The sequence below is a fragment of the Numida meleagris genome, chromosome 2 (assembly GCF_002078875.1).
Source record: "Numida meleagris isolate 19003 breed g44 Domestic line chromosome 2, NumMel1.0, whole genome shotgun sequence".
Taxonomy (NCBI): Eukaryota; Metazoa; Chordata; class Aves; order Galliformes; family Numididae; genus Numida; species Numida meleagris.
The window spans coordinates 10,983,330-11,055,418 of record NC_034410.1 but is presented as its reverse complement, the minus strand read 5'-3'; positions in this window follow the sequence as shown (position 1 = coordinate 11,055,418).

Below are 72,089 nucleotides of genomic sequence, written 5' to 3'. Positions count from 1 at the left end.
TCACCACCATTAACTATGCATCTTCACCAGTGATGAAAAAGAGCCTGCGTGCCTGCTCATAAATATTTGCATGGCTGTCTAAAACATGGCTTGTATTTCATGTCACTGTCACCACCGCTGAAATGCACCACTCACTGCCTCACTGTGCTTACATCCATTCTTTGGTCCCCATCAGTATTCAGCAAGCATCAATTAATGTCAACGGGTACAATTTTTTCCACAGGTTGGAAATCAATTCCACACCTTTGCTTCATATGCACTTCCATGTGAGATGCCATTTTGTCTGTCTGTCCCTCTGCTGCCATCTGTCACACAGCAACCAGACTTAACAGAATATTGGTGGGAAGGTACACCCTCTACTGCTATACCACCACCATCTGCCTCTGATATCATGGACCAATATAATAAAATAGGAGGTATTGCTTTTGGAGCAGTCCTTGTAAGCATCCTATACACATATGTATGAATCAGAATCTATACATATAAGCAGGAAAAAATTGACTCATTTTTACTAATTTTTCCTTACCTTATTTACACTACTGTCTGCTTTAAGCCGAGCGATTTTTACCAATGAAAATCCCTACAGGTTATAGAGAGTTGGCGTGTCAGTTCTGTTTCTACCTTGTTAACAGGAGCTTGAATATAACCTCAGATGATGCAGAAATACCAAGTAGCTGAACGTTGGATTACAAGTAAGCAAATCAGTATGAAATACAAAGTCTTATTGCTCACTGTGAATGCAGAAGAACACTGTGATTGTGTGAAGGAGCAGAAACTGAACTGAAGCCATTTTCTTTTTCATTCAAGAAAGGTTATGTGGGAGAGATAATGGTGAGTTTTTCAGTCTATAGAATACAGGAGTAGGAGACCAAATATTGTTCTCAGTGACATTTATATGATTATAGTATTTGCATCCATTTTCACTCTTACACTTTCACTCTTTCCACTTTCTACCCACTTTTCTCTTTCCTTTCTTCTTTCCAATTCCAGTGACATTTGTGTCTCAGTATCTCAGTAGTTTACAGATAGTAGTGTTGGCCACTCTCTTTAGTAAGAAGAGCCTGTTTTACAGTGCAGCCAAGCTAAATCCTGGTTGGGAACTAACTCCTCCTGACATTATGAATGCCTTAGCAACATGTCAGGGATCACATGGAAAAACTAAGCAGGGAATTGAACCTCAGCCTTTTAACCCTCTGACCTCATGTCCTTGCTAGGTGAGTACTGGAGATGGGGTATGTGCACTGCAGTAATTCTCAACTAGACCTATGGCCTTAGACTTATGATTTGCTGAGCTTCATGCTAGAGGCTAGAGATTTTCCATGATGATGTGGAAAATTTAGCACACTCACAATATTCCATCCTTTATTTCATTTTCACCACAAACCCAAGATCTGTTAAGTAGGGCATGTGCCCTGGAAATGACTGTAATCTTGTACAGATAGAGAGGGAGCATCACACAAAAAGTATCAGGAATAAAAACTAAAGAAATGTGTCACAATAAACTAATTACTAAAAATACTGTGAAACTAAAAATAAAACACAGGATAAATATCATTGAGCTAAAGAGCACTGACAGCAGTGCCAAAACATGAGATTCATGCAGTGCATAAAAATAAAAGAGTGGGAATTATTTTTTTCTCTATTTATTTTGAAAATAGAATTATTGAAGCTAGTGTAGCAGAAAGATTGTGAGAGCCTTCCTGTGTTATAATTAATCCTAATCAAAAATGCTTTTTATTTGCCACTTGATGGATTTTATTGCAAAAAGCCCTAGATTTCCAAATAATGTTACAATCATCAGCAGAAAGCGAATTGCTAAGCAGATGAAAACTGTCATATAGAAGCTAAAGCCCCGTCCCCCTGACAACGTAAATTGGCTTAGCTTTATGCAAGGTTTTCAAGCTGCATTTCATACTCCCTTGCCTCTTCTTTGCCCCTAAATCCTATTGCTTTCACAAAAAAATATATTAGATACCTGCTTTCACCTTTAAACACCTAAATGCTTAAATGAAATCCAAACTGTAGTTGTTACAAACCTTTCCAGAGGTTATTACAGTAAACAAAATAAAATAAAATCCTTATCTTCCCTCTGTTTCTCTTCTGCCTGCATCTTACATTGTTATTAGCTATCAGGAATAGATTCGATTCTTGCTGGCTCCAATCTTTAAAATCAGTATTTTTAGTATGATACTGCTTGGAAGAGAGAGAACAGAATGCTTTTAGGATTTTTTCATGGATTTCACTAAAGCTTCCTTCCTGTGTGTAGACATACATGTACATGCAACCATGGAAGCCTGTGACAGATGCTGGAAGCATGCAGAAGAATCATGGGATCTGTCACCTGATTTAATCATCAGGTTACTTTTCACTGCATCCTAAAGATCTAACTTAGCCTGTCCCCTGTGTGAGGAGCACAGTGACATATCAGCTCGGTCATTCTGAACGTAATGGTTTTTATCCTGTTTATTTCCATGGAAACTACAACAGATATGATGAACACAATAACACTATTTGATAGAGCAAATTCTCAGCTACAAAAGACTGTTTTTCAACATAGCCACCACTATTAGGCATGGATTTTCATCAGTGATGAACAAGAGTCTGTATACTGTGCTCAGAAAAATCTGCAGCAGCAGAGGTGACCCACTGTTTCACCACTGCTATGATGGCATCCTTGTTAGGAAAATGTTGTCCATGCAGTCCATCTTTCACCAGCCGGAACAGATGGAAGTCAGAAGGCATCAAATATGGACTACACAGTGGGTGTGGTAAGGCAGTCCAGCCAAGATTGACAATGTGCTCCACTGTCTTCAAGCTGATATGGGGACTGGAGTTATCGTATTGCAAGAAAAAGACTGTCTTCTTCTCTGGCCTTACTCTGGAAGTTCAAGCCTTCAGCTTAGTCATCATCACAATGCAGCAGTCAGTGTTGATGGATCCAGAAGGATCACACATTTCTTACCCCAGAAGACAGTGAACATCACCTTACCCACTGAGGTCTGAGTCTTGAACTTTCTCTTCAGTGGGGAATTCACATGTCCATGGACTGCTGTGTTGACTCCAGCTTGTAGTGGTGACACCATGTCTCATCACTGGTAATGATGTGATCCAGGAAATTATCACCTTTTGCCTCATATTGATTCAATAGGTCCTGACAATCTTGCAAAAATATGAAACATTACTTCCAGAGCAGCCATTGTATAAGATTTTGTAGAGATAAAACATCATAAATAAATTAATGTATTTCTGACAAAACTGGAGGGTTTTTGATTCTGCCTGAAAATGTAGGGGTGAGGAAGATGGAGCTGACAGAGATGAATATTTCTACTTTCAGAATTCAGCTGTTTCAAATAAAGTGTAGTTTTTCAAGAACAGAAGGTTTGGGTGCTGTTTCCGACTTACAGCTGTGAGGAGGAAATATACTGTAAAATGCTTATATTAAGATTTCTCATGCAAATGATACACATGGGTCCAGTGTCTGAGAGTCACTGTAGGTCTAATTATTTGGAAAATCCATGTGAATTGACTTGCTATAGAGCAGAAACAAATGATCAGCAAAAGCCATATAAATGCAGACTATGACAAAAACACCTTTAAATGTGAATAGCTTTTCTTAATATGAGAAGTGGTGTTTTATTGCTCCATGTAGATTAATAAGTTGGCTTACATGGTATAAATGGATGCACTGCAGGTTTCTTTGTTGTATTCTGTCAATGAACAGTCTTCTGTCATATCCATATTCCCTTTCAATGGCAAACATGTAGATGCATATACACACTGAAAATAAGCACACTTTATTTTAGATAGTTTGCAGTCTCAAGTACTTACTGTTCCATAACAACTAAAGATAATCTCTATGAAATGAGAAAGGTCTGAAATGCCTATCTTAGAGATAGGAAATGGTGTTGTATCTTCATTTATTTGTAAACTGTAAGATTTTAATGATAGCCAAAAAATGCTTTTGTGCTTGTCTTTATTTCCCAGACCCTCACTGCCAAAATATGAAAGTTATTTCATGGATTCAGGAACAGAGGTTTCCCTTTGTACATGTACACAGAAATCCCCAGGGATACAAGCAAGAACTAAGTGTTGTTTTTTTCCATAACATTGCTGTAAAAGGAAATAACAAACTGGTATAATGAAACATGAATATCACACTCTGAAGTTTGGTGTAGGTGATGGGCTTTCCAGTTGCATCATTTATATTCCATTTTCTTTTTAACGTCTCAAGCCTATTCCGATTTCTAATGCAATAGGAAGAAATCACAGTTACTTTAGCTAGGTTTCCATTTCAAGCCTGCTTGAGCTCCTTGCACTTAAATTCAATGTCAGCCTTTTCCCACAAATATATGCTGTTAAAGAAGAGAGCTAAAATTCACAGAGCTGTCAGGTAAGATATCCATTAAGATAGGAAGATGCCAGTGTTCAAACTTCAACATTACAGCATTAAATCTCAAAGGAATTCACTTTGTTCATGAGAAACAAGGGAGGAAGGAGTGTGAGATGCAAGGGGAGAGGATAAGAATATGGAACAGTACTACAGTAAAACAGTAAAACAGAAAGCACAGATTGAGGAACCACAAGTAATGTGAATTCCTCAACTAACACTTGTCAATGAGATTTTTAGCATATGATATGTACTTTTAATTAAATTATGGCCCAGAGTCAGAGAACAAAGCCAAAGGCCCAGTTTTTTATTTCATTTTTAGAACAGAGATCTTATCTTCAACAGCATTTCATGCACTTCTAATTAAATATGGATTTATGGCTTTAAAGTACCTGGAAACACAGCATGACTTTTAGGATTCATCCTGTGCTGAACTCAGAGTAGTACAGTCAAAAGCAGTCAGAGGACCCAGCCCCTCAATGAAGCCAGGGACAACCTTCTTAGTAGGTTCAGAGGGATATGAATAAACTATTTGGAAAAGAGTTCATCTTCTCCACTGTATGCAGAAAAAAAATTCCTACACCTTGCAGTAATAAATAAATCTATCTCTCTGCATGCAAACGTATTCAAGAAAAGTTTAATTGTGTTTGCTTGTAGTACTAGGGAATAATCCTGTATGAAGCTAAAGATTCATGAAAACTGACAAAAGTGCAATTTCAATCTCATGGTTATTTTTTTTACCATGCCTGTCAAATTGTACATTTATTGGCAACTTCTCACATCATCACACTGTTTAGAAACTATTCTCTTCTTTTTTCCAGTGTGGAAATTTCTCAAGAGTTTTGCTTGTGGTGATGACTTATTAAAAATATTTAATCTAAGCTTACTGATTCTCTTAAAATAGAAGTGTGGGCTAGGTGAGAATGTTACCTTAAATCCTGAAATAGTGAATGAATGTCAGAATCTTATTTTACAGTGTTTGTATAAGGAGAGAGCGTGGAGACATTAATAATGTCAGTTGAGGATCCCTTAATATTGCCATGGGTAGATAACTTCTCGAAGGTCAATTGTTCTTAAAACCATGTTATGGCTCGACAGCGAACAAAGTAATGATTATGGGTAACTGAAGATATATGTGCATAAGCATCGGATTCAGGAAACTGTATCCTAACACAAACCCTTCCACAATAGAATTACCTGGTAAAACTGAGGATAATGTTGCTGGCCCAGAAAGAATGTGGTTTGTGATTGCATGGAACCAAAGTCTGCAGTGGGTGATATGGTTACAGAATAATCAGACAGATGGGAGTTTCTTGCGTGGGCAGTGTGTTGATATTATTCCTCAGTGTGAGATGTGGCTGTTAAGGCAGGTTACCAATGGTTCCTATTTTTTCCAGGACTAGCATAAACAGTTTCTAAGTGTATGTGACTTTAAAATTAAACTGGCTTCATTTTTCAGTTCTGAAAGTGAGATGCATAGTATATGATTGCTAAAGCTCATTTTTCCTAGAATTTTCAGAGAATTTCAGAAGTTAAAAAATATAAAGTAATAAGAGTCACTCCAATATATACATATTTTTTATTCTCATTGCAATACACTTTTTCTGCCTGTAATCTAACTGTGGACAGAAAAGATAGCTAAAAATAGTATTCCTCAAAGAGAAATTCTGGTACAAATTCATCAACTGTTAAAATACACTGTCACAAGAGGAGAATCAGACTTGATGCTCCACTGCAACCTGTTTACATTAATTCTTGTATTTAATCACATTTCAGTTTCTGCTTCTGTGAGATGATTCCAAAAATCATTGGATTGCATTGTATTACTCTGAAGAGCACCAATCTCATTTGAGTGTGACTGTGCTCAAAAAAAAACCAAACAATTTTTGTGTTAGAAAGGTAGAAGCCTTTTTTGAAGTTATTGAGACTAGATGACTTATTTTCAATGTTTTCTTGAAAATTTGGCTTGGAAATCTGCTTGAAAATCAGAATAAATCAAATTATTTCTTCTGATAAATTGCTATCTTTCCTTTAAGCATTCCATCTTCAGTGAAAAATCTCATGTTTTACTTTTTTAATAATTAGCCTATAACTATTAATGTGTGCCAAAATACCTTGATTTTTGAAACCTTAGATTCAGTTTAAAATATGATTAATTAGAAAGGAATTCTTTTCATATGAAAAGAATACATTTTATCAGGGAATGGCAAAACATGAAAATTGAACAGCAAATGCAGAACGCTGTACCAAACCACCCTTCATAGTATACACTAAGATTTTAAAAGCAAACTAATTAGAAATAATTTAGTCAAACATAAAATAGACATCAGTAAAAACAATACAAGTCTCCACCCCTAATCATCGTTGATTTATGAAAATAAGTTTATAGCTACTTTCCTGAGTCTTATAAACTTCTGCCAAGATATGAATTATACTCTTTTCTTTTGCAGTCATGCAGTAGAAGTGAACATTTAAACTCACAAGTTCAAACGTTGTCAGAACAGAAGGCTTAGGCCACAAAGACAGATCCTTTCTGGTACTAATACGTTTAAGATGGCTGAAGAAAGGGAAATTATTTTTCACATAATCTCTCCCAAAATTTCCTATGGCAGTTGGGTAATTCCTTTGAAAATCTCTTCCCTTAGCTACCAAAAAGTATTAGAAGACAATCACACGTGATTGAGAATTAACCTTTTCAGCTCCTTACCAGTGAGATGTATTTATTAAGTCTGCCTATGTAATGTTAGGTTTAACCACCTTCACACTTACCCTAAAATATTCAATAAGGTATGAGTGTGAGCATGGCCTGTTACTCAGAGCACTCATTAGGCAAGCCATATAATGGGTATTATGTTGAATTATTCTGATGTTTTTCAATTATCTTATCTTACCCCATGGAAAATACCTTTGCAAATTTTCCCTTCAGTTTCTCTTACATTTCATGGATCCATCTCTTCAAATGGTGACCTCAAAAGGAGAAGGAATCATTTGATGATGAAAATGTCTCAGATAAGGAGAGGTCCAACTTTTTCAGTATTTCACAGAAAATACAAAACTCTGCATTTTATATAGCTGAGACCACACAAGTACACATAATTTCATTATGTGGAAGTGACAATAGAAAATTAATTTAAACTGATATGCTTTCAGCCATGCAATTTTGGAGTACTCTAATTTTTCTAGGAACTATCCCTAAGGCAAGGCTTATGTTGCCTAGAAAGAAGGAGGTTTAAAACATTTCAAAAATTTTCAATCCTCTTTATCAGGTACTTATCCTTCCTGAGAAATTTCATGTCCCCAAAGGCTTTTTCAAATAATCCAACCTGATGTTAAGAGTTTAGTTTATTCAGTCAGGAAATAAAAATGATGTCATGATTTGTATGAACACTTCAACTCCAAGAAGTTCTAATATTTACTGTTCCATCACCAAATAACTCATTCATGAGGAATTAACAGGATAACATTCAGATGTAAATTACAAATGTAATTTACAAAGATAAATTACAAAAACAAAGGTAATTAAAGAACTCTGTAAGCTGCTCTTGAATATATTCTATAAGCAAAAGAAAACTTTGCTGAATCTCATTTGAAGTTAATAGTGCACAAAAGCTCATCCTGAATATGCTCTAAAATGTTGCCCTCCACTTTCAGATCTAATTATCATCTGTCTCACCACAAAATTGTTTTCCTGAGCTTTAAAAAAGATAATTTATTTTCCAGTCTGCCTTTATAAAAATTAATATATATTTATTCCTGCAAGCTCAGCACTCCAAAATTTCACAAGCCGAATGTTTTAGCCTAGTCAGAGTTTCTATGTAATTTTTTCCACTTTAATTTTTTTTTGTGGTAACTTTGAAATGCTTATGGAATCTTGTAGCATTTAAGCATATCTATTGCTTTGTTTAGTAGAAAAGCACATAAGCTCTTATTCACAATGATTTATCACTATGATTACAATACAAATGTTGATTTTCTTTTCTCAGGCTGCTCTATATTTTTCTAGTTAGACTTAAAAACAACATTAACAGAAGCTGAAGAAAATAAATTGATGAGAAATGCATCTTCAAGATGCTTGCGATGTTGGGAGAATATTTTTGTATTAATAGTACTCAAGCATTCTCTACTGTTGCTTAGTATTTGTCTGAAGTACAAATCCAGTTTTAGAAAAAAATTAAGTATTCTAGTAGAGTATATATATAAGTTAGAGTCTACTCTCCTTAATATGGTCTATGGAATTATTATATTTTTAACCCCGTACACAGGAATACGAACACATGTATGTACTTCTTTGCTGACTTGCTCATTTAGCTGATGCAATTAATCCTCCACTCATTTCACTAGAGGGGAGCATTTGTCTGTCATTTCCCAAAGTATTTAATGCAGGAGGAATTACTAGCACACCCACTTTTGTCTCCTTTGTTTAGTTTGGGGGTAAAAGGGAGTGCTGGCTTATAGATAGGATCTCATGACTCACTGTGGGAACTGCACAGCAGAGTTAGATATATGTATTTCCTAACCTTGTTGCTATTGTGATGTCTTCCTATATGCTATAGCAATGACTCACTTGTGCATACACTCAACTTCAACCATCTGACCATAGTCACACCCCAGCTATTGAAGAAACTGCAAAATGAGGCAACAAGGTATATAGAGAGTATGAGTCTGCTGTATAAATAGCACCAGCAAGTTGTACTCACTGCTCTTAGTAATTCAGAGAATAAATGTCACATTGTTTGTGAGCGGCTCAGAACACATCATTTGGAAGCTCTGGAGAAACTTCTGTGTGTATTGAAACCTGCTGTGTGTGGTTGGCTAGCGTGGTCTCAGTTTCAGTAGTTCTTGCCTCACCAGTTGCTGTCCCAAACATCATTTCACAGTGCAGCGTGAGAGGACTTTTCCATGAGCTCAAAGACATCAAAATGTTGCAGTTCCATTGGAAAGTCAAGGGCAACTGAAACAGTTGAGCAACTTTTTAGTATCTGAGAGAGGCTGTCACCTGCAGCCTATTATGCATTCTTCTTGCTGAACACTAAAAGCATTTATTAATACAGGAGAATTCTTCTAAATGATACCTTTTTTTTTTTTTTTTTTTAAAGTCCGTTTTCTATGTGTGAGTCTGTGCTGTTAGATGCATATTTTTGCTGGCTATACAAGACAGGTGACAGCTTCCATTTTAAAAATCTTATTTGGATTAAATTCTAATACCGTTTTTAAAGAAAAGCAATAGAACTATTAGAATATTGTATAACTCAGATGGTTAAGAATAAAAGAAACAGGTATATTTATAAAACTACTGTTGTACCAAATCTTTCGAATGTCCATGAATGATAACCATCATTCTTAACAAAAGAGGGTATAAAGAACAGTGCTGGAGACAGAAAATGGCATAAAAAGTAACATAGATTCACATCCTTTTAGTTATACACTTGCATCTCTAAAAAGTGTGAATTCAGTATGTAAATCATTCCCGGATCATGATTCTATTAACTAATACACAGTATAAATTTTTTGTTTCCTATTACACATCTGAAAGCAAGGCGTTTTATCTGAACTAGATATTTAGGCCATGTGTATAGTTAAAGAGGAAGATAGTCAATGTGCACACTGTATTTCCGGTCTGTTTAATTTTTAGATTTTTTCTAATTTGTTCTTAATATACCACAGATTTTATATTTATTGCATTTTTAACATTTCATTTAAACCTACATAGTAGAACTTGCTGGAAGAAGAAAATAAAAATTAAAAAGAAAAATTTAAAATGCCTTCCCTCCAATCATTTTTGATGTGTGTTAAATAAAAAAAAAATCATGATAGAATAGTGTTTTTTCTTTATTTCATAAGCATCATTCACTGTAATTTCAGTGATTATGTTTATGTTGGAAAGGTGAAATGTTTGAAACCTGTCAGGTTGCAAAAGTGATTTTTATCTTTCATTCCTGCTTTATCTGATCTTTACATCTGTATTTCTTGTTCCTGACATTTATGTAGTAATTGAAACTCATCTAATTGACCATAGTTAATTCTAATGATACTTCCTGTAGTTGTATTCTGTAAATCATAAACTTTTGAGCTTATTTCAGTGACTAAACTTCAGCTATTTTTTAAATTGTATAAATAACTTCCATTTGCCAGAAAAAATATATATATTATTTCTAACTTGCTTGCTCCATCTAAACTCATCTCTACAAAGATAATGAATTTGAATGCTTTTGAAGGACTTTTAAACTTTTGGTCGTGCTGAGTAGTATAACCAGATTATGACTTAAGATAACTGCAATAAAGTAGAGTTTGCTTGGTGCATTGTGGCTTTCTTCATAGGTTTCTGTGAAATCAGATTACCAAGGGATTTTTTAGATAGCTTTGTTCCCCTCTACCACATGAATGATTGAAGCATTGACTCATGCCCTAAGGGTACTGTCCACATCAAGACACATGTCATAGCAGGAAGTTCCCTTGTGGGACAGTCAGGCCCATGATACTAAGCTGCCACCAGTTTTGAGGTAACATCTTATATGAGTTGCAGCCACAACAGTAGATTCTCCTCTCCTTCATAATTTTAGCTCTCAGTGTGTTTTACAGATCATAACATGTCCTTTTTAGTATGTGAGGTTATAAAGTAGTGCTGCACAAGAGATAAGAGAAGAGGGGATTCTGCTGCAGAAGCAGTCATTTCAGTGAGCCTCATGCCTTATATTCTACATGCAGCTCTTCCTTTGCCCGAGGACTGAAGACTTCCCTATATATTTTGATCATTCAACGACATTAAAAGGAAAAATCAGGCAAATATCTTCCTATATCAGTCAAATTCTTCCTGAAGGAAGAAATTATATTCATAGCTGAGTAATACACCAGCTGTAATTTTCTTTTATTAGAGGTAGGATCCATACAATTACTTCATTTGAAACTGGTGGAGCTTTGGAGGGTGACAGCTTTCACACCTCCATCTGAATTCCTCAGAGGAGCAAGCGACTCTTTAGATTGAGACTATCTGTGTTTTAGATATGGCACGCCTTAAAATTCTGATCTGAAATCTTGGGCTTCAAATAATGGTTATGGAGGCTAATAGTATATAGAGATGTAATAGTAATGTTTACTAAAAACTGTATTAAAAATGTTTGCTGTACAAAAAATTGATTTACTTCTATACCACCCTTTCCTTCTTTAGAGAAGAAGAAAAAACTACTAGTGAATAGTGTACCTACTGCATGGCTGGGTGCAGTTTTCCTCATGCTAACTTTACCATAAAGCAGTTGGATCTAGTCACCATGGTAAATAAACAAATAGTGTGCTCGGTTGACACAGTGCAGTATCTCCTGTGTTCTCTTTCCCACTTCAGGTATCAACCGGACTTACAGGAAGCGGAGTTGTCTACTCTGCAAAAATACAGGATTAACATTTATTTATTGGAATGTGATCTCTTCAGAAATAAACACTACTAGAGGTTGAAGTTAATTATGCATTTAACTTCTGGTTAATGTCTAACCAGTTAGAGCACTCAGTGTACTCATATAATTTCAACAAAAAAATACAAGATGATGCATGTAGGTGATGGATTTGTCCTATCTTGGGTCTACACAAAGGTTTACTATTTTCTGCTAAGAAAGTATAAGCTGTCAAGAAATGTAAATGTTCCACACGGCCCATACTGTTGATGAGCCACGAAATCACTTTGGTGTTTGCTAAATCTTTCACAATCAGATATGATTGGCTTAAAATAAAATTCCTGACAAAAAGAATTGTACTTATGAAGAACTATCCTAATACTTATACTAGAGATATTTAATTACTTTATAATTCCCACATGGTCTTTCCTTGATCAAAGTTAGCTTCTCCTGCCCTTTCACAATTCCAGCCCTCACATAACTTAGATGCTGGCTTACTTAATCAATTGGTCTCCCCGTATGAGCTCGATACATTGGAGGAGCACATTGGAAAGAATATTATATTTCACTCTCTATTCTTATGAACACCAGTGTTGTCCTGTTCTGGGAAATAAGGCTTTGAATTCCCATTATCACTGAGTTACTTTCCATTCTGCAAGCTTTGCATCCAGTTCCTACATTCTTGAGTTATTCTTGTTGTTCAGGCATACAGGACCTAGTTGTGTTATGTTTGTTTTTTTTTAACCTTAAGTAAAGTTATCTCCTCTGCCTGACTGTGGAAGTTCAAGCCTTCAGCTTAGTCAGCATCACAATGTAGTGGTCAGAGTTTATGGTTTGTTCAGGCTGCAGGAAATCCAGAAGGATCACCCCTTTTCTAACCAAAAGGACAGTGCACATCACTTTACCCGCTGAGAACCGTCTTGAGCTTTTTCTTCAATAGCGAATTCACCTTACCAATCCATGGAGTTCTTGACTCCAGCTCATAGTAGTGACACCACGCCTTGTCACAGGTAATGATGTGATCCAAGAAACTGTCACTTTCAGCCTCATATTGGTTCAACAGGTCCTGACAAACTTGCAAAAATAGGAGGCATTACTTTCACACAACGTTCTTGTGTGAGCATTCATGGGACGCACCTAACAGAAAGTTTTTGATATTCCAAACTTGTCACCATTGTTTCCAACTCATTGAAGCCAATACATGGTTCCCTGATCACAGTCCACCAATTCACGTGGATGAGCTGATCAAGATGCTCTTGATGCCTAAATGCTATTTTGGTAATGATAGCTGGAGGTTTATCTGAGATTAAGATGTTTGTAATAAACCTTGAGAGCTCACATTTTTTTTTTCTAATATGAGCTGAGAAGCTTAGGTGAGAACATTAATTTGAAGCAAAAACACTTAAGTTTTTCTTACAAAATGGGAGAAAAATATATTATTTGCAGAAAGTTGAGGATATTCTGTCTTACGCACAAGTAATCTGGAAATGAAAGTTTTATTATGAGTCATTTTTTTTTCAGTTCTGTATCTGACCACTTTTTCTTTCTGTATATGTTGGTTTCTGCAAGGCATGAGTCAATATTTAATATAAAACTCCAACACTGTTTTATTGGTATCAGTATTACAAATGCTTGTCTAATGCATTAAGCAAACTGTTGCAGGATTTGCTTTCGTGTCATATAAGGAGAGGAGAGCAGCACTTGTTGAGACGTTGATCTTATCAGCATTAGTTCTTTGAGCTTCCCAGATAGTATGCTACATAGAAGAGTGATGATCATAAACTGAATAATACTGCAAAAAGGGAGGGCTTCTTGGAAAATGTAAAAAGTCTTTAAGAGGTCAGGGGAAAAGGTAGAGAGTGCTTCTGCACTGTGTTGAAACATCTACTGATTTTCTCCTCCCATCTCTACTACAATGTTTTATCCCTCCTAGGTGGTGAGAAATATTTTAAAGGGGAGTTTCTTTGTGTGTTTAACAATGTGGGAAAGCTATGAGAGAGGTGTTCCCTGAAAGAAATGACTCATCGAGTTGATTCTGTAAAAATACAGTTTTTGTTTACACTGGAACTGCTGAAATAAGATACATTTTTATTTAGGCATGTAACTTTCAGAATATGCACCTAAAATTATTAATTCATAGAACTGCTTGAAATGCTACACCTACTAATTCCTGAAAGGGCATCAGGTTTTTTTTTTTATTTCGCCAGCACAGCCTTTGTTTTTGAAGGCAAATATTGGCACATATCCCAAGTAATACTAAAATTTGTAGTCTTCTTTGATAAGAAAATTCTGAACATTCTTCTTCTTTTCTTGCTACTGAGATAGTTACTTCTCATTCTGACCAAGCATTTACTGGCTAAAACACTGTTTGAGCCCCAGCAACTGAAAAAAAGTACCTCTGGTTAGCCAGATGGCATCAGATCTACAGTTTGTTCTCTGGTTTGGAAGACTGAATCTAAACAGCGTATTGCTTTGTAACAGGAAGGTTAAGTGTTTTCAGGACAGTACTTTCTCTACGATTGAAAATGCTCCATTTTGTTTGAAACCTAAGACTGCCTGAAGCTGAAGTCTCTCTGGCTTCTAAGCTATTAAGGTTCTCCCTCAGTCCAATAAATATTTAATTACTCTACACAAAAGGAAGCAGATTTTGACAAAAGAGGCTTTTCCCTCTCCCCAGTGACTGTACAAGGAGTTTAATCCTTTACCTTTGTCTTCTTAATTCTTCTTCAATTAGTCACTTACATAAATGGTGTGAATACTTCATGTCTTACTGAGGGCTGTGGATTCCAGCTGGTGTCCGAACACCTGAAAGCTGTGGTTGCAATGCCCGGTTTAAGGGCCTCCATGACATCTAGGCTATACATAGAAGGGTGTTGCTATAATAAACTCTTCATTTAGATAAATTACTGTGATTCATACTAACGTGAACCAAGATATCTTAATGAATCTACATGTTTCAGATTTTTTGTGGGGTTTGTAGAGTGTGGGTTGCATATTAAAAACAGTCTCACATATCTTTAGCTGTCTTAAAGATATGTGTTAGTCATAAAGTTTTCCTATTTAGTATTTGAGTAAAGACTTAGTGATTTTGCTTCCCATTTTAAGACAGGTCCTTAAAACAAACTGAACAGATTACACTGTAGATTTCTGTTTTTGAGAGAGTTCAGACTGTTAACAAATTAAACTTGAAATCTTACATAAGACAAAGTTAACAAGAAGTGTCTTACCCCAAATTCCACTGTTACTGTCACAGCTCCAATATTTCACTTTGGGAAGGGGAACAATATACATTCTATGAGAACAAATTCTTTAGTGGTCAACCTGAAGTGATAGCACTTGCCATCCTGTGGAATATATCAAAGGCAATGGAAAGGTTTGAACAGATTAAAAAAAAAAAAAAGGTTATGACTATCCTAGTCAAAATCTGTGAGGAAAACAGTTCATAAGGCTAAAAGTTTGTGTTTAGGGGAAGAACATCCCTTTGTAGTTTTCAGCTGCAATCTTGATTAAATTCAGAAATGATTAAATGATTTAATATTTATGGCGCGGTTACACATGAAATGTATGAATGGTGAAAATATTTAAAATTCTCTTCTGATCTGAATAAGTTTTCCAGCATTATGTAGGTCCCAAGAGGATGAACTATATATATATATTCATTTCCATAATTTAATTTATTCAAAATTTCTTAGAAGAAACAAATTTGATGACACATTGAAGTTATGAGTCTATTTTTATTGCCCTGATAGAGTACACAGTAAATTGTCTTGATAGCGGAGACTCTCATGTCCCTCTTTTTTATACTAGAAATGAGTCGTTGGTATTCCATATGTTAAGCTCAAACGATAATGCTAGAACTCTTCACCTTATCTAAACAAACTGATTCGTTTCATGTCAATGTCTACGATGCTACAGTTAGTTTAGTTTAGCCTTCTAGTTCAAGGAAGATCAAACATCAAACCTAAAATTACTTATTTTGATTTGAAAACCTAATTTCATTTCTTCCACTTGTAGTCTGACTGTTCCATTAAAGCTATAACTCTGATGTTTTGGTGGCTGTTATGAATAGACTGTTGTTAGCTGTCCACCAAATACCAGAAATGAATGTTTTTCAGGCTTCTAGGAAGAAAACGATTGGCAATATTGAGTTCCTCCTTTTTATCTAGTAACCTCACTGATAAAGTCAGTCACAGTATGTCTAATCCACTATTATTCTAAAATTAATTTTCTTCTCAATGCCCTATTGCATAGTTTAGAGCTTAAATCATCAAGAGAAATGTAATCAAATGCAGAGAATGTTTACTGGAGTACACATCTGTATTTATGTACTTATATATGTATGTTAATTTTATTATTTCCATTATAAACAGCAAAAACTTATGCTATGCCTATTTATAATACTTGCAAAATGTTCAGAGATCCAGCTAATAACACATTAGCACTTAGCCAGCTGGAGAAATGGTGATGGTTGCCAATTACGTAGAATTCTTCTGATAAACAATAGTTCCTCCCCCTCTTGAAATATATGGAAATGGACTATTGTTATTTTAAGTGCTGCTGTACTGAAATGGCACCTGTGCTTGCTGTAACATGGAACATTACATTCCAAGTGAGAAACAAAGCTCCATGGAACTCTGTGTCCTAATGTATTCTTCACAGAATCTATGAATCTGTTTGAGTTAAAAGAAGGAAAAAAAATGTAACATGGCAGCTACCTTCACTGCTTTCATTTGGACCATGTTCACCTCTCACATGCTTTGACAAGTGCCCATACTACCGAAATACTGGATGTGTCTGTGAAACAATGAAGGTGCTCAAGAGAATGCTAGTTTTTTCATCTTTTTTTTTTTTTTTTTTTTTTTTTTGTGATCCACATATAAATCAACATGCCACAGAGGCTCAGCAAGTTCTATGTTAACTATTTAGGCATGCCTCACATTCCTGTTCATTCAACTTCTTCCACTGTCTCCATTTTTTTCCAGTTTTTTTCTTCTATTGTATTTCAGTAATGGGAGCAACCAAACCAAATTTGTTTTTACAAATTTTGAACTGGCAAAAATTTTATTAATATTAAGATAATCCAGAATCTTTATTTTTCTGCATAAATCTCTCCTGTACCAGTGCAATTTATGAAATAGTCAATTTTATAACCAGTAGAATGGTTCATTTTGGTAAAGCAAAATGCTGCTGCTGTGGTATATGGCTTTTTACCAAGGAAGTGTCATGCCCCTGTTATTAAATTAAACTCCTACATTTTGAACAAGCAATTTAAACATTTTTATTCAGATGAACAAATGATTTTTTCTTTTATTTCTAAATGAAGTAGAAATATGAGCACTTCTGTTCTTTCATTAAGTTTTGTTTTGTTTTGAGAACAAGCAGTTATTCAAGCTCTCGATTGCTCCATAGAATGTGGTCTAAATACAAAGATTTATGATCATACTGAATTGCAAAACACCACAGTGAACTAATACAAAATCCAGAAAGTTGAAAATCAATCTATTAGTTTATATTGTCCTCTAACATTCAATAGGTGAACAAACATCATTACCCAAACCATTTTTTATTATACGTATAAACCTGTGCATGCATATATCTATTCAGATATACTGATATTCATTTTTAAGACTAGAGCAGTGGTCAATAATATCTGCAAAGTCTGGTAAAAGATTCACGCACATTAATTCTCCAACGCACAGAGATATTAAGATTTTGATTTTGGTTGTATGTGTGTGTACATGTATGATATTCATATTACTGATGTCTTCTTAGCATAAACTCATGTTCTGATTTTATATCCCCATGTATTTAGAATTTCTTCAAAATAGGATTTTGTGTCTAGTATGCTCCACATAAATTTAATGCATCCTCTCCCACCATATTTCTGAAAATTTCTCTGTATCCAAGAAAATCCTTCTAAGTATTTTATCTATATTCAGAGGTACAGTCTGCTGAGTATATGAACATTATGCTAACTGCAATTGGCATGTTAAATCAGTATGTCAGCATTGATTTCTCCATCCTCCATGACTAAACCAAAAAATGCTGAATTGTCTTGAGGTATTGTAACACGATACCTTTTCCAAATAGAAAATAATTTACATATATATATATATATATATATATTTGATTAAAGCCAGTTAACAAGATTAGAGTTAAATGCTTTACATGCACTAATAAAAAAGTTTGCTGCAGCCAGTATTCAGATCTTTTTACCTGCAAGGCTTTCCCATAAATGTTGCTTGCCAAAAAGCACTGAAATGACCTCCAAGATAGGCTACTTAACTTGACTATACTCTTGTTTCTATTTTAATTAGAGTTTAAGTGGTAAATAATTAAGAAGTTTTGGTCTATTTTGATAAAGCAAAGTTCTTCTGGCAATACTTTCAAGTCACAATCTAGACAGATCTATCTTGATTAAATGTCCTCTTTCTGTATCACTTTAGAAGCAGAAGTTTCAGAAATGTGTAGATTAAATCCATATGGAGGAAACAGAAGCACTAGGGCCTCAGACATCACAGCAGCTCCATGTTGCCTTCTATGATGTGAGTTTGATGATATTCCTGCTTAATCTTGCCCACATGCATTGTCCCCTCTACTGGCCCCCATCATACCACTAGTTTGTTCAAGATCAGTTCTTCCATTGTGTTATTTGTGTCAGGGCATTTTAGGACACTGTGCAGATCAGGGTCTGGGGAGCTGGGGTCTGTAGGGGACACCTGCCCTGGGTAGGGAGGACATAGCCTGTCAGGACATGGTCTGGCAGGCTGGGCCCCCAAAAAGAAAACAGGTAGCTGGGGGGCATTAGGGGAAGCCCCAGTCCCAGTTATCAGGCTCCTTTTCGAGACAAGGATGGGTTGAGGCTGGGCAGAATGTGGTCCTGCAGTTGGGCCTGGTTCTCCAGTACTGATGGCTGGCAGGGCAGAGTGATGGAGGGCTGGAGACCAGCCCTTCTGCAGCATCATCAGGAAATGGATGGAAATGGGACTTAAATGGGGTACCCACCCCCAGATAGTGTGGAGAAGGCCCCAAAGAGGCATCTGATACTGAAGAATATTTTAAAGAACTTCATAATTGCTTGAAACAGCCACATGGATTGACATTGTACTCTACAATTACTCAAAAAAAAAAAAAAAAAAAAAGGCATAGCTGCATTGTGGCGAATTTAATAAAATGATTTATCATCAAAAATTTTGCTTTATAAATACAATTAAAATTTGAGGCTGATTAAATAACAGGATTAAGTTTAATACTTTTAATGCCAGGTTGAATCAATAAGAGATTCACATCTGGAATATTGCATTATTTTTATTTGCAATCTTTCTTAAAAGTTTGGGAACAACTGACATTATTAAATGCATAATGAAGAATGAAAGGAAGGGTTGCTTAATTTAAAGAAAAAATCAACAAATGGAAAAGATGATAGTGACACAATTACTGTGACTAACAATTAGCTATTAACACTGAAAACAGGAACGTCCATAAAAGATTTAAGATTGGATTAAAAATCCATCTAGCTATGCTTCAGGGCATACCTCACATAATAATCAAGAGGTAGCAGGAAGCAAGTTCTTCTACTTTCTAAATTATCTTGTAAATTTGTAGCATGGAACTGACTATAAACAGTTATGATGTATGTAGATATGTTAGCAGAGTGATCTAAGTTAACTGAAAGTTACATATCACCTTACACTTAGGTTATTTCACAAAGTGTCTGAAGATCTATGTTTCTATTGTGTTTTCCTATATGTTATTGGATAGTAGCTATTTTTCTTGGACCAAGTTTTAATTTGAATTAGTGAGGAGAAGAAGAGAGAGAAGAGGAGAGGGGAGGAGAGGGGAGGAGAGGGGAGAATATTTACATAGTTGTTTCAGAGTAACCTCTTTATTGTGATTTCTAATCATTTTGGTGGTGCAACTGGAGTATGGGAAAGTGCGGGTGGAGAAGAGGTTGGGTTTTTTTCCTAGAATCTTACTTGCAGCCAAAACCAGTATTTGCTAGGTAAAAATGCTTGAAAAGTGATAAATTCTCCCTTGAGACATCTGCAGTTTAAGTAGACATCTGGGTGGGAAGAGAGGAAAGGAGGCACTAAAGAGAGTCACAAAACAGGTCAGTGGCAGAACTGCAAAGAGAGCCAAACATATCCTTGACCTTAAGTCTCTAGGCAAGAACAGCTTAGTTAGGAAATGTCCCTGATACCTACATACTTATTATCAAAATCCACCCAACAGTAATATTTTGCTGCAATTCTCTCAGGATAACCAGGCATGCCAAGCTGCTCCTTGGCTTAGAACTGCAATAGAGTACTGCAGCTGCCTCCAAAAGCACCCTGAAAGTTTGTGTGTTTGGGAGGAGAGGTGGAGGTTAGGAATCTCCTGCAGGAACGTGAAAGACCTTGGATGACTGCAGCTTCTCACCCTGACTGCTGATTGAGCCTGAAATACGCTATTTGAATAACTATACCTTCTGCCCTCCTACTGTTCTGTATTAATCTCCTGCCTAGGCTTTTAAAGGTTTGGCTTGGACAGGGATGATACAGACGGTCATGTAATCAACAGACAAAGAACTGGGGGAAACCAGGGATAGTTCAGGTATATTTTGATTAAATAAACTATTGCATGCTTTGTGGAAGGGAAATAGAACTTCTCCATTGGAGTTTCTCCATTATTTGTAACTTGTCAAAGGCAAAAACCTGCAGCTGAAAGTACAGGAAAAATTTCTGTTGAAGTCAGTGGAAGATTTGCATATGATTACTGTATGACAAAATCAATGTGTAATCAACTTCTGTTCTGCTTTTAATTAAGTACAGACAGTCTGTTTCAGAAATAAATAGGAAGTCCAGTGAAAATGGTCTTTACCTATTCAGAGCAAACATGAATTCAAGTTTCCAAATGTACTTTTTATCTTTGCTTTTACCTTCGTGGTTTCTAGTTAATCAAAAGTAGAAGTAGCACATTTCATGTGTTGTGTACTTCCAACTGTGACCAGAAAATAAACATGAAATCACAAGGAACTGAGGTCCTAAACGGTTTTTCTGTTTGATTTTTTGATTCAATAAACAGTTTAACAGATCATTGATACATCTTTAACCTTTTAGACATTAACCTACTGATCTTTTTACTTGTACAAAATGTTTGAAAATTACAGGATAATTATTAAATTTTCTTGAGATATTGATGGGAACCAAAAATCTCATTTCAAGTCTCAAACTAAAGCTGCTGATAATATTGTTGCTACAGAATATGAATCAATAAATATTTTCATATATTATGCATTGTGAGTTTCTTATGAAATAATTTGATTCAGGATATGGTTTATCTATCAATCTTACTACACATAAATGTTAAATGTACTGCAATTTATATGAATAAAAGAAGCACTTCAGATTATTTTCCTCACCACTGAAATTGCTTTATAGAGCTAGTGCCTTATTTAATGGTTATGTTTCTCTAGTCTTGTTAAAATCAGTTTCATTGACCAACTGCTACAATAAGAAGGTGGTATTTTATCTTTATCAGAATACTTTGCAAATGTTTACTTTTTCTCTTACCTTGTCTGTTTTGAAGTTAACATAGTTAAAAATACTGGAAGGGGAATTATAAATTGAGTAGTAATGTCAGTGAGGATCTACATTATTCTAATCAAAATAATGTAGATTCTTTCATCTTCAAGGATGTCAAAGTAACATGTGCTCTTTATATATTTACAGCTTGCCGGTACTGTCCTCATCTACATCTGTGTCATTGTCTTTGAAGTCAAAAAGTACAGTGTCTGTCTTCAAGATTCCAAAAACATTAAATGTGGGAAAAGGAGAATCATAGAATCATAGAATCATAGAATCATAGAATGGCCTGGGTTGAAACGGACCATAATGATCATCTAGCTTCAACCCCCCTGCTGAGTGCAGGATTGCCAACCACTAGACCAGGATGCCCAGAGCCACATCCAGCCTGGCCTTCAATATTTCCAGGGATGGGGCATCCACAACCTCCTTGGGCAACCTGTTCCAGTACATCACCACCCTCTGTGTGAAAAACTTCCTCCTAACATCTAACCTAAATCTCCCCTGTCTTAGTTTAAAACCATTCCCCCTTGTCCTGTCACTATCTACCCTCGTAAACAGTCAAACCCCCTCCTGTTTATATGCTCTCTTCAAGTACTGGAAGGCCACAATGAGGTCTCCCTGGAGCCTTCTCTTCTCCAAGCTAAACACGTCCAGTTCCCTCAACCTTTCTTCATAGGAGAGGTGCTCCAGCACTCTGATCATCTTAGTGGCCCTCCTCTGGACCCATTTTAAGAGCTCTGCGTCTTTCTTGTGCTGGGGGCCCCAGGCCTGGAAGCAGTACTCCAGATGGGGCCTCACAAGAGCTGAGTAGAGGGGGACAATCACCTCCCTCTTATTGCTGGCCACTCCTCTTTTAATGCAGCCCAGGATATAGTTGGCTTTCTGGGCTGCCAGTGCACGCTGCTGGCTCATGTCCAGCTTCTCGTCTACCAGGATCCCCAAGTCCTTCTCCACAGGGCTACTCTCAAGGAGATCTTCCCTAGTTTGTATAAATACCTGAGATTGCACCGACCCAAGTGCAGCACCTTGCATTTCGCCTTGTTGAACCTCATTAGGTTCAACAGCCTGTCCAGGTCCCTCTGGATGGCTTCCCTTCCCTCCGGTGTACCAACTACACCACTCAGCTGAGGCTGTACTCTATGCCATTGCCTGTGCCACTGACGAAGATGTTGAAGAGCACCAGTCCCAAGACTGACCCCTGAGGGACACCGCTTGTGACTAGCCTCCACCCTGACACAGAATTGAGCAAGAAAGTCCAGGTATGAGATGTACTTGCACCAGGAGGGTGAGAACTTCATCATGAGAAATGTTGTCTGGACTAAGTCTATTACAGAGGCTTAAGAAAGGATTTGAGAAAAAGGTGAGCATGGGGTAATTCTCTTTTTGCTTTTGTGTTTGTGGGAATCAGCAACTAAATGCCTTCCTGCCCCAAAGACTTTGTCTACCGTCCTGCATTAATATCTATTAATGGATATATTCACCATTTAAATGTGCAGTTCATTTTTTGAATGTATTATACTAATCTTTATAATACTCTGTAGCAGCAAGTTCCACTGTGAAGTGTGAAGAAGTATTCTTGTTTTCTTTTTGTGTTTAGCTTGCAGAATCAAATCTGGAAAAAATAACATACATGCTAGTATGGAAATTCACTATAAATGTATCTGTGCACCTTACCTTTATATTGTACATAATCTTTGTATTATTTGAAGCAAATAGAACCTGAACATGAACTGATTATATCCATTAATGTAGCTTCTCTTATGAATATTGCAAAGAAGGAATTCTGGCTCAGGATACAAAACTCTCAGGTAAAACTGGAAAAAAGACAAACTATATATGGGACATTTGTGCTCAGAAGAGTTTATTTTCCTAACAAATGATTTAAAATCATGATTTATGCAAGTCTGAAGTGAGTGAGATTAAGTAAATTTGATAATATGAGATAGTATGGCAGTGCATTGACTTTGACAACATAATTTAGCCTCTCAGTTCATTGATGAGAAAGGTTTTTGCTATTATATTGTAAAAGCAAATATCTTTTTAGTTAATGATGTCCTGGTTACTGATCACAGGCACATCCACAACGTCTGTCTTTATTTGTCACAGTTCTTAACTCCATATCCCAGTGGACATTTCTAACAGTTGTGGAAGGAAATAAAAAGATAGGCTAAGCTCTTTGTCTCTTCTCTTGTTAGGGATGGCAGAGTCCTTTCTTCTGTTCAAGCAGTTAAATTCTGTCCCAGTGGGTGGAGGTGTCAGAAAAGATTGAAAATCTGACTCTCCTTTTAATTCTTTAAATCGCTCCTTCTGGTATAAATCAGAAATAAAATCACTAAAGAATTTTGAAATGATAATCTCACCATCTGTGTATACATATCTGTTTTTGTTGGCTCAAACCTTGAATTTTTTAATACTATTCCTGATCAAAATACTCAGTTCTGTACTACTCAATAAACGGATCTGTTTCTTTGCATCTGTATGCAGGATGATTGCAATTCTATTATAATCTGAATTTGTAGTAGATACAGAATCCTTCAAGCTGGTAGAAATTTAGGAACATGTATACATAAGTGCTATGATAAATAGCAGTAATACTTCTCAGCTTTAACAAAGGAGTGGCATAGAAAAAATTACTTAATACCAAGTAAGTTTTCTGTAAATTCTTCTCAGTTTCTTCTAATGATACCAAACATGCTAGTTAATCATAAATTTACTTCTCACCAAATAAAGAAACTTCTGGAATGATGATACTTGGCTGTACTTTTATCTTTATAGCCCTTTTTAATACAAACTTGAGGTTAACACAAATGACACCAGCCTACAGATGTAGCTCTAACACAGTATGTGGTTTATGCTGAGCCATTAGAGCTATTAAAGCACATTAAGTAGTGTAATAATATGAACTGTGCCTTCTGCATTACTGAAATGTTTCTTTCTTCACAGTTTTATTGTGGAATTCTGTATAATTTATTATCATGCAGCTCAGCTCATTTCAGTATTGCATGTTTCACCTCGTTTGGGCTACTCACAAGTCTTTGAATGAAATTCAGTTCAATTAGGCAGCTGTCTTTGGCTGAACATGTTCATCTGAGCAATGGAAACACCCACTACCGCTCTACCATACTGCTATGGGAATAGATACTTTATTTCTGTTGTGCATTTTGATGAATAACTCTGGCAAAAAAATATATATATACATACATATATACATGGGAATACTTGTAACAGTTCAGGTGGGTTTTTTCAACTATGTTTGTTTGTTTGTTTGTTTTTAAGAGAGGCCATGACTGATACCACGGTCATGGAGTCTCAGAGTTTAAGCAGAAAAAATGATTTGAAATATTTCCCCTAAGAAGCTTAGCAGAGAAGTGGTAGCATCAAAGTGAGATTTTCCCAAGCTTCAGTTCAGAGTCTCTCTTCACTGCTGTAGCCATTGTTTTCAGTTGTTTATCTTATCCCTTCTTTAGCTGAGTTTTATGTTAAAGTTCAAGAGTAATAACCATTCTATAGAACGTTTAGTCTTTCATTGGGAACTTTAATATTGGTCATTCTTTCTGAAGTATTGTTGAATGTCTCAGATAAACTACTGACAGACAACAGTATGTTATACCTGACTAATGGAAAATCTTTTCATCTACAAAGGTCATGGCACTTTCTTTTTCTGTTGAATAAAGCTTCATGTCCGGCTCTAGTAACAATGTACCTGATACGTTCTTTCTTTATCGCAAAATAATTGCGTTACAAAATTGGAAAATCTTCAGGTCCTTTCTTTTCAGAACTACACTGTGCTGAGAAGTGCGAGGGCAAAATGATGCTGAACAAATCTGCATTCAGTGTAGAGCATAAAATGCCACATTAAAGATTTTTTCTTGAAAGATAAAGACACAATATAGCTGTATGTCTTAGGCTATCTCGGCAAACCTTTGGGTCTAGACTTGGACATTATCAATTTCATCAAGACCACAAAAGCAAATAGGCCTCCCTATGTCTATTCCATCACTTGAAATATTTTGATCATTCACTTAAAGACAGCAATGCTAAGGACTGTGTTTTCAAGATTTACACATCATGTAAGGAGAAAGAGCTATGCTTTATCAACATCTTCTGTTACTCAAGAGGGAATTTCCCCTTATTTTGTAACTTACAGGGTACCTGAAGAGCTAGGTCCTTGCAACACTGTTGTTTTGGTTGATTTTGGTAATTCCTTTACACATGCTCATGGAAGTACTCTGATACTCTAAATATATGGCACTTTATATCATATCTTAAAGATAAAAATAGTTAAGCATAATATTAAAAGAAAAGCAAAATGTCATCCAAAAGAGTTTGCCAACAGTCAGCCATGGCAGGCTTTTTCTTAAAAAAGAATATTTACTGTGGTTTCATACAAGGAACGTAGCAGTTCTTTTCTACAACTTCTGTAGGTTTCAGGTGTGCCATACAGAATGCTGTTAACAGACCTAGAGAACATATAATTTAAGAAAGAATTGTAAGACAGGTGGAAAACCAATCAAAAAGACAGTTGCACTGGGACTGTTAGAAACATCAGGCTGAAAGATAAATACTAGCCAAGTTTCTCAAGTATCAGATTTTGATTTCATTAATTATCTTCTAATAGATTTTAAAAGCATCCTGAGAAAACACAGTGGTGTCACAGACTGGAAGCAGTGTTAGTATTAGAGAGAACTGAGACACTGTATGCAGAGCATGCCTGACAACCCTGAAGACTCATGCACTTGGCCGAATTTTATGTTACTTCATATATGCTGAATATAGATGAGAATGAGAATGGGTTAATGACAAGATGTAGCTATGACAAAGGCAAATGCAGAATAATGTCTAGGATGATTTCAGAAAGACTTTAAGGCATCTTTAGGATATAAGAACTGTTTCAGTTTGAGGTTAGAGTTAGAAAAATGTTAATGTCAATTTTAAAAGACTTTATGACAGTTCACCTAAATTACTCATTTTCTGTTTTGACATGCGTATTTAAGAATAGTTCCACCTCTGAGAGATGTAGTTATGGCCTATTTATAGAATATCATTTAATCACAGGTACAAAACTTGTACAAACTAATTAATAAAACCTGACCTACTTAATTATATAAGGAAAACAAAAAAGTGTGATTTCTTGCTGTTTTTTAAGTGTTTTTTATTTTATGAAAATAAAGGAAGAATTCAAGTTGCTGATACAACTGTAAGTGGCAACAAGTGTGGCTAAGTTCTAAGTTAGAAACTAGAAGATCCATGATAACAATTTGCTACCTGTGTCTCGTAAACTGCATGCAACTAACAAGCAGTTCAAGTGCAGCTTTTTGCTGAATCTGTAACATCAGATCTACAGCAAGGATGTTTTAGTGTAATGACTCCTTAATACTCCAAATCCTTAATTATCCATTCCAATATGGCAACAGGAACAGATGGATCCAGTGCAGCAATGGTCTTACTGTTTCCAGCAAACCTCCAGCTCCTTAATTGCAGCTGCATTTCTCTGGCCTATGAACAGCCTCAGAATATTAAACTAGACTCTGGAATATGAATAAAATAATTAAACAACTGATGAATAGATAATATAATACAAGACAAAAGGAATTGATAACAACATATAAAGGGGCATTTTCTAAATTTGGACAACAGAATGAGTCTTTTATATATTATCTGCTGTCTATATATTTATTATCCGTGCTTTGTTGCTTCCTATTCCTTATTACACTAATAACTAAGCTAAATGACAACCTCTGTATAATCAAATCTGTTGCTGAAAGTATCTGACTGAAAGCCCTTGTGCATGAAATAAGCATTCTGGGGAACACAGTGGACTATATACTTAACTTTTAAATGGCTGAACATAGCTCTAACCTTGACTGACGGTCAGAGATGTATAGATTTTGAAATAGCAAAGGAAATAACGTAGGGGAAAAGGAGATGGGGAAAATTATAATTTAATCTACTTTGGTAGCTTTCTAAAACAATTTTTATTTTTAAATATATATTTTTTCAATACAGTCTAATGTTTAAGCTATTTTTCTATTTTTCCTGGGTGTAATGGAGCAATGGATTAAGCTGTTGTTTTCTATGCTTCAGAAGAAAAAAAAAATGCAAAATAACAACAAAGTAGTTAATATCTGAGAGGAAGTACACAGACTTTTAATAAGCAACCTAAAGGCTATGAAGATAGTGAAAAGCTTTATAAAACAAACAAAAAAGAATTCATAATTTTAAACTGTTCTGGTCTGAGGCATTTCACTTAGCATTAAGTCAAAGACCTATACAGTCTGGATCTCACTATCCTGAAGACCACTAAATGTAGTCCATGATAAATTTTCATATGTTTCAAATAATTTCAGCTCCCCATCCAGATGTTAATGGATTTAACTTCCTTCAACAATTGGGAATTTTGCCCATTCTCCACCTTAGATGAGTACCTTTTACCGTAGTCTGGCCTGATGACCCACAACCAATCCACAAAGACCATCAAAAGCCATTACTTATTGCAGGGCCATAGCTACTACATACTGTAGGAATATAGTTGGGATCAGGCAGAACCTGCAGTAAAGCTAGACCTATTGCCCTTCTTATTTTCTATTTTTTGCACCTGGGGAGATGGATGGACAGAAAGAACACAGGTCAGGTCTGGTATAGGAGTAGGTTCTTACATCAAACTGGAATTTCATTAATGAGACAGGGACTTCCATTCTTTCTATGTCTGAGAGCAAAATCTGTGTAGTCCAAATGTTACTAATCACTATAAGGTTTGTTGCCTTTTAAATGTAGCATAGCACACATTCTAGACAAATATTTGGTGCCTATAAACCAGCAGTGAAGGAAACAAAAAGTAGGAAAAGTACTGTTCTTAGAGTTACCATTTTTCCCTTATTTTTTGCCTCACTGTCAAATCTGACAAATTTACCTTGAAGTAAATGTGTTTAATACCTGCACAAACTACAATATAAGAGAAATGTCATTGGAGAAGGAGGAAAAGCGCCTATGCCAACTATTTCATTTGCTCCCCATCCACTCTTCATAAGTGAAAAAAAGCTAATATCTTGAAAGCTTATAAACTGAATGTCTGTATCCCATCATGAATGCTGTTATTGATTCTGCTCAGTAGCAATGTGAATGAAGCAAAGCAAGGATTTGAATGTAAAGCAGGTGAAATAGCTTTTGACATCTACTTCAGAGTTTATTTTCCACTGCTTCAAAAGTAACTGGTTCTTCAATGCCATTAGTGCTGTTTAGATGAATGGACATTGTAATGGCAGGTGGAATTCTCTGATGAAAAATACAATGTAATCAACACAGGAAGGAATAATTTGAAATTATTAGATTATAAATTAACTCTAAGCAGATACTCAAGGAAAAAATAAAGTGACGATCACAGTGGAAATTTCTGACCAGTACACCGTAGGTTCTGAAAATGGGAGTATACTGATGATGTTTCAGAAATGAAATTCAAAATAATTGAATTGAATTGTTACTAGTCGCTATGGTATTTGAGAATCTCCCATGCAACGCTGTAAATACTAAGAAATATATGTGATATAAAATGTAGTTTCTGACGCTTTATAAATTGCATGATCTTCAGATGTTTGCATGTGGATGTGGATGTGTGGGAAAGAGAGAGAACTTATGCCCATGTAGACTATATTTCTCTCATGGTTATTTTACATTAAGACAAAGGACAAAAACATCAGTCTTATATCAGTCTTTGGTTAGTATTCCATATGCTGTGATGATAACATTTAAATCAAGCATACATCTCAGTTTTAGTTGACAGATACATGTTTATAAAAGAAAGAAATAGCTCATCTGGGCAGCAAACCAGTTGCAAGAAAAAACCTGATTACCTACATTTTACCTTAAGAAATTCAATAATAGTATAATGATAGATTTAGGGCAGCTGCCACTATCAAGATATATTAGATCTAAAAATGCAAAAACAAAAAATTTACTTTACATTTATTTATAACTCAAATGATTCGGTTTTTCTTACTATTTCTCAGCATAAAAGAATTACTCATTTTATGCTTTGTCTGCTTATGTTCCTGAACGTTTCCTGCCAATTGAATCTCATTGACTTTAACAACATAACTCCCAATGTATAGAAATATAACTTGCATTCGCAATAATTCTTTTTAAATTCAAATAACATTAATATTCTTAATTAAAATCAGCTAGGGAAATTGCAGCTGTACTATGTACAATGAAAAATGCTAATGGGAAATTAATGATTCTGAATGTTCACTGGAATTCTCTTTTCTGACAGATACAAGAGAATAAATTCTGATGATATTGAGAGATTTGCATCTTCAAAAGGTAAAACCAATTTGTTTTTCATTTTTATTCAGGAAGTTTCTTTTGTTCCTTTGATTAATTTTATGTAACGTTGTACTAGTCAACACTATTTACAAATGAAAAACATTTATGAATAGAATAGAATAGAATAGAATAGAATAGAATAGAATAGAATAGAATAGAATAGAATAGAATAGAATAGAATAGAATAGAATAGAAAATTAATGTGGAAGGGAACTACAAAGATAATTTAGTCCAACTGCCTGACCACTTCAGGGATAATGAAAAGTTAAAGCATAGTATTAGAAGCATCACCCAAATGTCTTTTGAACACTGACAGGTATGAGTTATCAAACACCTTTCTAGTAAGCTCGTTCCAGTGTCTGACAACCCTCAGGGTTAAGAAATTTTCCTAATGTCAAGTTTGAACCTCCCCTGGTGCAGCTTTGTCCCATTCCCATACATCTTATCATTGGTTACTAGAAGAGATCAGCACCTCCCTCTCCAGTTCCCCTCCTTGGGAAGCTGCAGAGAGCAATGAGGTCACCCCTGGGCCTTCTCCAGACTGGACAAACCCAGTGTCCTCAGCTTCTTCTGCCTTCCAGCCATTTTACCAGCTTATTTGAACTCTGAATACATTCCAGTTTCTTAACGTTTTTTTAATATTGTAGAGTCCAGGACCACACACAGTATGAAGTCTCACTAGCACTAAATATAGCAGGAAAATCACCTCTTTGGCTGGCTGGCTATGCTTTGTTTGATACATCACAAAATGTGTTTTGCCCTCCGGTCTGATAACTGAATACTGTTTGAAATAAGTGTATTATCTGAACCCAAAATAAAAGAAAAATTGTTCTTTGGTAATTTACATCTGAGGATGAGGAAGTAGGGTATCCTAAGTTGAAATAGCACCAAAGTCCACCACAAAAAGGACTATTTATACAGGTTTCTTTATAGAATACATATACAAAATAGATAGGGATTTGATGGATGGGCTATTTTGTGGATAAATCTGCATCCAGAGAGCTGCAGTCAACAATGTGATATCCAGGTAGAGACCAGTGGTGAGCGGTATCCCTCAAGTGTCTGTATTGGAACTGGTACTGTTTAATATCTGTATTAGCAGCATAGACATTTGTATTCAGTACATTCTCAGCAAGTTTACAGATGACACTAAGCTGAGTATTGGAATTGTTATGATAGAAGGGCAGCCATTCAGAGAGATCTTGACAGACTTCAAAAGTGGTCCCTCATGAAAATCATCAAATTTAATAAGGCTAATTGCAATGTCCTGCACCTTCTATTGCAGTTCAGACTACAGGATAAATGGATTGAGGGTAGCCCTGAGGAGAAAGACTTGGAGATAATGGTGGTTGGAAAATTGGACATGAGCCTGCACTGTGTACTTGTAACCACGAAAGCCAGCTGTATCTTTGGCTGTATCAAAAGAAACATGATCTGCAGGGTGATTGAAGTGATTGTCCCTTTCTTCTTTGCCCTCGTTAAGGCCTCACCTTAACGAGGACACCCTGGAGTACTGCATCCAGATTTGGAGCTCCCAGAACAAGAAGGACATGGACCTTCTGGAGTGGGTCCAGAGAAGGACCATGAGGATGACCAGAGGACTGGAGCACCTCTCCTATGAAGAAGGGCTGAATTGGAATTGGTCTTGTTCAGCCTGGAGAAGAAAAGGATCCAGGGAGACCTCGCTTCAGTACTTAGAGGGTGCATATAAGAAAGATGAGGAGGGACTCTTTATCAGAGACTGTGGTAATAGAAAAAGAGATAACAGTTTTAAACTAAAATGGATTGTATTTAGATTAGATATTAGGAGGAAAATGTTTACCCAGAGGGTGGTGAGGCACTGGCACAGGTTGCCCAGAGAAGCTGTGGATGCTCCATCCCTGGAAGTGTTCAGGACGTGGTTGGATGAGTCCCTGTGCAATCTGGTCTAGTAAGTGGTGTCCCTACTCATAGCATGTGGGTTGAATTAGACGATTTTAAAGGTCCCTTCCAACCCAAATCTTTTCAGAATTCTATGAAAATATCAAAAGATGTAAATTACACGTTGGTTGTTTTTTGTGACTTTAAGGACTAAAAGGAACTGAATGTCTATGATTTATCAAGACAAGGAGAAAAAAAAAACGTAGATAGGAGAGCATTGTGCAGATATAGTATGTACTACAGAATGCAATCTTCTGCATAACTGGGAGATATCCAGTGACGTGTTTGTTGTATCTCACATTGACAGACGCATTAATTTTAAGAATGACTCGAGTTTCTGAAGCTACATATATTATCTATGTAGGAAAATAGTCTCTATGGAGATACTCTTGTTGAAGCATACTCTGCCAACCATCCCTTTTCCTCCTTGCTTTAAATAATGTGACTTAGGTTTGTGTTTAATAGAAAGAAGGAAGGGAAGAAGAATTAAATAGCAATAGAAATGTTGGAATGAGAGTCATTCTATGTTATCAATTATGTTCATAATAGTAAATAAAATATACTCCTAGCTGTTCTCCGATTCTGATAAGGAATTGTCCATGACTATTTAATTTATATCTCTTACTATCCAAAATAGACTGTGTGCTAGGATTGGAATCCATTTGATAAAAACTCTACAAATATCTTGGGAATTACTTGGGAGAGTGCTAGTAGGTTAGATTCCTGACTGTGCCATGAATCAGTTTTATATTGTAGGCAATTAAAAAAAAATAAAAAAGACAAAATTGCTTGAACTTATTGGTTGAGATAAGGGCAGTTTAACAGGAAAGAAAAGAAAAAGAAAAAAAAATCAAGGAAAATAATAATAATAAAATCATGCACAATGCATTTGTTTGCCATCAGCCGACAGATGCTCAGAAAGCCCCTAAGCAACGACAGCCCACACAGACAACTTCCTCCAGTTTTATTGCTGAGCGTGGCATTCTATGATATGTGATACCCCTTTGACCAATTTGAGTCAGCTGTCCTAGCTGTGCCCCTTCCCAACTTCTTGTTCACCCTTTGCTGGCAGGGCAAGAAGCTGAAAAGTCCTTGTATCAGTGTAAGCATTGCTCAGCAACAATTAAATCATCAGTGTGTTACCACCACTAAACCTAAAATATAACATGATACCAGCTACTAGGAAGAAAAATAACTCTATATTTATAATCTTTATAAATTAATTAAAATTTCTTGAAACTACTTACTTTTTGTTCCTCTTATTGGGAAGCTATTCTAGAAGCTTTCCTGTTTAGTGAATAAAAATCTTTGTTTAATTTTCATTACAAATGTAGCTAGATTACATCCTTTTTGTTCTTGTTAACAATACTACACAATAGTAAACTAGAGCATATTCTGTTTTATTAAACCTCTGATTTATGTAAAGTAAAAGGAAGATCACCAAGAATGCTGTTAACAAGTTCAGAATCACTGAATATTCAGCTATGATTGCTGCCAACATTTCCTGTAAATTAGCTTAGTAATAGTTAATAGGATGCTTTATATCATTATGATCAAGCAGAGTTTGTGATTGAATCCTGTGGTTTTTGTCTGGGCTTATGAACCCTAAAGATATAATGAAGAATGAGAAAGTTATGCTAACTACTTACTACAGAAATCTATCTAGCTAATCAGTTCATGCAATAGTTTCATAATAAGTTATCATTATCTTTTATTTTGAATTGCAGCATGCTTAAAATTATTGACCATTAGTATTTATAAGATTTAGAAAGATTTAAAAGTGATAGAACTGAGTCATTGTGCGTTAGTCATTTGACTATCCCAATTACTATCAAGGGAATGTTGCTGTGATTAAGAGTCAATCAGGATGTAAAATCTTGTCCAGTCCAACTTTGCTGACAATTTACTGGCAAGAACTTTTAATTGGTATGAAAAATGTATAAACTATCCACCTGTAAATAAACTGCCAATCCAAACAAATCATGTTTTAGTCATTTCATCCTGAAATATTGTACAATTATTCATTCATCAGCATCTGCTGAAAACAGTGGGTTTGGGTACAACTTCTAGCTGTTCCATCCTCTGCAATGTTACAAAAAAAAGGATTAATGTTTATACATATTCATGCAGATAAATAACCTCACCTTGGCCTCTGGGTTAAGCTGAGCAACTTTAGTGTATACGACTGAAATGTATCAGCTACTTTGTTGTGAGATGGAATCATATTTCAAAATGTGTTACCCTCATAACCACTGTAAATAAATCTTCACACAATTACTGAAATTGAAATTCAGTTGAAATTGAAAACAATTTCAATTGTCATTGTGAGCATGCAAGTGTAGACTTTACAGACACAAAACTTGGGAAATTTTGATGTAAGTGAAAAAAGTGTATTTTCAAATCCATTTTTCTTGTCCAAAAGAAATGATGATAATTATGTTAATCTTGTTTCAATTTTATCTTTTTAATTCATTATGAAGATATAAAAATAGGACAAATTATGAAAGAGAAACCTGATATATGAGCTAGGAAATTAATCTAAATACTGAGGAAAAGGCTGAGATAGGAAAGCTGACTAGGTAAGTTACAACGCAATATGATAAGATCAAGTGAGTGAATACTCAGATTATTGTCTCCCTGTATGCCACTGATTCATGTTCCCATTATTCCTGTAGCTTCTGGTTATTATTTCTGCTAGTTTTCCTTCTGTAAGTCTCTCCTGCTGGGCTACATGAGAAAACTGGAGTGTGTGCCAACTTCTCACAAGGCTCTTCTTCTCTTGTTTTCTCTCCAAACAAATTAAAAAAAAAAAAAAAAAGAGTAAAAGTGCTTTTAACATGGATGTGGGAATCACTGAATTTTTTGCTTTGTTTTCTTTCCTTTTAGTGGATGCTAAAGAATTGTGTATTTTATTTTTTTATGGAAAAGGAGAAAACAACAATGCCTTACTTAATATTTTAAATGTTCTGATGATTTTGAAAAAAATAAAAAAAAATTAAAAAAATTAAAAGTACCAAAAGAATTGTCTATATTTAGCATCTGAAGATATTTCAATTTTATCATAATGCAATTTTTCTGGGGATTTTGAAAATTCTTATGATTCTAATGATTTGAGAATTCTGTTCTTGTTCATTGCTGGTGAAAATGCATAGCTAATGGTGGTGACTATGTTGAAAAACAGTGTTTTGTAGCTGAGCATTGCTTTATTGAACAGTGATATTGTGATCTTTGCATCTTCTGTAGTTTCCATGGAAATAAATAGAAGGTATTACTTTCAGAGTGACCTATGTAGTAGGTGAAGATCTAGTCAGTAAATTCAGTGCAGTCCAGGGTGCAATTCATCTCCTATGTAAACAGCTATCAAAAAAAAAAAAGTCAGATTAATCACATTCCTAACGCTTTTATTTCCTTCTTTTAACTATTAAGAGAGATTTAGCTCACTGACTGTGATGTTAACATCTACATTGTGGTTGTTGAAAGACAGGTGAGAAAAAATCCACCCAATGTTTTCTGAATAAATTAACTTACCATTCTATGTCCTTTTTCTTCTGGTAAAAAAAAAAAAAAAAAAAAAAAAAAAAAAAAAAAAAAAAAAAAAAAAAAAAAAAACCAATCACGATAAATGTTCATCCATCTAACAGAGAACTGTTACTCTTTGATTGTCAAAAAAATGCTATTTGTCTGGCTTTCAGAGAATAAAGAATTTATTTTTTTTTTACCATGGACATCTCTCAGACATGCTGGGAAGCAATTTGTGCTTGACCTTACTCTAGGACAGTTCTGATTATCAGTGTATTTTATGGGTATGATGAACTCAATGTTCATGATTGTGGATTTGATGAACTCAAGCAGTTGAGTGATATGATAAAGCTAATCAAGATTCAAGTCCAGAGAGAAGCTTGCTTCTCAGGTACTCAACCTCTCGACCTTGAGGGGGAAATTTGTGCTGTACAAAAATGAAAAGTTAAAAACTTTTATGTGAGTAGTCAGTGAAAAAGATGATTTCTGCAGCTACTGAGCACTAAATTCTCTGGTTCTATAATGGAAAAAATGCAAAAAATCAAACTAATATGTTTTTAAAAATCAATGTGATCTGTTTCCACAAACACTGAAATTCCCTAATCATATAGACATTGGCTGACATGATTACAAAACATAGTCAAGATTGCTTGCTTCCTTTCATTATGTAGTTCCCAGATGAGTTCTTTTACATAAATTCTTAATTCTCCACTTCATCTACTCTGATATTTCTCTCTAGACATCTCTTTTAAGAGACCTTCATTTAATATTTTTCAGAAGCAAACTATTTTCAGTTTCTACATCAAATATTAGTTAATTAATCTCTTGGAAGCATAGAAGAAATTCTCAGAAATTGGAAGGAATAAAGGATAATGGTTCTCCTGACCAGATCAAGAAACACAGCCTATTTATAGGGAGCACTAGAAAAGAAAAAAAGAGCTTGGAGAAAGTGAACAACTAAGGACTGTTGCCAGAGTGGAAAATCAATACATTGAAGACTGTTTTGGTACATTCAAGTAGGTTGATCTCACTGTTATATACTGTTGTATACTGCAAGAGATGATATTCTAAGATTCAAAAATGAAAACTATTTAGACATATCAGAGAGGAGTGCTTATGTGTACTGTGAGGGGGGTGTTCGTTTTTTTTTCAAGTGATCTTTTTTTGTCACCTGCTTCATCATTTTGTGCAGTGAGGTCAGTACTTCTGATTTATGATGTGTCTTCACAGGTAGCAAAGCTTGCTGTGGTAGAGTTGCCTGATCCAAATAATATGTTCCAGTTTTAATTTGCTTAAATGCAATGATCATTTTACTTTGCCAGTTTCCTCAGAATTATTTGCCATAACACTTTGTTGTCTTTTGAATTTAAATTAAATCACAAGTAACTGTTTTATATGAGAAAAAAAAAGAAAGACATATAACACATAACTACTATAATGAAAATGCATTGCTACTCTTTGGGATTTACATCAACAGTTTTGTCCAATTTGTTTAGGCACTGAAATGACAGTGTACCTCTCATAAGAAAGAACTAAAGATAAGATGATGCTATCATGTAAGCGATGATATTTTCTCCCTGAATGATCTGTACCTTAGCTAATCCTAGGACATGACAACAAACCAACTACAGAATACTTGTTTCTGCCAAACTGGCTTTGAACAGAACAGAGTTTAAGGGCAAGTTATCAATTTTTCCTTTAATAATTCACCTTGTTCATCTCCTGCACATGAATCATAGAATCATAGAATGGCCTAGGTTAAAAAGGGCCATAATGATCAACTAGTTTCAACCCCCCTGCTGTGTGCAGGGTTGCCAACCACTAGACCGGGATGCCCAGAGCCACATCCAGCCTGGCCTTCAATATTTCCAGGGATGGGGCATCCACAACCTCCTTGGGCAACCTGTTCCCATGCATCACCACCCTCTGTGTGAAAAACTTCCTCCTAACATCTAACCTAAACCTCCCCTGTCTTAGTTTAAAACCATTCCCCCTTGTCCTGTCACTATCCACCCGTGTAAACAGTCGTACCCCCTTCTGTTTATATGCTCCTGTCAAGTACTGGAAGGGACTGCGTGACTGCATTAGTCTATTATTCTACAGAGGTTTGGTTTTTCACTCATTTCTACAGCTGCTTTTTTTTTCCCCTTGGTTTATGTCTCAGCTTTCAAGAGATAGTTGCTCATTACACCTTGGCCAGAGTTTTGATGCCATTTTTGGGGGAAAAAAAAATTATTTTTAAAAAAGAAGTCAAGAAGGGAAACAGCTAGCTCAGAGAGATTGGGATGTGTCCATCCTTGTGGGAGCAGAGTAATGAGGGGTACCAGCTGGAACAGTGCCAAAGGAAACAGTACACAAAATACACACAAAATATCTCACTTTATGAACAGAGGAAATAAACAAGGAGAGGAGCTAGAGGAGCAGAGAAGCACATTCGCAATCTCTTTAGCCAAAAAAGTCCTCCAGTATTTCCTGTGAAGGACAAGGATTCGGGAGATGCAATACAATGAAATCTTCCTCTCCTACCTATCACTCTAGCTCTGCTGGTGAAATCATAGCCAGCTGAAACCCTGTGCTTTCAATGATCTGTAGTCAGTGTCATTAACAGGTAAGCCACTGAGAATCCCAGGATATTACACTGCTGATGTTGTAAACATCTATCAGTCATTTACATTCAGTATGCAGTGGATTGGAGCACACTCTTTCTTCACTGAAGTAAATCCAAAGTAGCTTCTCAGAAGAAAAACTGCACAGAAAACACAGGAGCCAGAAAAGTAGCAACTGTAAAAACAGAGTAGTCTTTTCCAATATTAAAAGTCTTCATGCAGCTCATTTTATGTCTGTATCTTAGAAGAATTTGAGGGGGATAAAAGCAATGTAGAGTGCTTGAGTTGTTGTTTTTTTCTTTGGCTTCATCAAAGTCATTATATCATTTTTATGAGAACTGGGGAAACTGAGGTAGATATCAGAAAACAGCAGGTTAATGGCTAAACTAATTGACTGCAAACAGTCAGGAATTATATAGGTTATCTGCATCTAGATATCACTTAATTTAGTTACTTCTGTGTTGTGTCTCTATTCTGAATTTTTTTATTTTTAGTAATTGTAAAACAGAAGCTCCTTACGTAGAAACTGTAGTTCTTGCTATTAGTGACTACATCTTTGCATTTAATTATTTCTGCATGGAGTTGTGATATTCTTTTTTTTCATGCCTGAATAGTCATTGTATCTAATGGTTACATTGTTTAACTCTAATAACCAAGGCTGAGCAAATAAGTCATAAAAAGCCAATCATTTATTCAACTCATTTTTCTTCTTGTAGCGTTAATGAATTGTCAATGACACTTTCATGGACATATTAACCTATTGGAAATTAGTCATCAAAGAAATGCTGCAATTATTTCTTGATCTATAATTTTAGAAGTAATGCTGAAGTACCCTTTGCAACCATCAGTCGAATTCTGTTTTCCACTTTTTATTTTTTTTCTGCTAAACAGGGTTTAAAATTTTTATGGAAGAGATAGACACATCAAAAAGTCCAAATATTTCACCTAAAAATCATTTATTTGTCTTACAATTAAAATATTTGATTTTCAGTTTTTAATAACAATTTTTTTCTTTTGTGTACATTTTCTGATGAAAATTGAACTCGAACCAGCTATGACCAGTGTGCTAATCACTGAATATTCAGATGTTGCTTGGGGACATATGGCAGGAAACATGAAAAATCCCTGTATATTCTTAGAGAATATCTGCTTTCCAAAGGGAAAAATTATGTTTATTCACCTCACATTGCTTTTTAGGGAGATTTTCTTATGATTGCTCTAATACCTTAGCATATCAGGATGCTCCAAGGAAGAAATGAATCCTTTAAAGTGGCACAAAAGCACTTCAACAAAATAATCTATTCATTGGACATGAGATAATATTGTTCAAAAATATTTGCCTAGTACTAGACTGAAAACTCCAGCAAGGATGAGAGGAGGTCACTTGCTTTCATTAACTCCCCATAACAGGAAGCACTTCAGTGCTGTCTTAGCTGGGATTTCTGAGTAAAACTGCATCTGAGGTAAATGCTATAGAATAATACCAAGAGAGGAATTTTAAATTAAATAAATGGAAACATTTATTTTCCTTCTGTCACTTCCCAGTGTTGGTAAATATGTGAACTATCTTTCAGACCTAGTGACTGTAGCCCATGGAGTAAAAAAAGGAAGGAAAATGCTCTTTGTATGAGGAAGGAAAATCTATTTACAGCACAGCTGACTAGCCATGGTTGCCATGCCACAATAGTTTGTTGACTAAAATAAGCATATAAAAAAGTGATTCTGTTGTCAATGAGCATTGATCCATCCTACAAGCAAAAATCAGCTGCTAAGCCTAATAATCTCCTATGGCATTGTTCAGTGAAGAAGCAAAAGCAGCAGCCACACTGCTGAGTCAATATTTACGACTCTGTGGGATTTAGGTCCACCACAGTACAAATGTGCCATGTGTAAGCAGTCTGGGGGCTCTGTCTGTGCTGCACACAGACAGCTACTCCGCACCATGGCAGCCTCATGCCCCATAGCGGCTGAGAAGGTACCAAGTGTGGTGCAGAGCCATGCGGTCTCGGGGACAGTTGTGAATGGGGGTAGCAGGAAATGGCTTTGTTTTAGGAAACAGAATAGCTCATGTTCCTACTGTTCTGCTTGCAAGGCAGAAATATTTCTCAGCTGATGTAATGAAGTGCATTTGCATGTGTTGCCCTAGCAATTTTTTTTAACTCTTTCCGGAGCCCTTAGTAATTTGATACAGTATGATTGAAGGTCACCTTCAAAATTCTGTAATAGTTTCATTTTTTTTTCTTAAAACTGACATTACTAATATATCTTGTGAATAGATGGAATAATCTAAGTGTCTTTAATAGAATTACTATGTAAAATTTTCTCACTCTGCACATAAGCAACCCAGCTTGTACAAGCAACTCAAAAGAATTCCAGAGGTTTGCTTATGCATGAAGATTGGCAGAACCTGGTGGAAACAGTGTATTGTTTTCCAATAGGACTGAAGTAACAACAAGGTTTTGGGGTTGTTGGGCGGTGGAGGTTTCATTGAAGAGGAAATCCCAGATTCTCTTAGAAATGTGTCTATTAACTGTGATCAAAAACACATTATGAAGCTGCTACTTCAAATGAAGGACAATCGTTTTTCAAAAAGACGTTGAAAGAACAAAGGCTAATCTTTTGTAATGTAAGAGTTGTTGCTAAGAAATAAAGATGTGTGCAATGACAACCTGAGGGTTGAGAAACTGGAATCTAACTAAGGCTAGGATTTTTCTACTGAGGTACAGAGAGAAAGGGCAAAGCATGAGCCAAACAACAGAACAGGAGTCATGAGGAGCTGTGTGTGTTGCAGTTGACTCTAGACTGGTGGGTGACAAGAACTGCTGCTTTGGGGATTTGTTATCTCATTCAAACACATGTTCTTAAGCATAAACACAGCCTGGATTTGGGGTCACTGCTACAACTACATTTCCAAACCTTGCATGCGTCAGACCACAGGTAAATGCCTATGTGCATATTAGTCACTTTCTCTGATTTCTCTCTCCCCGCTAAAATTCTGACAATCTTCTCAATGTACATTCAAGGAAGAAATATTAAATGTATGCAAATATTTTTAATTCCTTTTATTCACTGTTTCTGTTGCTCTGGATGGCAGAGAGAGTGGAGGTAGTGGGCAGTACTGTTTGGAAGCACTGGCACTCTGCCTGCGAGAAACAGAGGAGCAGCAGCATTTGATCATCTGACTTTTGCACTAATTTAGCATGATCAAGATATGTACTTAGAGTTAATGTTAGATTTCTTCTAGCAGCCACAGAATGTCAGGACCTTGGCATTCTCAAAGGATCTAGGTTTAAATCAAAAACTACAGGTTTTTTATTTTATTTTGAATGTGAGCCATTTTGATAGTGCCTAAATAGTGTTATCTCTGTAAACACAGTCTGAGCCACTTTCTGTGGTGAGTACAGGTGCCAACCTCAGCTATCAACACATAGCAGAACACTAAAGTTAAATAAAGCAACACCAGCACAGACAATACCTGTGGGGTTTGATATTTAGGGCTTTTAGATACTGAGAGTGAATGCAATTCTTTTTTACATTTTTCTTTTCTTCACTGAGCATCTATGTGAGCATCTACTAGCACCATAGAAAACAGTTTTTAACATGTTTGGAGAACTGTCAACTAATATTGAAAATTAAATTTATCTGGCCAAAGGCATAAGTGGAGTTTGGTTTTTCTGGGGAAAAAAGGAATCTAATAATTTCCCATAGCACAAAATATATTTTAGGAAAACACTGTCATGTGAAGACCATCACTCCATTTGTAATTGGTCATGTTATCTCCCTGGCAAACAAGGTATATGATTTTATGAGGGATAAAAAAGCAGGGAAAATATCAAGCCTGTGATCAAGTTAAAACTTTCCAGGGAATTCAGGGATTTTAAAATGTGATCATTTTTGAAAACTCATTGGAAAAAAATAAGATAAATTTCTCTAAAAAAAATAAAATCAAATGAAATTTGATAGAACCTGTTCATGGCTGTTCAGTCTGTGGACCAGAGACAGTAGGCAGTAATGTCCTGACAGATGCAGAAACTGAACATCAGGACCTCAGCAACTGATACGTGCTCCATGGGTCCACTGCTCAGCTGCACAACTTGCCAGTAGAGAAATGTTTTAGTTTCATTTTAGCATCCAGTTGTTGAGCTCTGACAGCTCAGCATTTAGAACCAGAGCATACCAAGTGGGGATAAGAGGAAGATTTACTTCAAAAACTCACTCTTGATCCAGGCAGAAACCCTCATGGAAACATCCGATGAAGAAAGATACATGTGAGCGTGTTGCCTTTAAAACCTCATAAAGGCTACTGCTATTCATGTGTTATTCTTTAAGGCCAAAAAGACCTCCTTCTAGTAATTACAGTAAAGCTATTCTAACGCAATTTTAGTACTGCTGGCTGGAGAGTTTCTCTGAGCTGAAACTTATGAGTCTTTAGGTAATAATAGGTTAGCATGTAAGTTAAATTGTAATTTGTAAAGTTAATTTGTAAACAATGAAAATGTACAGATCTCTCCTGCTCAAATAGTTTCCTCATTTGTATGTAAAGACCTCTGTTTGCCTGCTGATCAATTAAGGTAACTGCTCTCCACCAAAATGTTCCAAGGATGCTACCTCTGGCTATAGTATCTTAAAGAATATCTTTATGATTACATGAACAATATATCAGGCTTTTCATCAAACTATCTGTCACACTGATCTGCATCAGGAGATTTTAGGTGGACTCCAGGATTTTGCCTGGTGGCACTCTGTTACCCAAATACCTGAAAAGTGGAGCAGCCTCTATGATACTGAAACAAAACCTCCTTTGACGGGAGCACCACACCTAGGGAAAAAAAGCGAGTGTTGAATTCAGAGATGATAACTAGATACATGTGTATACTATCTGAATAAAAGCCATACCCACTGCTGATTTCCATTATTAATGCAGCAGACTGTGCTCTGGAAATGAAGATAAATAGCTTGGAGTGTTCCCAAGTTGGAATGGGTCTAGCTACACAAGAGATAGCTTTGTGTTCAAACCAAGTGAGAAATATTATCATGGCTTTCTATTTGGTTTTCTCACACATATATGTAGGTCACTTTGAAAGTAATGCCTCCATATGGAATGTGGCTTGTCTTTCATGCCACTGTTGCCTCTGCTGAAAGGCGTCACCACTTTCCTGTTCTCACATCCACTCTTTGGTCTTCAGAAGCATTCAATGAGCATTGATGAATGTCAATAAATGTCATTTTTCCACATGGAGAAGTTCAGTTCCACACCTTTGCTTCACACTCACTTCCATGTCAGATGTGATTCCGTCAGACTGCTCCTCAGCTACCATCTGTCACATGGCAAAAAAATGTAATGGAATATTGGTGGGAAAGTTCAACCTTTACTGCCACACAACCAACATCTGCCTCTGATATAATGGGCCAATATGATAAGACAGGAGGCATTACTTTTGGAGCAGCCCTCATATATGAATGCATATACTTGTGTGTATTTTAATGTAAGTATAAAGCTGAAGAGAGAATGCATTAACACCTTACAGCTAATATACTGTGGTCACTAGAATATATCATAGAATGATAGAATGGTTTGGGTTGGAAGGGACCTTTAAGATCATCTAATTCCAACCTCCCTGCTATAGGCAGGGACACCTCCCTCTAGACCAGGCTGCTCAAAGCCCCATCCAGCCTGGCCTTCAATGTTTCCAAGGAGGGGGCATTCACAACCTCTCTGGGCAACCTGGTCCGGTGTATCATCACCCTCACTGTAAAGAATTTCTTCCTATTTTCTAGTCTAAATCTACCCTCTTTCAGTCCAAAAGCATTTTCCCTCATCCTGTTGCTGCCTGCCGTTATAAAAAGTCCCTCCTCAGCTTTCCTGTAGGCCCCTTTCATGTACTGCGAGGCTGTTATAAGTTTCCCCCAGAGCCTTCTCTTCTGCAGGCTGAAGAGCCCCAGCTCTCTCAGCCTGTCTTTACAGGAGAGGTGCTCCAGCCCTCTGATCATCTTTGTGGCCCACTTCTGGACCCACTTCAACAGCTCCATGTTCTTCTTGTGTTGGAGGCCCCAGAACTGGATGCAATACTCCAGGTGGGATCTCACAAGAACAGAGTAGAGGGGCAGAATCACCTCCCTCAACCTGCTGGTCATGCTTCTCTTGATGCAGCCCTGGATAAGGTTGGCCTTCTGGGCTGCGAGTGCACATTGCCAGCTCATGTTGAATCTTTCATCAGTTCACACTTCCAAATCCTTCTCCTCAGGGCTGCCCTTGAGCCATTCTCCCAAGCTAAATGACTATGGTCGTACTGAAAGGATAAAAAAAGAATGTCCCCAGCTTCAGTGATTGTTACTAGGGCATGTGCAGTGTTAACAGAGGAGAAGTTGACCAGAGACTTTCTGCTTGCTCTTAGATCCACAAGATGGGCCTTCTCAAGTGCAGGTACACAAATAAGAAAATACCAAGAGCACAGCTTGGTGGGAGAGGCTCCCACTCATCATTCCTGGGTGGCTCTCTGGAGTGCCTGCACATTAACGCATGAAGCACAGGAAACAGACAGTGGGAATTAGAAACTTGCATGTTATTGGAAGGCTGCAGTCCCATTGGGATCACAAAGATGTGATGGGACAGCTCACGTGCCTGAGAACTTTCATGCATGGATGCAGACTCTTCATGAGGACAGGCTGGGAATGTGAGAATTGCCCAATGCATGAGGAAGCAATGAGGACATGTGGAGCTCTGTCTTTGGATGGAGGAGGAAGCAGCTGGCAGTTTACGGGCCAGGATTAGTGAGCAAACCAACACGGTGACATTGCAGTAGGTATTTGCTACACATTGAGAAGACATTTAATCAAGAAGATGCCTTACTCAGACAGTGGCACTACATTCTGCTGGAGTCCAGGCACCAGCAGTATGCCTAGGAGTCAGTCCTAGGGTCGATATAATTTGTTTTCAATACTGATCAATTCAGATGATGGGGTAGAGAACACTCTCGGTACAGATGGCACTCAACTAGAAGTGCTTGATATAGCAGATGATTATGATGTCATTCAGAAAGACCTGGACAGGCTGGAAACGGGGAACCTCAGGAGATTCAACAAAGGGAAATGAGCATTTCCTGAGCCAGGAGAAATACAGGTACATACTAAAAACAAAAAAAAAGGATGTGACTTTCTCTGCCTTTTAAAATCCTAGTAGCCTTTTCTATCACTTGAGAAAGTAATGTGAGATACAGTTATTTTTTAACATCAAGACAAAGTAGAAAACTATAAGATTTTTCATTTAGAAATTTTGTTTAAATTTATTTTAAGGAAAAATTCTACTGCAGTAAAATATCACTTTAAAATAGATGTTTCTTAATGAAGACATTTCAGCATTCTCTACAACAGAGAACTCTCTATCCTTTTTGAAATTATACACACGATAAAAAAATTATTAGATGGCTTTTGAATTTTGTTCCATGAGATTTTGAGGGCTTTGAGTTTTATCTTTGTTTATGTAAAGCTAAAAAAGCTTGTTTGGCACTAGTCAAATTGTATTGTTGATTATTTTGTGAAAAACACTTATCTTATTTGACCTAAAACATCCAAGCTGCAACTATTTAGAAATTATTTAGACTTTATAAGCTATTTTTGAAAATTAATTTCCTGAATCCAATGTGAAAAGCTTAAAGACACACAGAAGATACATAAAAACTTACGTGAAGGCATTTAAAAGAACCAGTCAGACAGCAAACTCAGATCCTTGTAGGAGGGGGTGTGTAATTTTTCACAGCCTAGCCAATGAGCCCTCAGAGAAGGAACTGGACAAAGAGCAAATAAACAGCAAACTGCTCACAACTTAGCAAAACTTTGAATGTTTTGAAAACATTTTTTGTAGTTATGGTTTATGGCCATTTAAAAATTCTCTTAATTCCTCAGGACAAGCAAGAAGCTGTTTCTGCTATTCACTGTCAGAATTTTTACATAGTAATAGGGTTCTATGCTCTTGTAATTCATATGAATCAGAGGTAGAAGTGACCTAACTGGGGTGTAAAATGTCAGGAAAGAAACTTTTCCAATCCTGAGTACCCTCTGAATGCTTCTTCCTGCTTTATTTCTCTCTTTAAAGCATCCATCTGAAAACATTGGCAATGTTCTTTATGGCTGTGGTTTGAGCCTGGTTTTAATCTCATGCTTATTCTTTTTATAGCAGAATCATCTGTCTGTCCCAGATCACAGAGAAGGAAGAAATAAACAAATACATTTATAGTTATTGGATGAAATAGCGCATATCTCTGTGGCAGAGATTAACTGTTATCTGTTAATAAACAAATAAACATACTCCAGAAATCTAAAGGAAAGAGCTTTGCCACAAAATGACAAAGTAGCCACCACATTTCTTTCTGGGGAACCACTGCACTGAAGTAAACCCAGAGATCATGAAACTGAGGGGACCATTAAAGATCACTAAAGACTTTCCTATCACCATGCTTAGCTTTAAATTACCATGTATTTTTAAAGGGTATTTTATTTAGAAATATACACAATCACACTGTCTACTATTAAAACTTATATTTACATGGAATTTTGGTGTCAAAATTTTCCATTATCCAAGAAACCCTTAATATGAAAATATTAAATTGGTAAAAATAAAAATTTTAAAGCATGTAATATTGTGATGATTAGTTATAATTTATAAAAGTAACTGTTCATAATCTTTCTGTTGATTTGTAGATGACTGGACAAACCAATTTAACTGAGATCGTTTTGTTTTTCTAATTTAACACGACTGATTAGTCACCATTAATTGTTCTGTGTTAGTAATTTTTTGTTTCATTGATTGGGTGACTCTGTGGTGTCCACTCATATACTGGTATCTTCAGAAAAAGGCTAGAAGGCTGCAATACTAATTAATATGAAATATTATCCAGTGTGCTGTACTACAGGCTAGTACTTTCCTGAAATATGATTGCATGTCCATAGCTATTGGAGAGGACATAAAAGATTGTTACTTTTACTTTCAACGTACACAGCAGCTCATGCGTTTCTGTAGAAACTGTTCTCATTTTTTTTGTTGGCATAGTGGTTTCTTCTTTGTATGAAATAAAGTTAAAGTTTTAAAGTTAAAGAACTCTGGGATCTTAAACTCTTTGGGTTTTGGTGTTAGCATTGAGTGTGGGGAAGCAGCAACTATACCACTAATTAAAGGTATATTGATTTGTTTGGCCTAATCTACTCATAGCCTTTCTAATAAATCATAAGGTGTTTTGTAATTAGGAAATCCATACTATATACAAAAAGGACTGTTATCTTTGTAACCTTATTAACTATGGCTTAATGCAGAAGTATTGTTCATATAGACATATTTTATGACTTTTCATTTGTGCCTCATTCAGTATTTTATTAGGATATATTACTCTGCCAGAAGTCACTTAGAAAATATTTACCTAACATCTCATGAATACGTTAGTTTCCTCAGAAGTTTTCAAAATCGCGTTTTCCTTCAACTGCCCACTGCTACAAATATTGCTTAAAATTGTAGCTTCTAGACTGCTAACTAGACATCTACAATAAACTCAAATGTATGTTTCACAAATAAATTTATGGAATGCTTGTGTTTGCTTGTTGGAAACGTCTTTTTTTAAAAAAATCTGCCTTGTATGTGTATATATCTCTATGTACTTGTCACATTCTAAAACTCAGAGGGCAATACTAGTGTCACAGATGAGCTTGGACATATGAAGCCACATCTCTGTTACTGATATCTGATGAGTAAAACTGGAATCACTGAACCAGAAGAACATTTCTTGTCTACCAGTGGTACCTTTGCCTTACCTAAGTGATTGTTTACATTGGATAATTGTACAGGTAGAGTAGTGATCAATATATATTTTTCAGATGCATCTATCAGAAACTTCTGTGATAGACCAGAACAAGAACAGTGAAAGTTCAACTGCTGCTTTTCTGCTTAATCCAACTTTAAATATAGCTTGTATAGCCTGGCTGCATTGGAAACAACAGCAAAAAACAAACAAACAAACAAATTTTCCCAATATAAGGATACTCAGCCATAGAGCAAAATCACATTTAGTCGATATCCTATGCGATACTAGAAAGGAGTGCAATACTGGAAGCTTACAGACTGATTTTCTTGGTCTTTGGTACTCTTGAACAAGATAAGCATTTTGGTCATATAGGTTCCTCTTTGTTTCCTCCAATGGCAGCTTTCAGAATTGTATTTTATATGCTTCTTTCAGTGAAGGGGAAAGCTTTTTTTTTGGTCTTAGGTTAAAGAAACAACTACTTACAGTGAAGAAAAATACTGGAGCTATTTAATGCCTCCTGAGCAGTGCATCAAATAGGGATTTCTAGCCTCATGCAAAACATCTATATGCACTAAACTGTGCACATCTCAGAGGAGTGAAGGTAATGACTTAATAAGAGCTGTTAATTCAAATAAGGGGATTAAAAGCCAATTTAGGAGCAATTCATTAAATCGGGATTTATGTTATAAAGTAAAAATTAATTGTAGTATTGTAAAAGAATACCTGAAATTAATATTAGGAAAGGGACCACATCCTAATTTGAATTTGTGGTTCTTAACAGATACAGAAGATTAAATGGTTCCAGTTAAGTTTTCAGGTACACGAGTTCAGTGTATCTGTGGGCAAAACTTGTTGCTAAGGTAGCCCAATTCTCATTTTCACTTTGTTACTCCAGCAGTGTAAAAATGGCTTGATAGTGGCTGTAAAATCAATTTTCCGGAGCAAAGTGTAAATTAGAAACTGGATGAAAATTTCAGTAATATTATTGTGTTGAGATTCTGATACATTCAGCATCAGCAAGTAAAAGCAAAGGTAAAACTGAAACAGTGCTCATACACTCAGTAACACCATCGGTTCATTTCGCTGTACTTCAGTGCTATAACTTAGATTTATAAAAAGTAGTCTGAGTCCCTTGACAGAAGATAATATCACCATTAATACATATGATAAGGCTGAAATTGTGCTCACTCTTTACCTCGGAATATTATGCTCCAGTGGATTAAGTCCGGCATTACTGTAATACAGGTTTTTTGTTGATTTAGTTACATACTCAGGGGTGTACTCTCCCTTTGAAAGGAATACATAACTTCCACTAATGGTAGCAGCAGTCATGTGTGTATATCAAAAGGGGAATGTTCCCCTCTAGAAATTATATAGGAAGTCCCTCAGGGAATAATATTTTCTACAACTGCAGCATTATGCTATCAGAATCTAAAAAGTTAGTGTGTACAGTAATTAAGAAAGCACAACAGGCAAATTCAAATTTCAAGGGTCTGGGTTTTATTGTTACAGATGTTCTTCAGAGCAAAGTCTGCTCAGCAGTTCCTTGGGTCATAAATGTTTAATTTTTAATCTATTTTTTATCAGTTTTATGTAATGCAAGCTCCTTGTGCACCAAAAGAATTTTTACAAGTTTTTTTTTTTATTTCATGAAAGTTTAAAGTCGTAGCGCTTGTTTAAGAATTTTCTTTTAAAGAAATGTTCTGCTCAATAGAAGAGCAGTGTTATTTTTAACTCTAAGCATGGATTAATTTGCTTTTGACTGTTCTCTGAATTTGGCATCGAATAAGTAGTGCGGTTTATTTTATTGTTTTGTGGTTTTTTTTTCTTGAGTGAGTTCTGGGGCTTAATTCTCCTAAAAAACACCTAGGTTAACTTAAAGCCGTGTCCCATTTGGAAATGATTCTAGGCTAGTGTCTCATTGTGAAACTACAGATGTTTCAGAAATGTCCTCCTACAGGGCTCTCAAAAGGAGATCAGGGTATGCAGCACCCTGAAGGATCAGATCTGGTGAGCAGGCCCATCCTATATATACGCCTCACTTATGTTGCTGTTTACAGATGGCAGTCTGTTTGCACAGATTGAATATTCTCCTGTGAAAACCACACAAGTCACTTTGCCAGTGTATTGTTGGATTCACTTTGGGTTACGTCATTTATTTGCTTTGAAACTATTTAGTAGACTCAGGAACTGAAAACAATAGCTGTTTCAGGAGGTATTTATCTTTTGCGAGTCAAACAGCTGTCTTGTCTTCTCATATTTACATGGCCATGTGATGTAGGTTGTTAGCTAACAGGAGCTGATAAAAGGTAAGCTGTTTTTGAAAGACTGGAAATATAATAGCATAATGATTGGGGGAAAAACTCCCAGTGATTTAAACTTATTTACATTTTATCTTCTGCCATCTGCTGTAAACCAGAAATATGTTCATCCACACAGTGATGTGTGTTCCAGTCACTCAGCCCATCACAGGGAAATTACTCTTTTTGACTTTACAGAGTTAAATATTTCTCTGGCCACAGTCTGACCCAGTACAGCTCTGTTTAAGAAATAATTTTACAAATCTTCCTTTTTATTCTGTGGAGAGAGTTCTTCTGTTATATTTTCTACAGTGCTGTTGGCCTCTAGTCAATAGTGCAATACAAATAATAGCCCACAATTAATTAATTATTCTTTGTTGATTTAAATGGAGTGTTTTCTTGGGGCAGGAATGCATGTATTTATGTATTTCTCAAAGATGCTATAGAAAACAATAATGATAGTCCTGAGGAAGCAATTAACTATTTCAGAAACGAATAAGTACCTACTTCACTTTGCTTTCCATGGATTTTAGATATGTAAATAATTCTGAATCCAAAATGGACATTTCTGTGGTCTATCTGTGCCCAAATATTTTTGCACATCTGTCTATATCCCACCAGCTATCCAAGTGAATTTGAAACTTCCAAAATTCATGTTATGTACTCTACTGCTGCTACTGCTTTCACCCCAATATTTGGGCATACAATACTGAATCCTGTTTATTAGGTTTATTCTTTTGCAGTTTATTAGGTTTATTCTTTTTTTCACATCTGAGATGAGAAAACCATACCTCAGAGCAGGGAGTTGTGGTGCACAGCCTGGCCTGGATAGGATGGGGCCACACTGCACAGAACCCTGTGCAACATCAAGGTTCAAGTCTAACCCAAATAGAGCGTAATAGCTCTAGAGTTGTCAGGAGTATGTTCTTTAAGGTACTCTTGCCTTAAAGGATATACTGTGACTTATCTGGGGGATGATTGTGTCATTGCCCAGAGCTAAAAACTGGGGTTCCTGGCTATGCAAGGTTTGCGTATAGCTTCTTGTTGCCATCCTCCTTCCCCTTATTGTACTTGCTGATGTGGACCTGGGAACTGGCATAAGAGAGGCTGAGCAGCTGCACCACAAGGCATAGCATGTCCATCCAAGCCGCTCTGTGATTTCAACGATAGGGAGTATGTCATTCAGCAGAGAGAGTAAAAGTGAAATCACTGCTCCCACATGAAATGGATTCCAGCTTCAGCACTGCAGCTAGTGCTTTCAATCAAATATATTGTTGCAAACTGAGCTGTAATAACATTTTAATATTCTGCAGTTATTAAAGTTAAACAGAGAGGAATAATCCCTCTTGGTAATCCAGTGCATTCAAAAATGAGAACCTCAGAATCAGAGGACTGGCATAAAAATTAAAATATTTATACATAATAAGTTTTGGCCTCTTTGCATTCTGATTCTTACTTACCTTTACACTGCTTCCAGGTTTCATCAGTATCAATAATGCGAGAAAATCCCATAAAAAGGAAAAAAAGAGCAGATTTTTATGTCTCCATGGATGCAGTTGCTAGGTCAACAAGTAAAAAGCCCAAATAACATGAGACTTTGTGGTAAAGTCACAAGACAGTAGCAGCATCACTCGCTACTCCCTTGGAAAAAGAAAAATTGTCCATATGGCTGCATCAGCCTATACAACGAAGGTCAGGGCCAGCATTCACAAAGCCAGTCAATTTGTTGATGAAGGCTTCTCTGTCTTGCAGGTGTGCCTGATGTTAGAAACGTTGATAGAATAGAAATGTTTTGTTTCTTTTTTTTTCCCTTCCTAGAAAATGTTGTGGGTAGTTTTTCTTGGCAAGATGCCTTAAACTAACAATTTTAGATTAAAAAAAAACAAACAAACAACCACAAATATTTGATTATCAGCCCTGTCTGAAAGCTCAGTCTTCTCCTCTTTAAAGAGATCTATGATTCTTTGTGGAACAAGAAATTCAGGTAAATAATTACCCTTTTTGTTCCATAACCCAAGTTTGTAAACTGTAATCGCTCCTATTGCCAAATCCTGCAGTATTTTACTACTTTTTTAGGAGAAAGGACCAACAAAAAAACGTGTAGTACATATAAAATGCAAGGTAGAATCTGTCACTGCAGAGAACAGACGAAGCATAAAGCACAAACTGAGACCTCCTAGGATACCTTATTTCTCCTCTAAGTGTTGGATTCTTACTGCCTTTAAAGTGAAAATGAATGCATTCGCAGTTGTGGTTAGAGAACATTTCCCACTAAATTTCCCACATTTTTCCCCTAAAAGTGTGAAAATTTCTCTCCTCATGCACATACACACCCAGATATTGTGTTTAATTTCACTTTAGCTTATCTGCTTGCTCCCCTGATGTTCTGGAAGGATCTGCTTCCTTCTATTCTGCTTCTATCCCCACATTTGTATGTAAATCTTATTCTAAATTCTTCTTTATGCTCACTACTACTTGCCTTCTGCATCACATTTAAGCTCCTTGTCCTATAATTACCCACCATAATTTAATTCCTGTCTATTCCCCTATTTTAATTTGACAGCCAAGCAAATGTCCATCCAGTTGTGTCGATGTTTAATACATAGGCAGTCTGTATTTCCACCTCAGTTTTGCAATTGCTTGATGGATGACAAAATCTGTCCTAAAATATTTTTGAAACATTCTTAATAACGAAACTTGTTAGTATCAAATTTCTTAATTAACTTAGAATATTTTTTCCCTATTTGTTTTTTACTAGACAGAAGTACCAACCCAGATAGATAATGGATCCCCTAGTAACACCTGAATATCTTTTATACCATCGAATATACACAGTTGGACTCCATGCATTCCTTTGACTGATGGTGGTGAAAATATTGACTCTGGTAGGGAAAGATGAAAATACAATATACAATAACACAATACATCCTCTGCATTTAGAAGTGATTTTCAAGGCTAGCTGTTTAGTAACTGCTATAAGAGCTGTTTGTAAATCAATTTTTTTTGTTCCATGTCCTTCGGGAAATGACCTTGCTGCTAAGAATGAGTAAGGTAGCACATATGTTCCTTTAGACATGATAAAATAAAAGGAATATCCTCACACATAATGGTCTTCATGCATATTTCTATACAGCACTATGGGCCATGATAGTAAATCACAAATGCATTACCCATCTGGATCATATCCTGCACCCACTGAAAACAACAAGTTTTCACTTCAGCAGAAGTTTCATCTGATGATCTTAGGGACAGGTTGTAAATAATAATTGAGTCCATAAAAATGAATACTGTGAGTTTAATAACTAGTCCCTGCAAATCTCACTTGCCAGAAAAATTTCTCAGTGACTTCTGTAGGTACTGGTACTGTCTCATTTCCAGGCTAACAAAAATGCTAAAGGAAAAAAGCATTATTGTGTGAATAAGCCTGTTTTTCTTTACAAATAAATAAAAAAATAGAAATGATTAGTTAAGACAGCCTGCATGACCTTTTCACCAACTGAATAGCATTTTCTCTGAAACTAATTTATTCTTATCCTAGTGAATCTCCATTAAGACTTAAGAATCAAAAAATGTCATCGTTCTGTATCAGACCCTGATATGACATCATATTATTCAGGGCTCTTTTGAGCAGGAGCTCCAGACTGATAGGTAAGCATTCAATTATAGCTCTCTCACCAGTGGTGTGTATTGCTTGCTTCAAGGTATTTTTCAATTTACTTTTTCTTTTTAACATATCCTTGCCACAAAAATATCACCAAAATATTTGTAGTATTTCTGTTGTGACAAGGGATTCAACTGAAGCCCTCCGTATCTGAAAGCCTCCGCAGTGGCCTGCTTATCCTCTCTGCTACTTGCCCCTCAGGTGGGCAAAGCCTTTGTTTTCCTGGCCTCCTTTGCATCCTCCAGACTGGGAGCAAAAGCAAAAGTGGCTGGTATCTCCACCACTACTGGTCAAGAGTTTCAATTCATCAGTCATGGGCTGGTTGAAATTTAAAGTCTTGGCTCAACCTGTACTCTTTGGAAAGAGACAGATACTTCCACAGTACAGATTATATCCAGGGTGGTATGAATTGCTGAAGTAAAATACCTGAAATTCTGATAGGCTCTATTAAGGCTGATCTTAGTATTCACTATGTTAAAATTTTGTCACATCCGTTATATGAAAGCTTATTACTTCAGTCACATCTGTCTTGTAATGTCCTGTCTAGAAAGGTTTAGAAACAGGATGATTGTGGATGAATTCACTGCACCCTCAGAACTGGTTTGAAACAGAAGCAAGTGGGTTAAGGAAAATAAAAGAACAGGAAATAAAGCATGAAGGCACAAGATACTTAACATCACAAAATCAACTTTCTTCTATCACGATGTGATTCCTCTGAGGTAACATCAGACATCTACACTTTGCCAGTCTTATTGGGATCTCATAGTCAGTGAGTGAAAAGCATTTTAGGGCATGAGTCATCTGACTTAATACAGACATCTAACTAACTCTTAGCATGACAAAAATATACCTGTTTTTTCTCAGTCACCAAGCTAATATGACTAGCCCAGGCATGGATGTCTCCTCTATGGAAGTGTATGTCTAGTTAGATGAATCCCCTTCACAGTACAAAAAATATCTGCACCACATAGAATCAGAGCCTGAAAGTTTCTTGCATGAAAAGGATATTTACACTGCAGAATAGACCTGCCTTTGTGTGTAACAGGCTTATTTTATTTAAATTAAAAAAAAAACCAACAACAAATAAGAAAAGCACATATTTATCAAAAGCTAGGGAAAAAAAAACTTTTCATATAAAAATCTTTATTCTCTAAGCTGATGTTATTTTCGTAAAAAATCAGAAGACATTCATTTAATTTTTGCTGTGCTTGATCTATATTTTTTTCAGGGACATATTACTCTGACACTTTTCAGACGTCAATGGGGTTTTCAGATACTTTCAGAATTAAGTACCAAATCTCTCATGCTAATCAAGGTCTGTGCCTTCACACTCCTTCAGTTGATTTAAGAAGCTTGGCTGTTAGGCTTACAATGGACAGAGTGAGCACTGCAGTGATTAAAAAGAGTGGAAGAAATTCTCAGGACATCAAGAACATTATGCCAGAACATTATGTGCTAATAGAACTAGAACCATTTTTAAAAAGCAAATATATTCACATCCCTTTTGTTTTCTCTTTTCTTTATAAATACATTAAATACTATTTTTCCTACAACTGTGAAGTTATGACTTCTGCCCGCTGCATAGAACTACCTCACCAATGTATAAATACATTTTAATTAGTGTTTTTATCCTACCCTCACCCTTTTTTTTAAATAAAAAAAGTCTTATACATAAAAATAGAAAAAAAGTCCTCAAAATACCACTTTATTATCACAAATATATTTTATATTCTGCTCAGTTTGATATTTTTACACTGAACTTTATATTAAGTATTGTATAATCATAAGCAGGGATGCGATCATGCTTTTACTCCATGTATGCCACTGGTCATAACTGATACTAGTAAAGTCTGGAGAGACAGACTTGTCATAGAAGTAAAATGAGAGGGGGGCAGGAAAATAAGAGAGAGGAGGAGAAAACCCAGTAATTCAAATTACTTCTTGAAATTGATTTTGAAGTGATAATATACAATATATTATAAACTATAACTATTGTGCACATATGCTCATAAACATACAATATGCAATCTATTTCTTTAGAGAAAGAGTATGTGTGTAAATATATGTGCACTTACCTACCTACATAATTTTATATAAACTGTAATAGTATCATCATATTTACAGCAATTTTTATAATCTATGGTTGTTAACTCTGGCAGGCCTTTCAGTAAAAATTATTTATAAGCCTACAGCAAACATTACCCATTTCAGGTAGTTAAATAGGATAAAGGAGTTCACTCTATACTTAGTGGAGAGAGAGAGGTGTTTCCAGAACATGATTCATATCATGCAAAGAGATGCATGAAAAATAGATGGAGGGAATAGCTTTCCTCTGTAACTTAGCTAACCGTGAATTAATTTGAAGGTAGCTGAACTTAGCTGAATGAATTAACACTGACGAATTAACGGGTCAATTGATAGACATATAAAAAATAGGAAAAATAAGTATTTTTTTAACACAAGCTTATCTGTTCCTTTGATGCAATCTTGTGTTTCACACAGTTATTCTGATGTTGTAGCTGCCTATGCTTCAGGTACTAGCTGTTATACCAAAAGTTTGAAAGTCAAGATGAAGATTTTCCAGTATAGTATGTTACAAACATTTCTGTCTTTTTAGAGACGCAGTTGAGACAGATTTTCAACAGCTTTCATGCTTTCTCTGTAAAAAGGGAACCTATAGCCTACTTTTCAAGTACAAATTTACTCAGATTACTTGCTTCCAGAATATAAGCTTTTGCTACAGAAAAATCATCAAATACTGTATAGTCATACATTATTTATACTCACAGTTCTCAGAGTTTCTTGGGGGTAAATGTAATTCCAGTGACTGAAGGTGACCCTCACACTTACTGATAATTTGATTTTTTTCTCTCAATAAACATCCCTCACCTGATTGATTTCTCCCAGCTATATTAGTTGTTTCTTACTTTGTTTAATTTGATCATGATTTTTGTGGGTGTTTAGTGATTTCAGATGTCCTAGCATAGCAAGTTCACTTAGAGATTTCTCTGAGGCTTCTGATTTTCAAGAGCTGAATAAATCACAGGTCACAGATTCAATGTTGCTTCAGTGCATTCTATAGGTTGTTCATGACTTGCTTGCAATGAAAAATGGATAATTTGGATAAATCATGTGGTGTTTTTCAGTATTTTTCTCTAGGGATCAGTTTCTCTCCCTTGGAAATTGTAAGTCTCCTGACCCTCAGCTCTGAAGTTTGATTTGAATACATCATTCATAAGCCTTCAGGCTGGGCTTTATAGAAGTGATTCATGTTTTCGACGTACATTAATAGGATACCTACCCAGAGCTGCCACTTTCTTATCTCTTTCTTATCTCTTTTTCCATGCAGATTTTGCACTCATAATTGTACACCTAGCTGTTAAGTACATTTGTTTTGAAACTATTTACCACGATGATCAGAAGACTAAGTATAGTCATGACGTCTTTGTTTCCAGGTGAAAAAATCACAACTCATGTATTTGCAGAACGTGTAGTTGGAAGGGAACTGCATACAGCCCCCTTTCTCCAATGCGTGATGTGAGTATTTGTCACCCTGACCTTTCAGGATCCTGTTCAAATGGATGAACACAAGATACAGCATAGGCTTTTAGCTCTGGGAGTCATCACATTAATTCTAGGCCACCATCTGGATGCCATTCATGGCACAACCTCAACGAAAATGACTTTATACAAGAATTCCAGTGCCCCTTTCTGCAGTAACCAGCTGGGTCTGCCAGCATCCGTAGCAATGTGGAGACCCTGCGGGCTCCACAGTGTTTTTTTTTTTACTTATTCAATTACATTGGGATGGATAAATACAGAATGAGTTTTACAGCACAGTGCAACTTTCACAGCATCTAAAGGACATGGTATTATGCACTTAAACCCAGAAAATTCTCAAATAGCTGTCTGAAGTTTGAGGGCGCCAGTGCTTGTGATGAGGGGGCAATGCAATCCAAGAGAAGATAAGGAATTTTATTGGTTTTGAGATATTTTATCCTATTTGTAAAGAATAAGTAAAGGAATAGATTAATCAATACAATTTAACCTTTTTTACTCTAATTGTGCTAAGGTTAAGTATGATGGACATTTCTATTTGTACACACATTTATATTCTGTGATGTCTTTAACTGGTCACCACCAGTACTGTTATTGTACTGAGACTAATTAATTATCCATTGTATTCTTTCTAAAGCCCTAACTTGCTAATATTTTTTTTTAATTCTTTTTGGAAACATATATGAAATTCATTGTTCATGTTCTTCTATAGGTTATTCTTACCAAGTAACATAGAATTCAATAAAAATTTTAGAGACTAATAAATTATACTAGGGTTTTCAAAGCACCTAAAGAAGATGAGTGCTGCCTTCTTGGGAAAACAAAGATGAGTTGGCTGTATAATTCCTCTAGTCTCTGTTGAAAGCTCAAAGCTTTCTTAACAGGAATCCTTAGGAAATCTTCACAGGACGTTCTGCATCACAGCTGAGCCTGTCACTGGCTGGATCAGCACGTCAAGATATATAACAGGAAACCTTCAGCCAAAAGTTGAATCAAATGTTTTCCACAGCAGTCCATACCTGACTTTGGCAAATAAGGAGAAGTACCCACGATACACAGGAAAACATGTCATCTCTTGTTCACTGACATACATGCACTGAACATAGGAATCTTTTAAAGGAGCAAAAGTCAGTCGTTCAAAAAAGTACAAATACTATTAAATCAGGTTGGGTCCACACCAGTCTATCAGAGTTTCAACTCAAACAGTTCTAATTGGGCTTGCTGGCACTGCATGAGGTCAGGTTTCCAGATTTAACAAACTTCACTATATGTACTTGCTTAAATTTAAATCAGCCATAAGACTTGATAATGTGAAGGGCTTAGTTCTTTCCTCTGGCCATATGTTTTCAGTTATGGTTGAACCTTTCTCCAAAGTCCTAAAAGGCAATAATTTTGGCAGTCAGTGTTTATTAAAGGAGTGTGTGGACATTATATATGATCTGAGCACTTCTCTTATTGAAGTTGTCATTTGTCGACAAATGGGCTGCAATTTTAGTATTTATAAGAACATTACACATTCGTTGTGCTGACATGCCCAATTAATTAATTTTTGATATGTTACTAAGCAAATCAGAGAGAATAGCAATGGTGGATTTGGATAAGCAAATAAAAAAATCAAAGAGACTTTATTTAAATGATAATGATAAAACGTGCATTATGAATAACTACTAGGTAATGAAATATATTTATTTGATTTTTTGTGGCACAAAGCAGACCTCATTCTGAGATGCAAATGGCTCAAGGCCATCTCACAATACAGGTTAGCTATCCAGGTTAGGGGAGGAACCCTGCATGATTCCGGGCTGGCATACAATGGACCCAATACAGACTTATTTTATTTGTCTTAAGAAATACAGCTACAACTGTTAATTTATATAATCCTCCACTTACTTGAAATTTTGCATTCCAACAAGAAAATATTAATGAGTGGCTCATACAACCAAACAGAAATCAAAGAAGAAAAGTTTAATATCTGGATTTAAGCAGTACATTTATATGGCCTATGGAGATACTGTCCTGAGACAAATCTCAGAAGTCTGTTTCCAGAGCATATCTCAGAAACACCACCAAACATAAAAACCATGTTATAAATATTGTGAGGTCAGTGTGTGTCACCACATTAACTGAGATTTGGGTTCTATTCTTGATCATGCCACTATGAATCCAGAGCTACTCCATTGATCTCAGAAAGTTCTGATGAAGGAAGAAAACAGTTTTAGAGCCTGGTGCCGTGTAAAACATAGAGTCAATGCTGACCAGAACTTCTACAGAGGTCAATATATCCTCTTGCTACACAGACATTATTTGCCATAATAATGATGGGAAACTGGTCCAAAGAAATGTTGAGTTTAATTTGCAGTAGTTAGTTACTAATGTTGAGTAATTGTGTGTATGCACATGTGTGTGTATGTGTGTTTATATGTGTTTGTGTAATTAGTGCAAAGTAATCAGATGTCTTCTTGTTGGAAATCCAATACTGTATCTAAAAAATTGATCCAACAGTTCCTGCACCGTTCAACTGGTGTTTGGAATCGATGTTGCAATGATTTTCTAAACAACTGCAAGAGCTATGAGCTAAATTAAGTTTTGAAAATGCTGCACCTGAGCCAGTTTCCACAGAAGTCAGTGAGAACATCCTTAGTAAATTTACCAGATATGGTACTGCATTATAAGGTCCTGAAATCTGAAGGGGATATTTGCATGAAGCTTTGTTCAGTGTTGGGTTATTTGTTGGTTGCTGTTCTTTTGTTGTTGTGTGGGGGCAGGGTTGAGAGGTCAGTTTTGTTATTTAGATTTGTGGGTTTTTTTGGTTTGGTTTGGTTTGGTTTTTTTTTTTTTTTTTTTTTTTTTTTGTTTGTTTGTTTGTTTGTTTGGAAAGGATCTGTGAGAATAAGAGAAAAGAAAAGGTTTGGGAAAGCCTGAACAAACAGGTGGGTTTTGCATTTAGCTTTTAATATGGTGAGTAGTCATCCTTGTTTCCCTGCAGCAGCAGGAAAGTGATGTAAGCTTTGTGTCTGATCCAGCTGAAAGAGTATAAAGTTTTATTTCTATAATATCCAAGATAATTATTTTCCCTGAGAATCTAGTTTCTTAAGTAATGTCAGGACCATATTTCAGAGTATTTATTCATTTGTGTCTTACAATACTGCTTAAACTATGTATTTTAGATGTCTTAAGTTTGACTGTTGTCCATCAAAAAATTTCAGCATTAAGTTTATCACACATCATAAAATTTAGTTCTTATAAGTATTGGATATCTGTGAAGCCACTAAAATAGTAACAGCATATTACTATATGAAGGGTGACATTAACACTGCAAACCTAATACATATTTTTGCTCTATTTGCACAATACAAAAATAGCCTAAATACATTTTTAATGCAATCAGATGAATTCCGTAAATCCAAATTGTGTGCTAACTGCTCATGTTGATTAGTGTGAAATATTAATTTGCACTAATCAGCCTGAGGCAAGGGAAGCATAATAAATTTGACACATACATTTCACGCTTTGCAGTGTTGGAACTTGTTTGCAATGTGGTGCCTGTAAACACTATTGGTGCTGTTAGTTCTGTCACAGGGGCTGTGCATTCAAGGTGTGCTTGTGAAAATTTCCTTAGCTGATGCTTCAACTAGCTAAGTGTCATGAAAATCCTGGTCTTTCAGAACTGATGGTCTGCACCATCTGAATTCTGTCAGAATGAGTCAGAGCATCAGACTCCTGTCCTAGTTGTTTCCTGACTAAGTCATTTACATTCATGTTACCACTGCTCTCCTTGCACCAGAATGTGATTAGAGTCCCCAAGCCAGTGGCTTCATGCTTTTCTTTACCTTATGTTTACCAGCAAGACAAAACTATAATGCTAGGCCCAAAGAAACAGGACAGCTATTAGACAAATACACAGGAGGGCACTGACATGTCAGTTTTCATACATTATGTCTGAGGGTCACTCTTTGCACTCCCATCTCTCTTTTGCAGAACAGAGCTTTCAATTTCTGCTTCCATGGGATAGCATTCCCCACAATCAGCATCTGATTTAGCAAGCACACTCTCCCCAGACACTGTTAGGCCATAAATCCATCGTGTGATGTGATAAGCAGGGTCTCCTTCTCTCCAACACATGACAAAACATTTAGTATCTTAGATGCTGGGTCACAGTGGAATGAGAGCATGATAAAAGGCTGGAGAAGAAATAAAAATTATGCTATTTAAAGACAATCACGTGCATAAGTGAGAAGTGATAATCTGTGGAGGTAAATCTGTTGCTGTCCTGCTTTCAGCTGGGGTGGACTTTTATTTTCCTTCATAGTGTCTGCTACAATGCTGTGTTTTGCCTTTAGGAGAAAAACAATGTTGATAACATTGGGTCTATTCAAGGTTGGAAAACTGCAGAGCACAAGGGATAGATGTGAATGAAAATACACATAGTGGAAATTACCATGCGGTTGAACTGCAAAATTCCAAAGCCTTATAGTTCTGTTGGCATTTTGTTGGTTTCTGTCCTAAATTTTTCTCTTTCTTTTAATGATGAATTAACCCAGGACACAACTACATGGATGCTGTGCTACTAACTGGATTTTTAGATTACCCACCAAAGAGGTGCTACAAGTAAGTTCTGAAATGTGAGGTCACCCAGCCTTAATAAAGAAGAGGGCATTACTTGTGTTGTGCCAAAAAGCAGTGTGTTAAAGTTTGAAATCTTGAGATGATGTATTTGCATGTGATTAATACAAGCTAATAAAACAACATAATCACCTCAAATGTTCTGCTCCCCAGGGCAGGCAAAGCTAGGCATATTGCTGAGCAAAGGCCACATTGCTGAGCACAAAGCTAAGTGCTCATGACAAGCTTGTTGACCCCAAAGAAATTGGTAACTGCCATTTACACATAACAGGATATACATTAGTTATTTAAAAAGAGGCATGATCTACTCAACAATACCAGTAACAATACCAGTTTGTTTCACTCATTTATAATTCCTAGAAGCATATGGAATTTACTTTTCATTTTAAAAAAGGCATTTGAAATTTAAAACATGCTGATAGTGTCAGTTCTGATTGTAAACAGACACATTTCAATGGCAACATGACAAATGATCATCATTCCTTGGTTCTGTTTAACTTTTGAACAATATCTCTAGACTTGGAACAAATTTCATTCTTAGTTTACTTCCCATATCTCTTTGTCTATACATCACAGGAAATTAGGTCACTCCGAAAATAATGCCTCTTATTTATTTCTATGGAAACTACAACAGATACAAAGAGCACAATAACACTGCTTAATAGAGCGAATTCTCAGCTACAAAACATTATTTTTTTTTGTCTCCACAAACATTCACCAAGTATCAGTGAATGTCAACCAGTGTAATTTTTTCCGCATGGAGGAATTTGATTCCATGCCTTTTCTTCATATGCACTTCCAAGTCAGATACCATTCTGTCACGCTGCCCCTCTGCTGCCGTCTATCACACAGCAACAAAATGCAACGGAATATTGATGGGAAGGTCAACCAACAAACACCAACATCTGCCTCTGACATCATAGGACAACAATACAAAATAGGAAGTATTACTTTCATGGCAGCCCTCTTAAAAGAATCATTTGCAATTGTATGGGTACAGATGTTCAGTTTAGGATATATATTTAACTTTAAAGGGTCTGTGAATTGACTCCAAAACTGTCTTAAAAATTTTGATACAATCATTTATCTGTGTATTTCATTCCACTGTATTATACTATAAAATAGCTGATCATAACTTGAAGCCTGTGTTTTGTTAGTTATGTTTAGCCTGAATAAACACAATATCTCCATTCATTCATTTTTCCCAACTCTGTCAAGTTTCATAAATTAAATACAGTGTGACAAAGTCATCTGGATGGAGAGGATTTAAGAATACTAGATCTTGGTACTTTTATCTCTTCTCACAAAAATACATTCCACTTAGGTCACTCACAGCTGTGTAAGAAAAAAAAAAAAAAGAGTAAAAGAAAGGAAGAGAGGATGACTCAGATCCTGGCCCTTAAAAGCATTTTTACCTCTACACTAGAGAGAATTCCATTTTTGGAAAAAAAGTAATTATATATATATCTATCACTCGTAAGTCATTATATATTCTCAGCAATTCACATTCCTCTGTTAGAATAAATCTTGTGTGATTACATCTTGAGAAACTTTAATTCTGTTTGTGTTTTCAACTTATATCAATATATTTTCCCTTTTTAATTCAGACTTTTTCATCAACTAAACGTTTAATGTCTTCACTGTTATTCTATCATATTTTTTCTTCCTGTTTTAATAAGTGCGAGTAAGAGCTCATTTGGACAGACTATCAAGACTTAGCTACAAAACTATTCTCTAATGTTAGATGCATTCTTATTTACTAAGTTAACATTTTGTGAATTTTAAGTTATTCCTCTTTTTTTGCCATGTAAGCAAAGAAGTATTACATTTTTCAGTTTGAAGTTTTTAGTTAGTGTGCTACGTATAACAGCTTACACTCTTTATTTAAGGATTTACATTTGTTATAATAAAGAGAAAGATAAACAATATAACATGCTTTTAGTTAAAATACACAACTGAACATTTTTCCTTAAATATATTACTATTCATGGGATTGGCTTCAATGTTTTAGGTTCTGTACAAACCCTTTTGAAGAGATAGCAATTACTGCAAAGCACTTCTAACCACACTTATGTGTCATTAATTAATCAAATTAAATCATTGTGAAATAATCTAGCTGAATCCACCAAGGCTTTGCATCATTTTAGCTACATCTGTTTAAAAAGGAATCTTGTTTCACTGATGCAGATTGTGTTTAAGAATAGAATGTAATAGTGCTACATGATAAGGCTCCTGCAACCTTCCACATTTGTATATTAGATAAAGGAAGAAGAAGTAAAGGGTCACTATGCAGAAATGGGTGTCTAAGGTTTCAATCATTTAAACATCTTGTCTAAAGAAGGCAAGTCAAGTTCAAAGCAGAGAACAATGAAAAGAATCCCAAAACAGGAAATGTCTGTTACAGACATTAGAGATGCAGTAGATGATCCAGGTGCAGTCACATACTGACCAGGAAGGCATATTAGGCTTTGTTGCACAGAATAACAAATCCCCAGAGCATTCAGCTTGATATGCAGCTGCAAAACACAAGACAAACAAAAATTATTCCAGCAATAAAAAAATACAATAGAAATCAAAGGATATAGTTCTGCTTCTAAAAATAACACTGCTTATTAGACTTCACCTAACAGACAATGTGCAGTCTACTTACTATGATTTAGAGATAATGTGCATATAAACTATACTAGTGCTTGAAGGCATGCAGTATTTGGCAGGATGGATATAATTTTTGGTGTTTATTAGCACCAGAATTAAAGAATAAAAGACTGGGAATGTAATGAGGCAATATAATTATTTCTTAAATGTCTTCATTTTGTGGACAGATTGTTACAGAGTGCACAAAATAGAATAGGAAGAAAATAGATTTATGTAGCAAAAATAAAGGAGGAAGGTACAGAACGCTTCCAAGACAACTGGATCAATTGGATTTACAGGTTAAAAAATGCACACTTTCCTGAAAAGCAGAATTCTGATCTTGCGGAACATTTTCCCTAGTTAATAGCAGTCCTTCTTCACCAAAGAAAATCAGTGAATCAGGTTCTCATATTTGGTAAAAAATCTGTTCAGGGAAATGGGGATGCAAAATGATGTGGGAATGAGCTGGCACAAGAGGGGGTGAGAGGGGAGATCCTGCATCCCTTGCTCTGTGGTGAGGGGTCCAAAAGCCACAGGAAATGAAGTGGCTCAGGGTAGCAGAAGTGCAGCTGCCAGCCACACACACCCTTGTATGTTGGTAGGTCTAAACACACAGCCCTGCTTCATTTCCTCCCCTTGAATGCCGAAAACACTAGTGATGGCTTCAGGCAACAGTACAGACCTCTGTGAGCCAAACAAATGAAATAAAATACAAAGACTGCCCACTAGCTGAGAAATTTGTGGGACATGTCCACCACCGGGGTTGCAGAGTTAGAAGGAAGGAATTTCTCCTGATGTAGTGATGAAGTCTAAGCCTAGGCAAACTCTTTCCTCCAAAATATGGAATGACTGGATAAAAAATAAACTCTATCAAAGTAATTACAAGGCTGCTTCTTTGTGATTATTGTCCTTTTCCTATGGGAACTAAAATATAAGAAACATTCTCAGAGTCAAAATATCACAGAAAAAAAAAAAAAAAAAAAAAAAGATATTACTAGTCCTAGAAGAGAAAGGGAAAAGTTAGAAGATTCATGACTTTCCAGAGGTACAAGATAATGCAGATACAATGTAGCTCCTCCGGAAAGGCAAATGAAAGCCTTTTCTGTTGGACTGACTTGATTCTCCTGTGAGATGTGTTGAGTCAGACATAACGCAGGAGAAATGCCAGATTATTGTTGCCATATGAGAAGCTGACTTTCCCTCTGTGACTGGTCATTATGAGCCAAAATTCATCAAAGGATGGAGTAAATTTGAAGTTTGCCACAGCTGGAATAAAAACCTCATCCAAGGTTTCAAAAACAGCAGGCTAAATATAGGTTCTTAAATAAATGTAACTTGCTTTCAAAAATGTGGTGTTCTGTCAGTTCCCATATGAAAATTAGGCCAAATGTACTTCATAGCTTCTTCAGTGGGGATTCAGTAAGCCAAGTATAAGCACAGACTTTTGAAAACTTCAATTCTGTTTTGATTTCAAAAGCTTTTTGATTTCAATAGCTTTTCAAGTTGAACACTTCAAATTCAGTCTATGAGTACAATAAGTGAACATTCCCAAGTAGGTACACAGGAGAAAGACCATATTATGGGTTATCTGTCAGTAAACAGCTGTCTCCTACCACACTGGTTGACTTGCTCTATTCAGAACAAGTGGAGATTTGAGAGCTGTGTTTGTCCCTTAGGCCATATCCCAACTTATCTTGTAAAGAGAAACAGGGAGGGATTTGGAAAAGCCCAAGCTACAGATCTACCAAAGCAGAAATTTTGGCAGCTGGAAGAGCAATTCTTCCTTTCTGTGGCTGTATAGCACTTTGCAGCCATTATACTAAACAAGTTGAAAAGTAGATAAAATGGATACCAATTGCTCAGCAAGTCCAGAACATCAACCAATGTTTTTTGACGTTCGTGTAAATTTTGATTAATGCCTTGAAATCAGCAGCATTAGTTCTCAGCACAAGAACTGGTGCTTGTGAACTTACAAGATACTGAATGGTCTCAGCTCTGCTCCAGGCCACATTCTGGCTGTCGTTACACTGAACAGGGTCCTGTATTATTTGGAAAACAGGAAATGAAAAGGAAATTTCAGAAAGAGGATTTCCTCAAGGAAGGGAGATTTTTAAGGATGTGGAAGACAGATTCTTCAAGGGTTGTTTGAGTTAGTGCCAAGTCAAGAAAATAGATATACTGCTTCAAGGTAAGAATGAAAATTAAAGTACCATTGATATGCATTCCATTAATTAAATGGTAAATGTTTAAATAAATAAAACCTATTATAAACATGTTAAATAATTACTTCTTGTAATCCCAATGTCACTTCAAACAAGGAAAAGTACATCATGGTTAGATTGTCTACATATGCAATATTGATCCAATTATCTTAACTATACAATAAAGATCCACTGGTTTTATTATGCACAAACACTGTATCTGTAGCTTTAAATAGATGTTGCTATTTTTTCAACTGTTAGAAGTATATTATTTCTTTAAAATGTAATTTGTGGTTGACTTCACTTACAAGATATAGTATCAGTGAATGAAGCATCTTGTTTAACTAGCCAAAACTGATATTTCAAAATACTGTTCTGTAGTGAAATTTCAGTGTGTGGGAATATGGGTGAGAGAGGGTCCTAGATCTGCCCTCCCTCCTCATGATACAGCTAGATAGGAATCTATAGTACACAATACACAAAACTAGAAAAGCATCCTTTAAAACATTTTATCAGCTCTGTAATGGTAATCAGTGTTTTGCTTTAGAATTCACTAGAAAATAATCAGGGCTTGCAGCCAGGACTGAATGTTTGTACATGCTTAGTAAATACAGTTATTTGTGGCTCAGAAGTACATGTGTATTTATATTGTTTCTGGTAGGCAAAGAACAACAGACACAATAGCATTTAATTGTGCCCATAATTTTGAATCTGTAGTTCCAGTGAAGTCAATGGGTCCGCTTCGGTGCTTAAACTAAGAAATATGATGGAATTACTTCAAACACTTTAAAAGAAAGCAATCTTAGTTATCTTAAGAGACTTCATAATTTCTATATTTAGAAAAAAAATATATATTCTAAGAGAAAATTAGAGAGAACATGTTCTTAAATGCTTAAATGCAGGTTTATTTTTTGTAATTATTGACTGAATTCTGGGAAGATACATCAGTTTCTAAAAATAGACCTGAAGTGAAACATGTAGGAATAAATTTGACTTTCAATGGCAGTTTCATTTCCATTAAGGCAGCACCATTCAGGTAATACACCTAAAATTAAGCACTTTATTTATTATACCTTCAGCTGCTCTTGTATACTACAGCATCACCTCTATTTGCTCCTATTAGTAAAGACTGTATGGTAATCTAGTCTGATTTGGAAGCTTGAAGTGGAAAAGCCAAAGTTTAGGCACCTGGGAATTTTCCCTTCAGAGGTATTTATGTACATTACTCTCCCCTGAAGTAAAATAGAATTCAGCAACTAAAAATGTTTAAAAATGTAACTTCTTCATGGCAACAATGAATTACTTCTCTGAAATGCTGAAATTCCACTATTTATGTTCATGAAAACAAACATGCACAACAATGGGTTTCCAGCATAAATGCATAAATACAATAGTTACATTTAAATGTTGCAAAGTTGTTTTTTTTTTTGTTTTTGTTTTTGTTTTCAATCTAAACTTAATGACTCCAAGATTCATGGAAACACAGAATAATAGGGGTTGACAGGGAACTCTGGAGATAATCTAGTCCAACTTCTACTCCAAGCAGATAGGCTACAGCAGGTTGCTCAGGATAAAATCCACTCAGATTTTGATATTTACAAAGATAGAGACTGTAGAATTTTTCTGGGAAACCTATTCTAGTAGCATTTGACCCATAAACCCACCCTACCTGCCTTACAGTAATGTTTTTTTTTTTTCCTATGTACATGTTGAATTTCTTGTATTTCTGTCAGCATCCATTGCCTCTTGTGTCACTGGGCACCACAGGGAAGTGTCTGGCAGCCTTTTATTTATACCTTTCCACCTAATGTTTATACACATGAATAAGATTCCCCTAAGTCTTCTCTTTACCAAGCTACAATCCTAATTTTGTCAGCCTCTCCTTACACACCTTTGTGGGCTAGCATTGGACACACTCCAATATGCCCATGTCTCTCTTGTACAGATGGACATCAATGAACAAGGAATTCCATATTTCTCTGTGATCCCAAGGGAGCTGTAGCCCTGCAAATGCATGCAGACTTCTAATTCCTCCTATTTGTTCCCCCATGCTGCGTACCAATTTCCCAGAAAAAGTGATCCCTCCCTCCCTCATAATGCTCCACTGCTGGCAATTCTTTATTTGCATGTATACATGTGAGCTGAGGTGTTGCCGGCGCTTGGTCCCGTTACAGAATTCCCCCAGTCAGTGTGGCACCAGAATAGCAAGTTCTCAGAATAGCAAGTTCTCTTAATAGCAAGTTTTCATTATTGTGTTTTACACACACCTTATATATCCTTCACTCGTAAGTAGTAAATCCACTCACGGTTAATTATCCTTAAGTTCTTCACAACAACGTAGATAACAAACAAAGGGTTGCTTAACTGTCCCAGAAGTGACCACATTAGCTGTGCGTACTAAAGACTATTCTGTTTACACCTTAGCCCTGTCTCCAGACTCCGGAGGCCTCATAGAGATAAGATCTACCAGAGTCTGTTGGGCTCTTTGTTGTTAAATCTCCCCTCACAAGGTGTCTTCTAATCATTTCTGTTGATTTTGAGGTCTCTCTTTTTCACATCAGCCTCTATGCTTTGTTTCCCATACCAGTCTACCACTTCACCTTTTGATTATGGCTTAGTGTCTCCCTCACTCTCCATTTTTCCTAATTTAAAGTTCTCCTCTGCAGTTCAGATAGCCTGCTCCATAGATGTCTTTATCTCCCTTGAGTGGTATGGATCCTCTCTTCCTAGAAGTTCTCAGTCTGCGAAGAACAATGTGGTTTTATAAAATAAATCCTTGTCACCAACACCAGCTGTGCAAACAGTTGTTGACTCTCAGGGTCCACAAACAACAGATGTGCATGAATAATCTCACAGTAATTATACTGCTTAATTGTAATACTGTCTCATGGCATAGGCTGATGGGGCTGATCACAACTCTGAAGGAAACTTGGGTGCTGTGAGTCTTAATACACAATTTTAGACTGAATTCTCTCCAGTTGTAATAGATGACTGGGATTTTATACATGTAGAGATTTTCCATGTAGATCTTGATAAGTATGCCTACCATGAAGGAAGAAGATTTCCTGGGGATTATGGACATACATACAGAGACATACAGAGTTTAAGAAAATACATACAGAATGCTGTAGTGGTTTCATAAATATCTTGGTAAGAGACAATTTTTAAAAGTAAAACAATCTTGATTTGTCAGGAACTTAAGCACCAAGACAAAACTTTATAAGTAGGCAAACGCGGCCCATTTTAAAAGAAATCCTGATCCCCAGTCTGTCTTTTTAAAGTCAGTTCATCTCTGCTAATTTTTCTGAATTTATTGTTAACGTTATTTCTAATTGAAAGGACAAAACAGCTGTAGAACTTCAAAATGCTTTCAGTCATTATCATTTTATTAAACTTTTTGCAAGCAGGTTTTCTTTCTCTTTGTGGCTAATCTTCATTGACTGGGAATGAACAAGCAGCAGTAAATTCCAAAATGGCTGTATTTCACTAGAAATAGCAATTATTCGATGCCTAGTAATATGCATTTCAAATGTGTTTGGTATTCTTTCAGTATTCATTGATTACTATTATCAGCACAACAAATTAAAGTGCATTTAAACATATGGGGGGACATAAGAGTTGATGTACTTGTTGAAATCCTGGTTGCAGAGAAACCACTGACTTTAATATTGACAATAAACGAATGTCAAGTCAGTGGTCCTTCAAGTCAGCTGTTGAGATTCTATCAGTGGCCAATGACCAATGTTCATCTTTCCTTTAGGAAAAAATATATATATCAATTTATTTTGATTTCAGTAGGATTCTGATTTTTGCAGTTCTTCCCATAACCTTCAGATGATCATCTCTAAATACTGATATATTCCTGGAGTACTCCTAAATACTCCTAGGTAACACTGATACTTCAGGATATGATGTAAAATATCTGTATCATGTATGCAATGGAGGAAGCAGTCTACTTTAAAGCAAAGAATATAGCAAAGAATCTGCAGAAATACAAATTCTGCTGCTTTTCTCCTGCCTCTTGAGTGCCTGACCTTGGACATTTAGCTAATCTTTCTAATACAAATTCTTGAAAAAAAAAATCTGTTCTATTGAACCTTAGGCAATGTGAAAAGTATGCAATTCCCACAAAGAGGTGAAACTAATGTGTTTCAGTGTTACACTGCAAAATACAAACGATCATAAATTGATCACAGTACTCTGATGGGAAGGACATTAACTAGGAATTGAAACACAAGTTTAAGATGTGTTTTACTTGCTTAAGCAAATATCCAGAGAAAGAAACTGAAATCAAACTGAGATTTTCTCAAATCTAGACTGGGATTAATCTTTTTTAAATGTAGATGCCTCCACTGAGATATCTAATCAACTGATCAGCTTACTCTAATAAGCTTTCAAAGCCAGCGTAGACTGAGTCAGTGAAGTCTTAGTCTGACTCATCACAGTTCAAAATCCCTATAAATATCCACTGTACTATTTCCAAAGAAGACTGAATATGGCTTGCTTAATTGTGTGTATGTATGTAAGAGATGTCTCCGGTTAGAATTTCTTCAGATACAAGGTAATAAAATCCAAGCTTCTTGTCTGAAATTGGCAAACAACATAAATCATCAGTTGGCCAAACAAAAGCCCCAGATATTTAGTAATCACTATTCTGGGATGCACAGGTAATAGATAAGTTGTATTTGGATAAATTCATATTGATTACACTTTTTTTTTTTAATAGAAAGCTTCCATGTCTACGTTTTGTGCCTCCATATTCCACTGTAAACAAGGAGAAATGGAATGAGTTGAGGTAATAGGTAACGAACATTGAATTAGAAATACCATTACGCATCTGGGCATAAGTGAAGGAAGAAAAAAATCTATTTCAGTCAGGCTTGAATTTCAGTCCTGAAAAATGTCATATTACTCTTTGAACATAAGCCTGAAATCCTTATTGGTATTTTTGGCTAGTTCATGTATTATGCTGATGTCTGGCTGAGTTTACATATGAACATATTGGTTTTCTCTTCTCCCGCATCTCTTGTCCTCCAATACAAACAGCATGAAAGTATCAGTGCTTAACAAAAAGAAAGAGGCCTTAGGAGCAGGCCAGCTTCTGGCTCGTGCATAAGGAAAATCTTTTTTATTTCTGACAGGATGTTCTGGAAACATCTATTTTTTCATTTCAGGCTTTTCTGTGACAAAAAAAAGCTCTTTCTGAGCCTATCAAATTGATTCAGTTTGAGGCCACTGACACTTTACATTTGTCCAGTGCCTCCATATTGTCATTCTTGTTCATATCAGGAGGGAGTTAAAAGTAAACATTTACTTTTACCTAGTATCTCTTGTGGATACTAGTCAAATGTTTAAAAAAATGTAAGCCTGTTTGAGTGTGGCAACATTTTTTTCTGAGAAACGTGAGTGCATGGTTAGATTCACTTAATTGTGGGCCATTTTGTCAACTCACATTGCTGTTATTGTAATGTATGTCTCACTGTGAGAGTATGGAAAAACTGTTATCAGATTTATATTGCAAGACCTTATGAATGACTTGTGCATGACTTAAATTTCATTATCAAGAAATTAGGATCTAATTTAGGGTCTAAAACAACCCCTTAGTTTTGCCTTAATGAATGACAT